Source organism: Oncorhynchus clarkii, chromosome 26 (assembly GCF_045791955.1).
Source record: "Oncorhynchus clarkii lewisi isolate Uvic-CL-2024 chromosome 26, UVic_Ocla_1.0, whole genome shotgun sequence".
Lineage (NCBI taxonomy): Eukaryota > Metazoa > Chordata > Actinopteri > Salmoniformes > Salmonidae > Oncorhynchus > Oncorhynchus clarkii.
The window spans coordinates 14,389,080-14,461,168 of NC_092172.1; the positions used below are offsets into that span (position 1 = coordinate 14,389,080).

Here is a 72,089-nt window from a genome sequence, read left to right on the forward strand (position 1 = left end):
TTGTAAGTGTTGTATAATTGAACAGTTCAATTGAACAGTTCAAACCCCTGATATTAGTGTGCATCCCTTTTGTTGTTGTAAGTGCCCTTTCTAACGTCGCACACTTCCTTCTCCTTCTACATTCTCCCTCATAAACATCCCCTGCCCCCCTTACCTCATCCCTTTCTACTGTATCCACGTGGAAGAGGTAGGTTGATGAAACAGTGTCCCATGAATAATGTTAAAACACTTAGAATGAGTTTATATGGTCGCTGGCAGTGTTTTATAATGGTCTCCCACCATTATATTGTATTTCAGTCATTTATGGACTTTTATCTGTTGATTTGTGAATTGCTGTACATGCTATCTATCTGCTGTACTTGCTGATGTAGGCTACATGTTGTCAGTGGGCTAGCATGGCTATTCACGTCGCCTTTCTTTGTTCATTTGTACTTTACAGAGGAGTTTGGCATGTTAGGGAAGCACAGTATTTGTTCATTTGTACTTTACAGATGAGTTTGGCATGTTAGGGCAGCACAGTATTTGTTCATTTGTACTTTGCAGAGGAGTTTGGCATGTTAGGGAAGCACAGTATTTGTTCATGGAGGTGTTTCCTGTAGCCTACTGCACAATGCCAACAATACGATGCCACACAACATGTATATCTGGTGGTGTTATTCAAAGAATAGCTATTTTAATGGACTGACAGCCTCAGATGAATTTCATTTACCTCAGCGTCACGAGGGACATTTACATTAGAGCAGTACTTTCAATTATTTCTATTAGAGGACTTGATCTGGAAAGCCATCAAGTGAACGGGTGGGAAACATGCCACTCATCTGTAAGTGAAGAAGACATAACGTTTTACCTTGACAGAAGACGAATTAAGTCTGCCATCAACAAATAGGCTAAAGAGTATGGGCTATGTATAAAGATGAATAGAATATGTGTCTAATGGTTTTTCATTGAAGCGCTAAGAAACATAGAGATATGTGTGGAGATAAAGTGCAGCTATGGGTGATTGAATTTACATCTTCCTATAACATTGAATCTCACCTGGCTGTCACTATTCCCTGAGCTTAACAAATTCACACAAGTAACCAACAACAGCACAACTGTAGTTTAAAGCAGGACTTTCATTCATACATTTTATTCATCAGAGACACAAGGAAAGCAGAGTATAACAGCCAAGGGTATAATGCCAGCTAGGAGAAGGGAATAGGTGTGTCTGCGAGAGAGAGAGAGGAGCGCGATATAACGGCAGGGCAGATGAACCACATTGGCACGCCTCCCTCTCTATGAATGCACAATGAGGCCGTTGGGCTTGTTAGCACTCGTCTGGGAAGCCAGGAGTAGGGGTGAGGGGCTATCTTGGCTAACCCCTCTGCAATTCTATTACACTAGTTTATAGCTCTTGGCAAACGCACGGTGCACCAAAGATACTGAGAGAAGGGTGAGGTTAAAGGGGGACTGCTACTTAGCATCTCACAAGGAGACAGAGAGGGCACACAGGGAAACGAGTAGAAAAGGAAAAACAGGGAGAGAAAGAAAACATGACCATTATATTGAGTGACCAAGAAGCTTGACACGGCACGACACCGATGTAATAAGCATAAGAGGGGAACGGCCAGCGATCGAAAAGAGTTTCTTAGAACCTGTTAAACTCATATACAAATCACACACAAGTACAACAGGTGGAGAGGACAACCCTTATATTCGGCCTTCTTACTACAGTGATCTCGGGAGAGAGAGATGTGCAAAACCCATGGTTGTGTTTTGCATTTGTACCTGGCCTTAAAATAAACAAGGCTAGTCGGCCAGGAATGTAACCCATGGTGCAGTGATCCATCACACTGTGTCCTGTGTGTATGACCTGCCCTGCTCGCTGCTTTCCCACACGCACACACACACACACACACACACACACACACACACACACACACACACACACACACACACACACACACACACACACACACACACACACACACACACACACACACACACACACACACACAGCATCAACCAAAAGCTAATTGAGGAACAGAATAGGCTGATTGCAGGGAAGGCGTTTGGGTTTGTGTCTCTCTGTGGGTGTGTGGTGTGAGAGGTCTGGTGTAAAGAACAGGGCAGGCAGAGCACAGTAAACAGGTCATGACTGAGTGTGGCCAAGCGTAGTGCAGCAGCCAGATGCGCCATCCCATCCTATCCCCCGGCAGGCGCCTGACAGAGAGCTGTCCCTGAGGTACCGGAACAAACAGACCAAACTTGGCCGCGAATCAAACCTCAGAATAATTTAAACTCCCATACATAAAAACAAACAGACCCAACATGACAGAGACTCAACACAACACATTAATACCTGGGCCTGGGAAAAGGCCGTAGACACTGTGCAGCACCGCGTCTTCACAAACTGGTATGATGTTACAGGAAATGATTGGTGCCTCCACAATAGAGTATAGACCCTTTACTCATATGCCTCTAATGTAGACATAACCCACTGCTTGTCCAAAATAACACATTATTTTATCAATGTCTTCCAAGAGATATGTGAATTAATGTAACCTGTTATACTAAATTATGAATCCTTGTACAAGCGTATCATAAGCCTATTATTGTTGCCTATGATTATATCCGCTGTTTTGTATTGCTATTTTAACAACATTCTCAAATGTCCTTTTTTTGTGAACTTCTGACGCTTCTCTCAAGCCACCATTTTGCTAAAGACTGACAGAGAACAAAAAGCTACCCCCGTCACAACTACACCACAGTGCCACACAGTGGAGAAGATCGGAACAATAAATCCCTCTGTAAATAAAATCAATTAATGACTGTTAGATTATGCCACAGAGGGATTTTTATGGGCATGTCCTTTTCCTGTTAAAGTTTGATCACTCTCCAAAGGGAATCATGATTAGTTCAATCTAAGTGGTGCTTTATACTTTAGAACACTCACAAATCATTCTGCTCAGCCGTCCAAGTAACTGTCCAGTGTTTCCAGATTTATATGAAATATGGCCTATAATTAATTTCCAATATGAATGAAATTGTTTTCCATTCAAAAAAAGCTTTTTTTGCCCCCATTTTAAAAAGCAACTTTTCTGTGTTGGAATGGTGTGGGCGTATCCCAACAACAGTTGGTATACACCGGTCATGCGAGTAGACCGCTGATTGGCCAGCTCATCCTCCTCTCTGAGGAAGTAGCAAGCATTCTCCAAACACTCTGTTTGAGGAGATACACATTTGATGAGGGGTTTTTGATGTGTTTTTACTCCAATTTATGCTTTTGCCACAAATACGAGTGCAGGATGAGTCAACAACATTATTTGGGTATGAGTTAACAGAATATGAACTTTTAAAAGTGAGATATTTACTGGACATATACTTTAACATGGCAGAGGGAGGCTAGACTACCATTATTGATCCTCTGTGTTCATCTCTCTCAGGTTTATTAGGAGAAATACATCCTACTGCACACATCCTGAGCAGAGCCAGCCCTGGGCTGTGGTGTAGACAGCATCCAAGGAAGACAAAAAAAGGAACTGTAATAAAAAGATCCTTGGTCCTTGAAATATCATATTAGTAGACTATGAGTGAGGTAAACAGAGGCAGTCAAGACACCCCACCCAGACCCAGATCCGTTATAGGTCTACAGTACATTACCAGGCTGATTTCCCCTGGACCAACGGCCGCTCAGCACGTCTTTGTGTGTGCCCCTCAAGAAAAATATTGTGTTCTATAAAACTTCTCCATAAACGGCCAGGCACAATAAATCCAGGGTAGAAATATTAAGTGGAAGCAATATTTCTCTGGACTCGCTCCAGATTCATAGTAAAACTCAATAGTCGGGATGACCTTAACGTTAAAATATATATTATAGCAGGAAATAATGGCATTTCTTTCCAATGAAGGCATCCCTGAGAGGGAACTATTTTCAACCCACTTGAATTCCACTGGTGACACATCCATTAAAATAGACTATGAATACACTTGCAATAGATATGGTCACTGTTCATAACAAATGCAATTATGTAAAAAAATTATTGAAAACAGTTATTGCATTTAAGAGTAAACCCAAGTCAAATACTGTACATGATCAAGGACAGCTGTTTGTGAAAATCCTGGCTCTGCGTAATGCTCTGCCACGTGTGAATGGACGGATTCGCCTGTCACACACACACACACACACACACACACACACACACACACACACACACACACACACACACACACACACACATCACACACACACACACACACACACACACACACACACATCACACACACACACACACACAAACACACACACACACACACACACACACACACACACACACACACACACACACACACACACACACAAACACACACACACACACACACACACACACACACAAAACTTTTGGAGCTCGCTGTTGCTCGGAATTTGATGTCAATTAAATGTCTATTCCACTTTGGCTTAACGTAATTTAGTTGAAATGACGTGGAAACAACGTTGATTCAAGCAGTGTGTGCCGAGTGGGGAGCTTGAAACTTGGCAGCAAGTGAATCTTCCAGTAAGATAATAACCACAAGCACACATCAAAATGGTTAATAGGCCAAAAAACTCAACATGTTGCAATGTTCATCTCAGTCTCCCGACTTGAAACGCATTGAAAACCTGTGGTTTGAGTTTAAGAGGGCAGTCCATAAGCGCAGACAAAGTATATCAAAGATCTGGAAGGATTCTGTATGGAGGAATGGTCTAAGATCCCTTCCAATGTGTTCTCCAATCTCATAAAACATTTTAGAAAAAGGCTCAGTGCCGTTATCCTCGCAAGGTGAGGCATTCAAAACAATTTTGACCCCTATCTGTTTAAGAAAATAAAAAAATTGCTTTCCCTTTATCAAGGATGTCAATCATTTAAATGTTTACATTTGAGTCATTTAGCAGACGCTCTTATGCAGGGCGATTTACAGTTAGTGCACTCATCTACAGATAGCTAGGTGGGACAATCACATATCACAGGGATAGAAAGTACACTTTTCCTCGAACAAGGTAACAATCAGTGGAGAGCTAGAGGAGGGAGGGGGGGGGAGTCAAGTGCAAGTGCTGGTTAGATTTTTTTGTGGGGGGGGGGGGGGGGGGTGTTGAGGTGAGGAGGATAATTATTTAAGATACTGTTTGAAAAGGTAGGGTTTCAGATGTTTTCGGAAGATGTCCTAGCTTCAGGGGGAAGCTGGTTCCACCACAGGACAGAGAAGAGCTTGGACTGGGCTGAGTGGGAGCTGCCTACTGTATGAGTAGGAGGGCCAAGACACCTGAGGAGGCAGCACAGAGTGATCAGGTTGGGGTGTAGGGTTTCAGCATATAGCCTGCAGGTACTGAGAGGCAGTTCCTTCCAGAGGTAAGCTCCATTGTCTTGTAGTGGATGCGAGCATCGACAGGAAGCCAGTGGAGTGTATGAATGAGCAGGCGGGCTGCAGGCGGGCTGCAACGTTCTGGATAAATTGGAGGTGGTTTGATGGCACAAGCGGGAAGCCCAGCCAACAGTTGCAGTAGTCCAGACGGGAGAGGACAAGTGCCTGGATTAGGACCTGCGCCGCTTCCTGTGTGAGGTGGGGTCGTACTCTACGGATGCTGTAGAGCATGTACCTGCAGGAGTGAGTCAATGCTTTGATAACCATATGTAAATGAAGTATTGATCTAAGAGATATAGAGTTATAGGTACACCGAGACGTATTTCAATATGGTATAGTATTTATCACTGATGTTTTCAAAAGGATAAAGAGAACATGCAAAGCTGATGTTTTATTAATCAAAGCAAATGTACAAAGGGAATACATGTTCTACTGTAGAATCCTACCAATTAGCCCTTCAAATAAGTGGTACACTGTCTGTGATCCTGGCAGTCCAAACCACACTGGTCCTCACTTCAGACTCATCTGGACCTCGATTTCCAGCACATCTCCCTTAACAATTATGCAAAAGAATGCCAAGGCCTCTTAGCACACTTACCCACAAAAACCCACAGGAAACCTACATTCACTACCTGCTGAAAACTGCCGCTAAAACATGCCATTGTTGCTTTGCTAAAAGACACAACGTGCTTTTGTTACAGATTTCACATTAAGATAATTGCCTCTGGAGGGGTTAGATAGATGATATGATCAAAACATCCTAATGAGGAGAGTAGGGAGAGGGAAGGTAATGCAGTCCCTCCTTGATGAGGTCATAACAACCCCAACCTGCTTTGTGTGTTAATGATGCAACAGCCAGCAATTTTTGGACACTCGTTCCCTAGTGAAGGGTCGGCTGTCTGTGAGCGGAGGAAGAGTCCATCCTGAGAAAAGAGAGTTAGAGCGATACATAGAGGGTAAAGAGAGAGGGGAGAGAGGATCCAGGCAGAGGAGACTGTAGCTACCTAGCTAGTGCTGTGCCTTTAAAACGCCAGGCCCCTCCTTCCTCCACACAGTCAGAGCGGAGAAGCAAAGCAAGTTGTGCTGGCAGGAGCCTGAGCCTCACGATAAACCCTGGCATCAGCCTGCCTTCATCCGGCAGTCAGCGAGGACACTTCAGGGCGCAGGGGCAGAGAGACGGGACGGAGAGAGAGTGAGACAGACAGAGAGAGAGAGAGAGAGACACACACCATGTGAGAGAGAGAGATAGAGAGAGAGAGAGAGAGAGAGAGAGAGAGAGAGAGAGACAGACAGATTGGCGTCAGGAGCAGCCTCCAGAGGGCTCTGACTGATACAGATCCTCTCCACAGCTCTGTACGCAGTAGCTCTTTCTGCTGTTTCCTGACGCTGGCAGGGTTGATGAGTATGGCGAGTGGCTTCTTCTTTTCCACAGCATCGTCACTAGAGCAACGGTAGCATCAGCATCTACAGCAGCAACAGCTTCAGCCTCAGCATCATCAGCAGCAGCAGCAGCCGGATCTATACTCTGCTGCTGGTCCCTATTCTTCAGCCGCCTCCTCTCTCTGGTGTCTAAGAGTGCTGCTGTCAGGGCCGTTCCGCCCACCTCCACTTCTGCCTCCTCCTGCCTCCCCCTCCATCCTGCCTCCTCCTCCATCCCGCCTCCTCCTCCACATCTCCATCCTCCACATGCTCTCGTTCATTCCTTCCATTGAGCCACGGCACTGAATGAATTCTTCGCCCTCTGACTGGAGCTGCTTTCTCTAGGAAGACAGTAAGTGATGTAGGGAGAGAGGTAGATGGAGTATAATATGTGTGTGTGCGTGCATGTGAGTGTGTGACTGGAAGAGAGGAGGGTGTCAGGGTGTGTTTTGATAGAGAGATTGAGACTGCAAGAGAACTAGCAGGATGTGTGTGGCTTGGATGATCCTCCTGTGCATTTAATCAGTCAGTATCACAGAGGAGCATAGACTGTAAGCCCTGGACACAGCTACAGCTGCTGATGTAGAGAGAAGGTAAGTGTGTGTGTGTGTCTGTGTTTTGGTGTTAATAAGAGGAAGGTGGGAGAGTCCTGCTGAGACTAGATGTGCATTTTCACAGCAGCTAAAACAATTGTCAAATTCCATCACCGCAGTTAATTACTGTCTATCCCTCTGCCTTCCTCCCTCTCTCTCCCTCTCTCCCTCCCTCTCTCTCCCTCTCTCCCTCCCTCTCTCTCCCTCTCTCCCTCCCTCTCTCTCCCTCTCTCCCTCCCTCTCTCTCCCTCTCTCCCTCTCTCCCTCCCTCTCTCTCCCTCTCTCTCCCTCTCTCTCCCTCTCTCCCTCCCTCTCTCCCTCTCTCCCTCCCTCTCTCTCCATCTCTCCCTCTCTCCCTCCCTCTCTCTCCCTCTCTTCCTCTCTCCCTCCCTCTCTCTCCCTCTCTCCCTCCCTTCCTTGCTCTATTGCTGTTGTATTCTATTTGCAGTGCTGCTGAGCCTAGAGAGGAGAAAAGAGAGAGAGGAAGAAAAAAACAACTGCTTTCCTTCTCGTCTCTCCAGGTGTCATGTGTGATTGGCCAGCTTGCCCTCTGGCAGTAGCATCAGCCTGGATTCCGTGTGTGTCTCGTCCCCCTGCCTGTGCCTGGGCTCCGGCTGTCCCTGGGGACGCGCTACTGGGATTTACCTCTTACTGCTGGATGGAGATGGGCTTTCTGCCTTTTTAAAAACTGTTCACCAAAGGAGAAATGCACAGATACAAAGAAGGAGGAAATATAATGAATCAATCAGCAGCACAACCAGGCAGACTGCTGGATTCCCTTAGCAACAACTCGGGGAGTGAAAGAGAGAAGTGAATCGTCTCTTCCTATCTTCTCTGGTGTCTGGTTTCTGGGCACACCCCTGCAGACCAGAGTGGACCAACAGTCGGATCTGAAAGGGCAGGATTTGGGACACTGCATGGGCACGAAGGACACACAAGTCACCCTAACGCCAGAGGAAGGACCCTCCTCTTCCTCCTTCTCTTTCACCTCCTCTGGTTCATCACCATGTTGGTTTGTCATTCTTCCCCTGCACGTTCTATTCATTAGTCACATTTTACTCGCTAAGATGTCCGTTTATCCTCATTCTTGCCACCTGGACTAAGCCCTGCCATTGAACAAAAGATTGGACATTCTTCACACACACACACACACACACACACACACACACACACACACACACACACACACACACACACACACACACACACACACACACACACACACACACACACACACACACACACACACACACACACACACACACACAGAGACTCTCACCCCTCCTCCTACCTTCCTTACTCCTCTCTTTGACGAGAAATGAACAACACATGTCGGGCATCATCTGAACATAAAATGGATGGGTGCAGAAGTTGCTTTTGATGTGGGCTATTTCTTTATTCCTTCAAGATTAGTTTATTCTCCCGTCACTTCTGAGAGAAAGGGAACACTGCACGGCGGAGGACACAGGAGGAACATCTCTTGTTTTCAAAAGGATTTGTTCTCCTCTCTCCCTAAAAAAGACAGATGCCAAACTGAGGGAGTATATTTAGAATCCAAAGCTTGTCCCTACTGCCTACCAATAACGTAGACCAAGATCATTAAAAAAAATGAGCAACTGCTGGGGGTTCTATTTTTCTTTGCTTGGATATTGTGATCTACAGGGGAGGCTGAACATGAACCCCTTGTTCAGCTTGACAACCTGGGATGCACTCTTTTACAGTAACCTGGCTGACACCAAGTCACTGCATCGTACCAGCTAAATAAGATTGTAAAGGAAGGTGAGTGGGAGGGGAAAATAGCAACTTCCTCTGACAGACGATCTAAATAAATATCCTCCTCAGAGACCGATGCAAACGTACACACTGACACATGAGATGAGTAGGCTCTCTAGCTCAACACTATTATATAAGGTGTTTTCACACACACCATCTTAGCTCCTGTTCTTTTCATCATCCTCCTGTTCCGTGGATCTAACTTGAGTTTTTTCATGTTTCTTTTGGCTTCATTTTTGGTACAATCCATCCTGGAGCCATGGATGGCGGAGGGTAACGCCAGGGGGTTGAGCGCTCAGGCCAGGCAAGGTCTTTTGGCTGTCCAGGGGCTTTTAAGATGTTGAGGTCTCCCTGCGTGGCCGGGGCCCCTGTTCGGATCAGTAGCACTGAGGCTCCTCGCGGCCAGAGACATGGACCCCGAATCGGCTCCCCCCCGCCCATGCCCTCAGCCCGCCGGCCCCTGGCCCCAAGTCGCCCTGTGAAGGATGTCCCTCAGCAGAGCTCCGGCCCGGGACACCTCTGAGACCCCCAGCCAGACCCCCAGAGAACGCATCCGCAGCCACATGAAGATGGTGATCAACCAGCTGGACGGCATTCTCAAAGAGCTCAAGGATGTGGCCAAGGAACTCCGGGAGGTGAGGCACTATAGCGGGCAGCATGCGCCACTGTCTCACCTTACTGGGGACGAGGTTCCGGGGGTGGTGGTGGGGGGCTGGAGGAGTAAGGTAGATGGGGGAGTTACTCCTTGAGAGGATTGCATTGAATGAAGTGTATAGAATGCATTTCACGGAATAGAGATGCTTTTAATTAGGATTTGAAGATGACATCACTTTGGCTTTGGTGCAGGTGGCAGGAGAACATCGGTTTCTGCTTCTGTAATTAGAAATACCATCTTCCTTTTGGCATTCGAGGGCTAATTCCGATATCACCGTGTACACAACGATAAGTGTCGTTCAGATGTATTCAGCGTCCTATGAAACCTTCTTTAAATAGTGGCTGTAGAAGAAGCAGGGCAGAGCCAGGAATCTGGGCTGAAACAGAAACACAGGGGAGAGAAGAGGTGTGCTTAGGTAAGACACAGGACTTGGCACTGCACTAGTTACGTAACCATTTTGATATCAGCTGGATATCTACTGTATTTTCACAACTGCCATGGTAACGCGATGAAAATATCAGAGTGTGTGTCTGCATCAAAAAGGGATGAACAAACAGGAAGAATATGTGTGTGGATCATATAGTGTGTGACAGCGTGTGGGTCTTTATGGAATGTCTACTGTACTTTTGAAAAATTCATTGATATTAGAATGCAGGATTGATGTGTGTGTATGTGTGTGTGTATTTTGTGGGTGTCCATGTGTATGTACCTGTGTGTGCAATGTGCACACACATGTGTAAATGCAAAGCTATCTTGCCCCCTTGCCCCTTGCTATCTTGCCCCTCGTCCAGAGGACGTCCTCCCCCCTCTCCCTCTCTCCCTCCTTTCACTCTCTCTCCCTCTCCATATCTCTCTCTCTCTCTCTGAGTAAATAGTGGCTCTCTGACACATCCCCACTCCAACCCCACCCTATCTGTTATTACCTGCCTCCCAACCTCCCTCTGATCAGGGGGCCAGGAGTGGGGGGCTGGGGGCTGGGGGCACGCCCAGTGCCCTGGAGACCCAGGGGAGGATAGAGTCCGACCAGACCAAGGGGAGGGTGGGAGGGCGAGGGGTCATAACTCACTCCATCACCACCACCTTCCCCTGACTCCCCCAGTCTTTTGCCCACTTCCTCCTTTATGTACTCACATGGGGAGAGGTGCAAGGGCACGGCTCACATCGCTCCACACCGCTCACTCACAGCTCACGCTTACCTCTGAGTCCAAAAAACCCCACCGGTGCTCTAGTGATTGATGATTATGGGACTCCTGCAAGTGGAATAATGCTGGCTGGAGCTATTTATAAACAAAAACACTAGCTACCTCTGCCTAGCTCTGCCAGCACCAGCACCAGCACCAGCACCAACATATACAGTATTACGTTTCTTATTTCAGAGCCCCAAAAAGGATTCAATATAGCAGCCAATGTATCATCCGTTCTGAAGGGAACACAAATAGAAATATTGAAATTGGTAGCAAGAGATTGTGTTAGCCACAACAGCAGTAGTGGCAGTAGTATCAATATTTAGTAATTTGCTAATTTATTCCATTGTGGACTGTATTAATAGCAAAACGTTAAAAAGGTGAAAAAATGCATTAGTGCTCAATGTACCGGCAGATGCATGGCTGCCTAATGTTCCGGAAAATCTCTCATTCTTGGCCACATGAAATGAATAACATAATAGATAACATCTGTCACATAAATAAATGATGAATTACTGGCTCTGTTAAGAAAAGCAAATAAATAACTCAATAACGGGAGTCAGGGTAACGTGGTGAGTGAATGTGAACTGAACTGGACTGACTGGGTGGTGGATCATCACTCCATGTTGGAGGATGGTGTTTGGAGAAGCCTGATGGCGTATGGCGATCCGGAGGCAGCAGAGATAAATATAGGATTATCTCTAGAGGTCCGTAGGGAGCTGGCCTGATTTCAGAGCTCTCAGGGTTAAAGACAAGCAGAGCTCCCGTCAGTCCACATACTGTATCAACAGCTCATAAATGACTGTCTCCACAGCCAGGCCTGAACCCTGGTCATACAGGACCAGGACAGTACATGGCCCCGGGCCCAGACCTGCATTCAGTATGTGGGTTATCTCAGACATGCTCCATGGCCACAGCAGGGGAGGCTATCGTAACGTCGCCCCATGCCTTCACAGAGTTTAGGAGAAGGGGGTTAAAGTAGAGCCACCATGGCAGAGTCAAAATAGTTTTTTTGGAAGTAGATCTAAAACTGGCAATTATAATATAGCTAGACCCACAGCCTTGCCTCATCTCATTTCAGCCATTGGTCTGTGCTGGAGGTGTGAAGACAGGAGAGGAGATGGAGGCATGATACAAACAACGTTACATACCATACATAAAACTAAACCAAGCCGTAGAGAAGATGTCATCATAACAACTGCCAGATTAGAAGGCAGCGCAATCACATAGAGAGATGCCATTGATCTTATTTACATACAGAAACGTATTACAGCAGCTATATACTCGCCACGCTTCAAGATATGATGTTTCCAGCATTACCATTCAATTGTGTCACATTTGTGAATCCCATTATGCAATTTCACAGAAAGAATAAAACAGAATCTAAATGAAGACTCCAAAATGAAATACACTGATAATATACTCTCCACACATCAACAGCAATAGCAGCTGTAGAGGAATGTTTTAATTCGGGGTATCATGTCAACATTACCCTTACAATCTCTGACAGCCAACAATGGAACCAAATGAAAATCACAGCATCCTCTGCAGCATGAAATATATTTTTTTGTTAAAACTGAATCCAAATGAATAAAAGCTATTTAAAATAGCTGAGGAATAGCAAATGTAAGAAAACATCCATATGGGGTATTAGAGAGATATAAGACTGGTAAATTGAAAGCATTAAATGAGGCGGTAAGAACAGAAAAATTGGAGAGTGGAGGGGAAGAGCAGGCACGCTGCAAAACAGAGAGAGACGAGTGGTAGGCACGTCTTTAGACGGAACCAAAAGAGAATAGGGAACTGTTATTATGTGGACCTAGTCATTATGTAGAATCATACGAAGAGCAGAGGATGGAAGATTTCCATGCTCAGTGAGAGGAAAATGCAAATAGGGCGGCCATGAAAACCAGTAGCAAGAATTAAGGTAGCTAATGAGAGGAGGGAAGAAAGAAATACCTAGAGCAATTATCACTGGCAGAGTACAATATGCACCATTTCTTAGAACTCGGAGTCTGGCTGCCCAATCACTGATCTGGCAAATCAGGCAAATCAGTTAAGAACCAATTCTTATTTACAATGACCGCCTACGTTAACCGCCTTGTTCAGGGGCAGAATGATTTTTACCTTGTCAGCTTGGGATTCAATCTAGCAACAATCAAGGGAACATTGCACAAATGAAAATGGACAAAGGAAAATGCCATGTAAATAACCTGATTAGAAAGCAGAAAGCAGCACTTTTATGTTTTGTGGCATTCTATAAACGGTGCATTGTTTGGGCCCCGTGTGATGCGGTGGGAGGAATACAAAATATAAACAGCTGGCTGAAGATCAGTCAGAGAGCCACTGGGCCTCCGTCCTGATCCAGTCTGGACTGGGCACCAGCACCACGGTGGGGGACGGCAAGGGAGTCGGCACACTCGGCTAACCGCCACAGAGCTCAGCACTGCTCAAATCTGGTCAGAACACAGAGGTAGCCACAGGAAGCCCTAAATCCAAATCAAAGGCTGCTGTTTCTGCAGTGGACGTTTATCCTCTCCTCTGTTTGCTCTCTGTTCCCCTGCCGACAGTGCCCCGTGGCAGGGACGAGGCCACCTGACAGTTGTAGTGTCAAAGGGTGGACACTAGGTGTGCAGTCACAGTGACACTCATTGCCTAGCAGCACAATTATGACAATTGCAAATTGGTGCACCAACCCAACCTCTCAGGTCTGAAAAAAACATGTTCAGTGTGAGAACAGGTGCCGTAATTGGAAGGGTCTTTGTATAATATTTTTTTTAAATCTACAGTGTATGTGTTAAAAAGATGCCCCTGTGGCCACAAACGAATCATGGGTTAGCGCTGCAGGTGGTGATGCTGGTTTCCTTTAATTTACCTGAGCCCACTTATCACAAATTACAATCAGTCTCTGTGCCCTGGTGGACCGTTTCCCAGAAAGCAACTGTTTCCATTTCCCTGCCAGTTTCCTAGGTTGACTGCCCAGTTTACCGTGGCCTCTCCAGTGAGGGTGCCCCAGCCCAGCATGCTGGTAGCGACTAGCGAGGCAATTTACTGAAGATTAAGGGCAGGATTTGGCCAAGCTGAGGGGCTGGGGAAACGCTCACCAGCTGCCCTGCAAGCACATGGAGTTCACTGGGCTATGCTGAAGGCTTACCGTCACCTCTGAGAGTTGATAGGATCACTAAACCTGCCACAACTGGGCCAAAGGGTTTCCTATAGTGTCACGTACAACCAGAGATAAAACAGAAGTGAAGCAATCCTATGTCAATTTGTTCCACCTTGTCTGACCTCCTTTGTGTGCTGAAATTAAATTCTCCAATTAAACTTGGTGATATTATGCCTCCAGCAAAGTTCCTTAAATTCTACACATGAACAACACGACAGCCCCCCCCCCCCCCCTCGGATGACCTCATTGACCAGTAGCCTGGCTAGTTCCGCCTCAGAATGTCCCATAACGCTCCTATAGTAAAACAGAGAGACACCTTAGCAGTGGGACATAAAGAGTTAAAGCTTTAGTGGCTTCTAACCTTGAGAGGGAGCTGTGGAGAGGAGAGAGAAAAGAAAACTGCACCAGGCTGGCATACCTTTCCCCTGAGCCTCTTTTACCAAGCACCGCTGTGGAGCTACAGCTACTTTAAGATGCAGGGCCAGTGTGTTGACCAGCCCAGCATGCCTGTAAAACCCAGTGGATTAGCAGGCCCTTTGAACTCTCCTTCTCTGTGCACTCAGCATAGATGATAATGAAAGTTCCTGGTTAGAGCCCAGGCGAGGTACAAAATTGGCCCTTATCAAATCAACCTGGTAAGCCACATATCTTTTCTACAACGCCAGCTATCTGTGACTAGATACCATTACATGAGGTAGAGGATTGAGGGGGCTTGCTATGCATCTTTGTACATAATGTGAAGCTGCAACCCTTCCCCTTCCTCCAGGGGAGGATACAGGAGAGAGAGGGGAGGGAGAGTGCGAGAGAGAGAGAGAGAGCGAGAGAGAGATAGATAGAGAGAGAGAGAGAGAGAGAGAGAGGGGGGAGGGAGAGAGCAAGAGAGAGAGTGAGAGAGAGAGAGAGAGAGAGAGAGAGAGAGAGAGAGAGAGATAATGGTTCCTCCTGCTGTACAGGCTGGCGACAGACCGGTTGAAACAGCTTATATCAATTTTAGCAATTGTGCTTGTGGGCGTTTTTAGGATTGTTTTTGGCCTATCTTTGAGCTGTGAATAAAACCAGTGGGCTGTAGTTAATGGTGTGAAAAAATGGCATCCATTGAAGTGCACAAGCAGGCCCCCGGAATAGAATAGCTACATTACTTGATGGTCTCTGAGCATACTGTACTCACGCTGACAAAACCATTTTCTTTGGACTTCCAGTGAAATGTCTGCAAGGTTGAATGTCACTGCACTGAAGGGGCACAAATACCAAAGAAGAAATTGGAGACATGTAGGTTATGAATGTGTCTGAAAGTATGAATAGCAACCCAAATTAATACAGTAGGTGACCTACTTGTCAAGAGACCAATTTTTTCTCTCCATCGGCTGTACCAGGGAAACGCTCAGGGCAGCTAGATCCCTATTACATTATGGTTCGTTGTGACAGACTGAGGAACCTACAAAACCTCACGTGGTTTTGGGCAAAATATTAATAACTGCTTTGCTATGATTGGGTAACATGAATCGACCCAGTTTAGAATGAGCCCATAATGTGATTGTTCTGAGAAGCCCAACGTCCTATCAAAAGCTTTAACAGCAGGCAACCAAGCATCTGCGACCTCAAACCTTGAAAAACCTTTCAATCAGGCATTTGATTAATTTGATCATTTCTGGCTGTTGGCCTATCTGACCGGGCGTTGTCTGGTTATTTTCCGGTTTTATGAATGTTTTTGATGATTCACACCGGAGTGCTCTTTAAGTGAGACATTCCACTCCATTCATATCCTCTGATTTGGCGCTAAACTCAGATTGCAAAATGTGCACGTGTTTCCAAGCATAGTCCTTTTACTAAAACCTTTGTAGACTAATATGCATCGCCGTTGTTATACAGAATATCACACAGGAGGTTGTCAAATATATTTTAGAAGTTAACTTACATTGTGTCGCCAACCTGTTGCCCTAATCCTAACCTTAATCCTAACCCTAAACTAAACTAAACTAACCTAACCTAACCTAAACTAACCTTAACCCTTACCTTAACCATTTTAAATTCCAACTTCAATAGAGTGACGTCAGAGTTTGACGTTCCAAGTACTCTGGATAGAACTAATACCAGAAGGTATTATCCAGCAGCAATTATCCTGCAGGTGCCCACAGTCACAATCACATCCACATACTGTATACAGCAGGTTTTCCTAACATCTATAGGCTATTCGTTAATGATTATGTGATATGTCCTGATATGTTGTAATGTATTATGTATTGGTCATTAATATGACAACTATTGAGAAGTATTCATTGTTAAGGGAATTGCTAATTGATTAAATACCTGTTTAGAGCTTTTAACATGTTCAGGTGCTCATTTTCAACCCCCTAGAGTTGATGTCCGCGTGGAAATCGATATTCCCATCAAAATCCATCGGTTTAAGATAGAGATATCTTTTTTTGCATGGGCTGCTTCTGAATCCACCATATCCGCCGATGTCGGCCTTCTGCTTCTGTGGTGGAAGATGGCAGAGCTACAGCGGTGTTTGTCAGACCAGGAGACATCAAGAAAATTGGTCTTCTCATAAAATCGTTTGCAGAGTCCGAAGTTTGGGCTTGAAAGTTAAGACTCTCACAAACGTGATGGTTTTCAATACTCTAGCAGCCTCCCCCTTGCGAGGACAAGGACACTGAGCCTTTTTGTAAAATGTTTTATGAGATTGGATAATACATTGGGAGGGACCTGAGACCATTACTCCATACAGAATCTTTCCAGATATTTGATATCCTTCATCTGTTCTTATGGGCTGATCTCTTCAATTCAAACCACTGATTTTCAATGGGTTTCAAGTAGACTTGAACCCTGTTGATAATCAGTGGTTTGAATGGAAGAGAACAAAATGTTGATTTTGTGGTCAAAATGTTGATTTTGTGGTCAAAATGTTGATTTTGTGGTCAATTAACCATTTCTTTGTAATTTTGATTAATGCTTGGGGTTATTGTCTTGCTGGAAGATCCACTTGTGGCCAAGTGTCAGCCTCCTGGCAGAGGCAACCAGGTTTTTGGCTAAAATGTCCTGGTACTTGGTAGAGTTCATGATGCCGTCGACCTTAACTCCATTGGTCCCTTTTTGAATACATTTTTTTTTTTTTTAGCATGTACATGTATTTTTTTGCTCATCTTTACCAACGGGTGCCAATAATTATAGACCTGACTGTATACCACCATTTTGCACCTGAATCTTAATACTTCACACCCTCCTGACAACACCATATGGTCCACTATTCTACAATATTTCAGTAACATTTTAGTAGGCCAACCTTCCTATAATGTCTATGAACAAGATAACGCAGCGTTCACAACATCTCGGAAATTTGTAAATACCAGCATACGGATTGGGAAAAATCCACTTGAACACCCCTCCAACTGGTGATGATTAGTAACCTCCGACGTCATCTGTCAGTAAGACAACAAGCATGGCAGCATCTTCAGCAGTTTTTGTTGATAGTAAGAACAAAATACAAATTGTTCATGCAAAATTGATTCCGTTCATCTTCCTATTGATTTAGAAAGTGAAAGCAGCTTTTTATGGGCAAAAAATATCAAACAATCACAAGCCTTTCAATGACCTCCGTGTTTGATAGCATTTCCCAGTTCAAGCATGTGAATACACCCAACTTGTAATTACGACTTCACAACTGTTATTTATCACAGTTGGTTATGAAGGCAGTATTATTCCCAGAATCCCCAGACTAAAATGTCATTCATTACCTCATTTCTGTTCCTGGGTAGCCTGTGTACATATGTCATCTAAATAGGGTCTTAGAAGGCAGGGGTGAGTTTCCCAAAACCTCTGAGGCACTACAATCATCTGAAGTCCATTGTAGGCAATGGATGAACAATGATCTTAGTGCACACAGGTTTTGAGAAACCCACCTCAGATCAGTTGATAGAGATAGGTGTACAATTGGTGACTGATTGCAGGAGCATGGGCCTGGAACTTCAGCCAGACATTTCCTTCCACCCAGAGAGAGGGATCCAAGCCCCGTCTCTCTCAGACTATTTATGTGCTGCTGTAACCTTGTGGTAGCAGTCACACTCCGCCTGCCACCTGGCTCCGCATGGATGACTGCCACCACTGTCATTGTCAATAGTGTTCAGATGCAGGCGTCAGCTGCGGGCGGGCAGGCAGGCGACCAGGCGGGCGGTGGGGACGGAGATGAAAGATGCACAGACAGACGAGGGGACAGATTAATTATTCAGGGACACAGGTAAGAGCAGACAGTGGGGAAAGGATCTGTCAACAGACTGTTTTGATGATTCATATTTTTGTCATTTGACAGTGGTGGTGAGGGTATGAAAGGGCATTCGGGTTGCGTGTGTACTCAGTCACCCTCTAACAGTCACCTGCTAACCTCCACCTTCATTGAACCTAGACTCACCCCAACCCACAACAGGGCCACGAGCACAGCTTTCATACCAAGTCCCTCTCTGCCTACACTCTTACACCTGCAGGCTGGAAGTGAATATTTAGTTATATTGTCTCTGTGTTGTTAATAGTCCAGGGTGAGTTGAGCTTACTTCCAGGTGGCATGGCAGAGTTTATGCAGGATCTCTAGGGGGTGCACACACACCCCCTTCTGAAGTGACATCCCTTTTTATATGTCAAGTTACAGAGGCTGACAAGATAAGCAGCTCCACTGTCCTCATTTCAACTATGACTCACGTCTCCCTTGCCTTGCTCTTGGTTCTGGTGCAGACATTATTCAGTGGAAATGATATAGATAGCTGATGGAGACATTGCAAGAACGACTTCATTTGTTCTGATTTTGGGAACAAATAATAAGTAGCTCACTTTGCAGCCGTGTCAACAAGTAAAGCGGAGGTACAGTAATTTTTTTAGCGCGCCAACTGTTTCCCATTCTTCCTGTACTATCACTGATCATGTTCTTACATTTCAAATATCCATCCGTGGCATTAGATTGCCTGAGTGTTTAATCAATACAGTGGAAGTAGAGAGGGATATGGATGGATGTAGAAGCACACTGTGGCGAGGGTGAGGGATGGATGGAGTATAGGGGTATCATGACTACAATGACCCTTCACAGAGCTAAAGCTTCTCCCCCGTCACATAAATCTAAGCCCCTGACCCAGAGCGTTCACTTGATTATTCATTCTGTGTGCTCTTGCCACTTGCCAAAAGGCAAACTACATGACTCATTGGCAGAGCATTTAAAGTCTAGCTGTCCTTGTTTGGCTGAGAGCTGCTGCAGTTGACGTGGGATGAAATAAAGGAACGAGGGATGGGGGTTGGGGCGGGCCACAGTGGTGCCATGGAGATCTCCACTGTGCTAATTAAAGTCATGGGTTGAATACATATAACCCCCAGAATCAGCTGTTACTGTTGGCAGAGCAGAAAGTCCAGGGTGATGAAGTGCTTTGCCCAACGTCAAGATTTTTTGTGTTGACCTGTTGTTGTTCGGGGTTCGGTTTGTATCGGCACAAAAAACAAAGAGCAGGCTACAGGGGGACAATGGCACAGCATCAGATCTCCTGCAACCTACAGTAGCTACTGAATGAGTCTGCAAGTGTGCAGACAGTATACATGTTGCAGAAAACTGTGAAATACAGAGAAAGGACAAGAGGATGTGTGTGTGTGTGTGTGTGTGTGTGTGTGTGTGTGTGTGTGTGTGTGTGTGTGAGAGAGAGAGAGAGAGAGGGGAGCTTATCTCTAGCTACAGGCAGCAGTTACTCCCAGAACCATGCCTGGGACCAGGACGGAGGGTCAGCATGTTTCAGTCTACAGTTCTATGGATGTGAGTCAGTGGCAGATGCATGACAATAAAAACTGGGCCTGACTATTAAGCACCAGTCATTCCTGCATCCACACTGGGTATTCACAGCAGTCGCTGCCCTCCTGATACAGGATTTAGTAGACAAAAATAATCTCACTGTTGATGTGGACATAACTGAGGTCTTTATGAATGTATGAATGTACTCACATATTTGAAACTGCAAAAGCATGATTGTTTTTCATGTTAAGTAGAGCTATTCAAGTATTGAGACCAGATATACTTTTTTATGCCTTTACATGCATACTTTACATTCAATTTTACAGCGCACCAAATCCATATCCACCCATCCATTTAGTCTCAACCTCACTTGTGTGTGCCATGGTTGACTATGCACAAATAGCATAACTCTGTCTTTTCCCATCTGCTATGGACCATAGGGAAAGCAGGTTCATTTGTGTATGAGGGGACAATGCATTGGTGACATAAATGTGAGTTACCCGATCAACAATCAAAAACTATCTCCATCTGCATCCGTAGCTGTGCTAATCAGGTAAATCCGGACGTGGTCATGAACTGCAGGTTAGTTTGGGTTGTTGACTTGTCCTGCATGCTCAACTCAAGGAGCATTATGCATTCAGTGAAGTGCCCACATCCCCCAATTAATTAAAGCGTTCCTTAACAAGCCTTGATGTAAGCAGCAATGCTATCTCTTTTCTCAATTGCGATGTAAATTACAGCCTCATCTTTCTACTTATCATACCATGTTGGTAAGATCAATGAGAGATTTCTTGGGAGCTCAGTCCCACAGAGTGATGAACGAACAGCAAAGCTGCCATTTTGGTCTTTCATTCATCCAAAAAGGCAAAAGGATGCCATCTGTAAAGTGCATCAACTATTTTCAATGTTCTTTCTTTAAAATGACATATAGTTAAAATGACATATAGCCTTTTTAAGAATTGTGGTGCAGTGCAGAGCAGTATTTGGGGTATTTTGATAAAGGCGTTGGTCTTTGGTTAGGAAAATGGTGTGTGAAGAACAAACGACAGTGGTGCTGATGTAGGGATGATGTAAATCTGCACAATGGAAAAAACACAACGTGAGAGACAGTCAGGGGTGTTGTCTGTTTTAAAAGCTTGTTTGAAAGTGCTTTACCTTGACACCAACAGGAGACACTGTGCCCTTTGCACATACGCTCACTGTAAATGTCTCTGTAAATGTCTCACACACTCCTTTACAGCAACACTAATTGATGCCTGTGGCCAAAGGAATCTGCAGCGTTGTAGGCTATGACACCTTTGCAGATAGTTTTCACTGCCACGCAAAGACGCATGTACCTGTGGGAAATTCACACACAAAACTTACCCCCACTGCCTGGACCAGGGGCAGACAACTGGACCAAGGTGACACCATTACTTACTCTGACTGTTAATTGCTGGAACAGAACTTTGCCTCCTTTCAAACGTGTCCTGAGCAAAAAAGATGGCAGAGAGACTGGCAGGAAGTGTCTTAAGACTCTCTGAAGCTCAGTCAACGCAAACTGTTCTGACCCCAAATTCTGCAGAACAAATGGCAGAGAGACTATGTCAGACATGCTCTCAGACTTGTTAAAGTGAAGGGCATATCTCTGGATGATTGACTAGATGATATACGGTCTCACTCTGGCCTCTCCTAGCTGCAGGAGGGAGGGATGAAGGGGACGTGTGGGGCCTTCCCTCCCCAGGGCTCCCGAGGTTAAGAGCTCTGGGTTCTGGTTTGAAGAGTGGAGCAGAGCTCTGGAGACATGGTGTCTAGTTAGAACAAGGCCTAGTGTGGAGAGTGTCTAGGTAGAACGAAGCCTCGTGTGGCGACACGGAGTATCTAGTTACCCAGCTAGCACATTTGGTTTCTTGGAAGTTGTGGGAATGTAAGTTTTTGGTTTCCTATTGGTTCTGGTAACAAAGCCATAAGTTACCTGATGGTTAAAACAGAATGTTTTTGAAACATTCTGAGAACGGAAGTGAAAATTTGGTCTGTTCTGGGAATGTACTTTTTTAGGTTGCAGGGAGGGTCTGAGAACATTCTTCTGTGGTTCCCTGAAAGATTTCCTGCAAGGATTTATTAACTTTATGAGAACAGAAATTATAGGTTATTTTACGGTGATTACATAACGTTCTGAACATGTTCCAATAAGAATTTACAAAACTGTTCATTTTAGACTATTCAAACAGACTCTATTTCAAAGGAAATGGGCACTCATTGAGATCAGGTGTGGCCAGTTAGTTGACGCGGCCAACACACCTGAACAAACTTAACATGATAGAGGATAGAGAGAGTTTTGTTGATGCTGAGAATGGAATGTAGATGTTTTTAAATACCATTCTTACACAGTTATTTAGGCGCGTTAACACTGCACATTAGCACAGGGCTAAGAGCCTCCTTAGCCCAGAGCTAAGCACGTATTCGCATTTACACATTCTAAAGTGGGATAGCACCAACCTTAGCTCAGAGCTAGTGGGCCCTGCTCCGGAGGAGGGTTAGCACCGACTTTTCGGGGTTAGCCCCAGAAACACAGTGCCAAAATAGCCTGTGTGAAACGAGGTCAAGAACAATACCTAGATAGCTCACTGTCCAATCACAAAATCTATACTGTCACTTAATTGACATATAGTCGTGATGCCTGTAATGAGTTTTGATAAATAAATTCATACTATTTCTTCCATCTGAGGACAAAAACTAAAACTTTCATCTGTACAAAAAGATTGGTTGCTATGCCTAACACAAATGGTTGCTATGCAGGCTGTCTAATGTCTTCTCACTTAGCCAACTAAAGCTACAAACTCTACAGCTGGAAGGGCAGCAAACCCTCATTTTTTGTCTTTTTTCATAGCTTCTATTGACATTCAATTGGATATATTCATGATAATAATATTGTTGCATGTTTTCACCTGGATCATAAATGTCTCGTTCATGCACAGCATTTTCTGTACAAGGGCGAGATTGAATTTTAAAAGTGAAGCATTGTTTCCAGAGGTTTATACAAACCATCACTGTTGGAAATAAAATGCTAGGCTAGAAGCAAGAAGAAACAATGTGCTACATTGGGTTTTCTAGGTGTGAAGGAGAGGCGGACCAAAATGCAGCGTGGTGGTTATTCATGTTCTTTAATAAAGGAACTATACATGAAATAACTAACAAAACAATAAATGTGCGAAAACCTAAACAGTCCTATCTGGTGCAAACACAGAGGCAGGAACAATCACCCACAAACACACAGTGAAACCCAGGCTACCTAAGTATGATTCTCAATCAGAGACAACTACTGACACCTGCCTCTGATTGAGAACCATACTAGGCCGAAACATAGAAATACCCAAAACCTAGAAAAACAAACATAGACTGCCCACCCAACTCACGCCCTGACCATACTAAATAAATGCAAAACAAAGGAAATAAAGGTCAGAACGTGACACATTGGTCGCGTGTCAGGGATAGAATGTTTGTCGCATGTTGTGTTTGTCCGTTTGCCCAGGGCTTTGGAATACAACGGTGAATCCTTAACCCAGGGTTAACAAATACTTGTGTGAACACAGGAAAAGCTAGTCTAGCCCAGGGCTAAGAACAATGCAGTGTTAAAATGCCCCTGTAAAAAGGCCCCTGTAGATATAAAAAAATATGTATTTACAAATGATTTGATTAAACATTGAATTTGACCTTACTGCTATTAGCCCATAGAAACACATTGAATAACATATTTATACACGGCAAAACAGATTGTCAAAATAATTATCAAAATAAAGTTTGTTTTGAAGTGTCTGTCCAATATCTGAGAGATCAGGAAATTATTTTCATTATTTTACCCATATTTAACCCCTTTTTTGGGGCCAGTTAATGGCAGAAATCTGTAGAAAATGTTCTGATGAAGTACTGAAATTCCCACAGAAGAATGTTGTTTCTTAACGTTCTCTGAAAAACTTGAGACCATTGCTTTAAATATAACCATGAGGACACCTGTAGGAAACATTATGGGAAGGTTGCATGCAAAACAACCAAAGGACAACCAAGCTCTAAGAAACATATGGTTCTCAGAATGTTATGTGCTAGCTGGGTAGAATGGGTCCTAGTGTGGAGACACAAAGTACATGGTTAGAACAATGCCTAGTCTGGAGACAGATTAGCTGGTTAGAATTAGGCCTAGTGTGTAGACAGACTATCTATCTGGTTAGAACAAGGCCTAGTGTGGAGACAGAGCATCTAGTTAGAACAAAGCCTAGTGTGGAGACAGAGTACTGTATCTGGTTAGAACGAGGCCTTACTGTAGCTACTGTTGGTCAGGCAATTAGATAGACACTGTGCAAAACATTACCTCACGCTGTTCTCAACCCATTGCTGCATGCCCGCCTTCCTCAGAACAATAAATATGTAAGACATAAAGCTGAAATGTAGTGAGGGACTAAATAAACCATCCAAATGCCAAACTATTGTCATACCCATACCTGTTGCTGCAGAGCCACTCTTTCGTGACAAATCTGGCCTAATGGCTTATAATGTACAACAGAGGATGTCTATAACTTGTCCCTGAGTCTCTATCTAAAATCCCTCTGCATACCAATCTTTCATCTTCAGCTTGACTTTTTAATGACTCAATGGCTCTCAGCAAACTTGTTTTATTCTGATGCTGTACTAGCTCTTCTGATGTCCAGGAAACGTCAAACACACACACACACACACACACACACACACACACACACACACACACACACACACACATCTGAACTAACCTTTGGAATAGTCATAGCTTTATGGGTGAGGCATTTAGAACCAATCTAAACATAGAAAAAAAGGTTAACAAGATCAATATACCCTACTTTTCTATTCACAAAGATGTTATTTTTTATCTGGGAGGCTAGCTCGGGCAGAATATACTTTATTGCTCTCTGACTCCAGTACACCACAGAGTATCCTTGAGGAATAACAAACTTAGTTGGATAGCCAAAAGTTTCAACCCTTAACTTTGCACACAGTCTAATAGTCTAACAACCGTGTTTGGAAACAGTAGTGGATCTTTGAATTGCAAATCAAGACCAAACAGCATCCACCCGCTGTGTGAAGCCGTTAAAAACAAGCAATACAACTTCACACAGACCACAGACAGTATTTAACACTACAATAAACACTGCTAGCACATTTGGTTACTTGGAAGTTGTGGGAACATACGTTTTGGGTTTCCCATTGGTTCTGGGAATGAAGCTATATGTTTCTTGACCGGTAAAATTTTTTTTTTTTTTTTTTACTTTCTGAGAATGAAAGTGAAAATGTAGCCTGTTCTGGAAAGGTTTATTTTTAGGTTGCACGGAGGTCTTACTCTGGGAGGTTTTATTTCTCTGAGTGTGGAAATTATAGGTTGAGTTTTTTTAATAACTTCCTTAAAACATCCACTGAATGTTTCAATAAGACTTTTAATAAAACATTGTTGAACTCCAAACTCCAAAAACACAGAGAGGACATGGCATCAGTGAGATTCAAAACTATAGTCTTCTATTTTCTATCCATGGAATTAGTCCACTGTGCCACCAGGATGGAGTTAACATGCCATGTTTTTTATGCAGACAAAGCTGTTAAATTTTGTCTATTTAAACAGACTCCATTTCAATGGAAACAAGCACTCCTTAACATCAGGTGTGGTCAATTAGATAGAACACACTTTACAAAATAGAGGATAGAGAGAGTTATTAAATGTGCTGCAAATGTTCCAAAGCCAAGCAACTATACTGCACCATTCCAAGAAAGTTGTTGTTATTCTCATGATCAGTAAACATCAATTGATCATGCATTTTCAGATAAGTGACGAAATCATTTTTATAAAAAAAAATAAAAAACTGAAATATCACATTTACATAAATATTCAGACCCTTTGCTATGAGACTCAAAATTGAGTTCAGGTGCATCTTGTTTACATTGATCATCCTTGAGATGTTTCTACAACTAGATTGGAGTCCACCTGTGGGACATTCAAATGATTGGACATGGACATGGACATGTCTATATAAGGTCCCACAGTTGACACTGCGTGTCATAGAAAAAACCAAGCCATTAGGTCAAAGGAATTGTCCGTAGAGCTCCGAGACAGAATTGTGTCGAGGAAAGTCGAGGAAGGTCTAGGGAAGGTCACCACAACATTTCTGCAGCATTGAAGGTCCATAAGAAGACAGTGGCCTCCATCATTCTTAAATGGAAGAAGTTTGGAACCACCAATACTCTTCCTAGAACTGGCCGCCCGGCCAAACTGAGCAATCGGGGAGAAGGGCCTTGGTCAGGGAGGTGACCAAGAACCCGATGGTCACTCTGACAATGCTCTAGAGTTCCTCTGTGGAGATGGGAGAACCTTCCAGAAGGGCAACACTCCCTGCAGCACTCCACCAATCAGGCCTTTATGGCAGTGTGGCCAGATTAAAGACACTCCTCAGTAAATGGCACATGACAGCCTGCTTGGAGTTTGCCAAAAAGGCATCTAAAGACTCTCAGACCATAAGAAACAAGATACTCTGGTCTGATGAAACCAAGATTCAACTCGTTGGCTTGAATGCCAAGCGTCATCTTCTGGAGAAAACCTGGCACCATCCCTACGGTGAAGCATGGTGGTAGCAGGATCATGCTGTGGGGGTGTTTTTCAGCAGCAGGGACTGTGAGACTAGTCAGGATTGAGGCATAGATGAATGGAGAAAAGTACAGAGAGATCCTTGATGAAAAAATGATTGAAGCATTTTTAGAATAAGGCTGTAACCTAACAAAATGTGGAAAAGTCAAGGGGTCTTAATCCTTTTCGATGTGCACTGTATATCTCAATATTGGCCACCATTAATTGGATATTTGATTGATATATGAACTGTACCTGACAAGTATGAGTGGTTTAGGTTAATTTCCCATCCTTTTTGGGCTCTGCCTGTCAAGCAGTTGTTAGCTGATAATGTTTACTTTGCAAACTACCTGTAGAAACTTTGTACAGTTGGCTAAACATAGTGGTAAGTAGACCTAATGTACTTTTTCTCCAGCCAATGTAGGCCTACCTAGCGAAGTTAGCGAACATGATCACCTTTCCCAAAAAAATGTAAGAGTCTTTAGTCACTGTTGCTGCTGACAGACATGGGCTATATTGATTGATGGACCATGTCAAATTGGCTAGCTAGCTAATAGCAGATCACGTCAATATCGATAGTTAGCAAGCTAACTTTCAAGGGATAAACTAGAAAGCTATATCCAAATATGGTTTGATTTTCTTACCAATGGTGATGACAGTAGTACGACTGACAACTTTACCAGGATGAGGACTTGCCGATGTCAAGCTCTTTCTAAAAGTCTCATCTCTGATGAAGCAGTCTAAATGACACGTTGTTTTCTTAGCTAGCTACTAGCCACAGAACATGCCAAATGGATAGCCTACGCTCACATATCTGAAAATACATGATCAATTGATATTTACTAAATGGGAAAAGAATGCAATTACTTCCTGTATAATTGGAATTGTGTAGTTCTGAGTATGTTCTTCAAGATGTGATGATATTAAAAACAAATAGTTTTAACATTTATATAACAATCCCTTGAAAATGGCACGTTTTTATCCGAGCTTTTCTTGCCCCCCAGCAGCCAAATCGAACGCTCTGCACTGTATTGTGAGGTGTTATTGATAAAGACCTGTCCAAACAGCCTCAAAATTGGGATTTTGTTCTGTTTATGTCACAATGCAAATATTTCTCTTTCCTTCTTTGACTTGATTTGAATTAACAAACAAACCAACAGCCAACAGATGTCCGAGCAATCATCAGCCAGAGGACAGAGTGGGGAAACTGCCCCAGGCAACGTCTCTGGAAGGGGCATTGAGCCATTAAGCCAGCTTTAAAAGGGCAATCTGCAATTGCTATCTATTTTTGGACTTATAAATTAATTATATTTACCCATTGATTTTTGAATAATATTACTTATACAGTAAATGACACAAGCTTAGTTCAACTGTTGTACCCCATCAGAACCCAAAATATAATCATGCTTTACTGAGGACAGAGCGATGATGGACATCTTCTGCTTCCTGGTCATATATTACAAATCCCAGATAGACAGGCTGCCTGCTTGCTATCCTCTCCTTGCTCTCTACAGCCCTGGGACTGCTAGCAGCAAAGTTTGTTCTCCTTTTTGTTTTTTTGTTTACTCTCTCGGAACCATTACCAAGTCGCCTCTAAGTGTATGATTAACCAAGTGTTTGTTCTCGACTGAAGGGCACGATTTGATGCACATCCCAGTAGTTTATAAGGACCATGTTGAATCAATCAAGAGGCTTCTGCACCCGATGTGAGAGTCCTTTACGTAATCTCATTGTTCCCTGGGTGTGGAGTCCATTTTACCTTACTGATTAAAGTGCTACTTATTGTCATAGTGAACTAGAGGGAGAAGTGTCCTTCACAAGGAGGATGGCCTGAGATGAGCCTGTGTCCCCACCCCAGCAGCCTAGCAGTAGGGAGGCTGTTCTAGTGTTCTAGTGTCTGTGTGTGAGTGTGGGCTTCCAGCCCCCTGCCGGCAGCACTGAGGCACGTCATTAGGAGGGTCTAATCAAGGCCAGACACAGCAGCACAGAACAGTCACGGTCCTCTCTGTCTAAGTGCCAAGCTAGCTAGCTGCCCGCCAGAGGCATGAAACAAAAACATGATCCCCCAGCAGGTAGGCCCACTTTAGGGTCCAGTCTGCATGGCCTCCCCCTTCTCCATCAGGGCCAGGCTGGATGGTGAGGCTGGTTCTCTGTTTTTATTGGCTATATTTAGACTAGTCTGCTTCTCTGCAGATATAGTGCTAATCAGGCCACTGCAACACCAGAGAGAGAGAGGAGAGAGGAGAGAGAGAGAGAGAGAAGAGAGGGAGAGAAGAGAGAGGAGAGAGAGAGAGAGAGAGAGAGAGAGAGGGGAGAGTTCCTGGCCATCTCTCTCTGATACGTTATTCTGCCGTTTCTCACACGTGTTTTTGAGATATATTTGATATCTAATGCAGTACTGCTCTTCATATATAATGCTATGAAGGAAGACAATATGGATGCAGTGATACCACAGACAAGGAGCATAAAGTATAGAGCATGAAACAATTATTCAATATGCATACCAATGATATCACTTAAAACGATGGCCTCAGAACAGGATGGATCTATAACATTATCTATAATGAATATTATGAGCCTCCTCTGCAAGCATGGCTTATTATTTATTATCCCACTGTCATCATTACTCTCCATTATGTATTAGAGTGAGTAAATACTTTAATAATGCGTCAAATGGATAATTCATGGTATCTTGAGCAGCTTGCACGGGGAATGTGAACTCAAACGGCAGGCAGGGTGAAATGGGTTGCATCTTCAGCGCCTGGCTCTCCTGCCTTCTGACCGCCGTTGAACAGGGATAACACAGCTTCTCTCTCAGCTTACAGTGCTGGCCAACTCTCTCTCTTCTACATTCCCCCCCCCCTCTCTATCTCTATCCCTCTCTTCTTTAATCTATAACCCTCTCTCCCTCTCCCTCTCTCTCAAAATGAGTCCAGATGCCAAATGAAAGCACTAGGCAGAGCAGTGCTGAATTAAGAACGAGGCTGCATCAGGGATATTCTGAGTGAATTTTTAGGGCAATTTACACATTTTATCATGTCATTCCAGGTCATAGTTTATTATTACAGAGGATAATGTCTCCTGGTTCCAGTGAAGAAGGTGGCTTGGTGCTGGAGTGAGAGGTGCAGTGTAGTAGTGACAGGATGTGTTGTTGGCGATTGTGTATCTTCCTCTGCCTGCCTGCCAGGGGGGATTCAGACATATGGTAGGCAGGTAGAAGGAGTTATCGTAAGAGAGCACAGTCCCAGCCTCTTCCACTGTCTCACAGTCCTTGAATTCCCCTGACTCCATTTAATAAACAGGCACTCTCCTCCGGAGACAGCCGAGATGCTCCCTCCCTACATTTCAACACTACCATTACACTGGCCATGGGGAGAGGAGGGTTAGAGAAAGGATGAGAGAGGAAGCTAAAGATGGAGAGGGACAGAGGGAGAGAGAGAGCAAGGGGAGTGTCAGGGTGCTTCATCATCCCCAGTGACAAGCGTAGCACACAGAGAGGAAAGCGGAGCACATGTCCACGTGCAATCTGCACCCTCATACAGCAAGCAGCAGGCTGCCAGGCTGCCAGCGGTCACCTCGCTCCACTCAGAAGTCTGGCCAAGACCATCTATCCTGTCCTCTATCCCACCAACAGCAACAGCTGCTGGCCCACATCCAGGGGAGGCTACGGCGCTTTTAATTGTGTTTGTGTTCTGGAGGGGCTGCTTCGATTCCATTTACATTTTGATCATGAGTGAATAGCCTCATCTCCAGAGAGAGGGGAAGCTCCAGAGTTATTGTTGATAGATAACAACCACTGCAACCTTGGTGGTGAAAAGCCCACCATTGTTAAATGATCATAATTCTAAGTGAAAGCAACAATGCAAAACATAAATGGATTTCCTTTTTGGAGGAATCGTCAAAAACCAAGTAATATATATTATGTCATCCACTTTCTAATTGAGTATCTTATCCCCCCACACTCCCTCCTCTCGCTCCCTGCTCCTCGCAGGATCTTGGCGATGGTGCAAAATGTACCAACCTCTGCATAATACAACAAAAATAATTTCCTTGTCGCCTGCTGTTCCAGAGAGGACGAAAATGCTCATTGCTCTCCTCCTGAACACAGAATAATCATCTAGGATTTATGCCCCCAGCTTGTATCAAACTAATTGTGCGTAGAAGAGGGGAGGGTCAAGCCAATATCTCATAGAAATGGATTTCACCTTGTCATCGTAAAATCGCATTAAAATAAAAATCGTCTCACTGTGTTTTTTTCTCTCACTTCCTCTCAGCAGATAGTCCACAGTGAAATAAAATGTGAAAGAAATGCAGAAATATAGTTTGGGTTAACATTACATTGACTCATCAACCTGAGTTCCACAGCATAACTGTACATGGGAAATGATCACATTTCATTGATGTGGACAGTGTTCAGAACACAGTGCAGTAGATGGGTAATTGTGCAATTGTGTAAGTCGGCCATATTGTTTTTTCGGGAATTGATGTGCACCTGCAGCATTGACCTGATGTTTTCTGCAGGGTTCAATAATAACAACTGAAATCCTCTACAGAATAATGCTTTGCATTGCCTACATGTAGGTGTAATGATCTACCATATACAGAGCTATCATGTTTCCCCATGTTTTCCCTGACAAAAGATTCAGCAAGTAATGTAGAAGCAATGTCAATCAAGTCAACCTGTCTATGAATGCGTTGCCTTTACCCTATTTTACAAAGGGAAAACCGTGTTGCTTTTCTTTAAAGAACTTTCTCAGTTGTCAAATATCTTTTTTACTATTCCCTTTGTGGAATTGTAGGTACCTCAGTTGAAACGCACAACCTTCCCTGAGTGTCATATAAAAAAAAGCTTGGCAATTACCTTTGTGTTTTCCCAAAATATGACTTTTGTGCGATGTTCCTGCATTGTTGATCTGCTTGGGTTCTGTTGGTTTTTAAGTGCAAATGAATACACCACTAACTGAAATTCCATGAGTGTCCCTGCTGCCTTTTTGCAGATTTTTTCAGCTGAACTCCCCAGACAGGCAGTGTGTGTGTACAGTATGTGAGTGAGAGTTTCTTTGTGTGTGTGTGTGTGTGTGTGTGTGTGTGTCTATGACTTGGGAGTCACCTCCGTGGGGATGGGGGATGGCATGTCACATAGACTACTGTACCGTTAGTGTGAGGGTTGTATTGACGGTTACTGTACAGCTGTCCTTGTGCTACAGAACAACAAAAACACACAGACATATCTGCACAATTGAACTGTAGAGAGAACCACATGCGCCAGACTTGATTTCAGGTTGATACATCTTTTCAATAGCCTACAGTCATTTCTTCATACGAGGCCTTGCATCTCCAGGTGGGGGCATAATTTAAACATGTTGGAGAATATACGGTAGAATGCCAATACATTCCCTTAGTTCTATCGCGGAACAGAAATATGCCACACTCTACTGTTCTGCAGTTTTACTCTAGTGAGCAGAGACATTTATTTCTAAATCAATAACTTGTTGGTTTGACATTACACAAATTAAGTCTAAACTAAGTGAGCTCTCCAGCAGGTGAATATGAGTCACTGGGTGTTAAAGGAGAGCCAGCTTACACAGTTGGTAGGGCTTTGAGGAGTCAGTACAGTTGAGTGGTGGATCACAGTTAGTCTCTGGAGAAGCTGCCCGAGCCTGTCTGAAGCAGCTCTGGAGAACTCAGTTCAGCTCAGAGGAAGATCAGACAGTATGTTCAAGCTGTTCAATTCTGCTTTCTGTCTCTTAACACAGTGCAGCATGACCATCCAACACACACCAGCAGTATAGTGCCATGCAGTTGCTGCACGCACACGCGCACATGCACACACACACACACACACACTTTAGACAGAGACACAGCCACCATGGTAGAGCCCCATAATGATAATAATGACAATGTCACCATGAGGAGGAAGTGGCGTGGAAATAAAGAGAGGAAATAGAGGAGGCACGCTAGATTCATAGAGCTACGCAACGGGAAGAAGGGTTGACAGTAAAACCCTGTAAATCCTATGGGTTTTCCCGACATGGAGGGAGAATGGAACTGACAACGGCTTCAGGGGCCAGAGCTCCATGGAGTGAATACCAGAGCGGAGGAGAGAGAAAAAATAAATAAAGAATGTGTCACCTAGTGGGAGGAGGCACGGAGCGGAGGCAGAAGCTGTCAGAACTCTGTTGCTGTCTGCAGATTAGATCTGGGGCTATTTAAAGAGGGAGAGCACACCAAGCCCCCCTGTATGCCATACACCGAAGACCACTGTCCACACACACACACACACACACCACAACCCCTCCTACATCATGACATCATCAGCGGCCATCAGCTTTTGACTGAAAAACACAAGGCATAAATGACTGGAAGGGAAGTGAGGGGGAATAATTCCACCACGGGTATGAGTAACCTGATCACATTGCATGGCATGATGCATCAATGTCTGCTGTGTACAGTCAGTGGATAAAAGCCAAGGTCAAACATGTGGGTTTGGCTGGTGACTAAGATGAACCAGAGCAGAGCAGAGCAGAACTGCACATGTGCATTTTCAATAGGCAGGACAAAGGGGTTTTGTTGACTTATTAATAAAACCATAGGCCTTTTATGTTAAAGATGGAATATACTGACACTAGAATCATCTCTAGCTACCTCACACCAGGATTAGACCAGGGGTAGCCAAGCAGCCAGGCAGGGAGGCAGTGAGGGAGGCAGGCAGGTGGGCAGACAGGGAGGGAGGCAGATAAACAGGCATACAAGCAGGCAGGCAGCGAGACAGGCAGTGTCTGGCCCATACTGTCTATAAAAGGTATCCATGTTGTGTGTGTTCATGACAGTGCACGTGTGTGTTTATATGTGCATGAAAAAGGGAGCAAGTTGATTGATGATTGTGATGTGTGCCTGCCAGAGTGAGAGAGTGCCTGGGTGTATGATGTGGTTACATGCGTACGTGTGTGTATGTGTGCACCCTCTCCTTCCTCGTCCCACAGTAGATTGATTAGATAGAATGCTGTCAGCGAGGTCCCGCTGAGCGGTTGGCCACATCACTCTGAGTAGTGACTGGCTTTCTCTGCTTGGGCAAAGCTGCCCATCCACACTCAACCCCTCTCCTAGACGAAGCTAGGCTGGTGTAGCGTATTGAACATCCCATGGTGCCATTACAAACTGCAGGGCTTCAATTACCCTGTGATTCCCTCTCGCTTCCCTCTCCTCCCGTCCCACTGGCTGGGACTCACTTTCTGGATACAGACCAACTGTCTCATGCCCATCCAATCAGTAATCTCTCCATCCAGCCCCAGATTGCCCTCTCCAATAGCTGTCTTCAATCAGAGTCAAGGCTACCAGGTTACAAGAGCTCCACACACTAAGAGGAGTCAAAACAACTGGCCGACTGCAGAACCATGCAGAATTGGGGAGGTGTGGTTACTCTCCTTTCTACATAAAGCATGGACATTCCATTGGTTATCCATGCAGCCTTTTCAAATATTTCTAGAAACATTCTGCAGAAAAAGTGTATGATAAGTGAGTGAGGAGGTTGCATCGGTGTTTCCTTAGAGAAAGGTCGGCGTTGCTTCACCTGGACTGGTAGTGGAGCAGCACGGGTTTGGAGAGAGGCGTTTTCATTGACAGGCTGAGGACAGGCCAAGGTCAGGGAGAAAGGAGAGATGATAAGGAGAGAACTTCATCAGAAAGAATGTGAGGAAGGCTCATCCCTAGAGTGCCTCACACATACGTCCAACACACAGATGACATGGTGAAGCCTCGTAGCTAGCTAGCTTCTACCTGCTAATTAGCTGCAGGCTCGGCTTCACACTTGTCCCCGTGCCAACGTTGACTTTTTGGAAAAGCTGAATACGCTTTTACATGCAACAATACATCTCCATTCTTCATTCCTTCCAATATGGGTCAAAAGCACAGCAACAACAGCCTCACTGTTCATGGACTGTACTGCCAATTTAAAGAGAAAGAAAGAGAAAAGACAGAGTGAGAGAGAAGAGAGAAAATGTCTCCCCCTACAGTACTGTATGTGGCTTATCTCTCTCTGTTAATTGCCCACTTTAAATACATTCCTACAGAATACACATACGGGCTAAGGGCGGAGGACTTCATGAGAAACATACAATGTAGCAGGCTCAAGACAGAGAATCTGATACATGCACACAAGGTTGCCCCATTATCAGATGATGTGTTTATGTGTTTTAGCCTTCTAGCTAGACTACTTTACTCACCATAGAGCCAGGGTTGCTTGGTCCACTCTGTCATATCAGACAAGAGTTATTAATGGGCATTGGAAGAAGTCAATGTGCTGGTGTCCTTCCCACACACTCTGGCAAGCAAAGATCACAACCACTTCCCCCTCCCCCTTCACCCCCTCTATTCTATTATAACTCCATGCCAACCGTTGCAACCTGTAATTACCAAGGGACACAAACACATGCATGCGCACGCACACACACGCACGCACGCACACACACACACACAAACAAACATACACACTAAACAAAACAAATCAGGAGGATTGTTGGGAGAAAAATGCCAAAAGGGAGCTATGTAATTAAGATGTTTTCTCTGTGAATGAGCATGTATATATCCTCAAAAGATTTTAAGTCTGCAAGCGATTAATATGTATCAGGTCAGAGCATCCGCATATTTCAACACGTAATTAAAGGAGTATGACTGGATCCAAACACATTGACTAATGACTCCCACCAGGAGAGGTCTCCAATAAAATACATACAGAGCAGGGGAGAAATAAACTTCCCACAGTGGAGCCCTGTGCCAGCACACCTGGGCATCACTAACGACTCATTCTCACATTGGAAGGATAACGTTTTACATGCTGTAACGTTTCTCTTGTTGTGAAGTAGAGGCGGACCAAAACGCAGCGTGGTGGTTATTCATTGTATTTTAATGAAGACACTATACATGAATAAACTAACGAAAACAAGAAACGTGCGAACTCAAAACAGCCCTATCTGGTGCAAACGCAAAGACAGGAACAATCACCCACAAACACACAGTGAAACCCAGGCTACCTAAGTATGATTCTCAATCAGAGACAACTAATGACACCTGCCTCTGATTGAGAACCATACTAGGCCGAAACATAGAAATACCCAAATCATAGAAAAACAAACATAGACTGCCCACCCAACTCACGCCCTGACCATACTAAATAAATACAAAACAAAGGAAATAGAGGTCAGAACGTGACACATGCAGCAAATATTTGTTCAAATAAGTGTTTTTTTCTTGTTCCAAGTGTAAAACCTTGGCTACAGAGAGAGACACAAAAAGAATGGGGAAAACATTTCAATTTTGCTATAACACAAACTGAAACAGACATCTGGTTCTGACTGGCTGTGATGATATCAGCTACTGTAGTGGTGGTACTCAAATTCACATCTGATTTTTCATCTCCTTCAATGCAGTTCATGGGTGATGTTTTGACACCGCAACTAAAGTAATGCTGTTGTCAAGCAAGAATGCAACTCTTTGAATTCTCAGCATAGCTCGTATTTCAAAGCATACTTGAAATGTCACCGACAACATAAATGGCTACATTGAGTGCATCACGCATCATGAATCTCCACGTTTAATTTTAAACCCATACACAGTAAATTCACCCTCTGTAGGTTGGCATACAATTAAATAAATGTCGCTAGAATTATTTGGAGGAATACAGCCTATTTTGACCAATTTTTTGTATTGCCAAAATGAGGCTCTTGTGTTATTTAGTTGATGGCAAAGGTTATCTAGTTCTGAAACATAATCCCTAACAACCTAGGTAAACCCCCTGGAGATGATACATTGAGTGCATATTGATATTTTTTGGACGTCCCACTGATGGCTTACACAACTGCTTTCACTGTGACACCACACCTGCAGCGCCAACCTTTTGATTATGCACAAAGCAAGAGCACCCTTGTTGTTCTGATGCTGAGAGTCATCAATCTATCTCAATGTTCCTTTGTATGCAACACCTCCTTTGGGAGAGGTTCCTGAGAACACATGAGAACATTCAGAAAGGACCAGGTAGGTTGTAGATTGGCTGACAGGTCCTCTACCTCCCCAAGGGGTTGATTTGAGGAAGAGTTGTCTATAGCTGGTAATGGCATACAGTGAGGCATTGGAAATCGGCTGTTTGCGTGCTTCTCCTGACATGTTCAAATTGGTCGTCATGAAGTTTCAGTGTTCAAATGAGATCCTACCTACGTACAGTATGTGGCTATAGGATTGAATTTACTCCAGGCGCAGTGTGTGGTGTGAGTGGGGAGTGACAGGCTCTCTATATAGTAGAAATCAATGATTGTGTGGAGGTGAGACAGGTATGTGGTGGCCAGATGGTGCCTCGCAGGGGACGGCAGGATGTCTCCTACTGATTTTGTTTGCAAATAGTCCTCTGTTAAATGTCCCGCTTCTCCCCTACAGTTTAACCCTGTATTATAGGGAGGGAGAGTTTAAGGAACTGCCATGTCTGATAAAGGTGTTGCAGCTTCAAAGACATCCTACTGCTTGTAGGAGAGAGAGGGTGAAGGAGACACGTTGTGACAGGTTTTGTCACTAGTTGAGAAGAACGCCCTACAGATTGCCAGATATAGAAATGGAGGAAAGCTGGAAGCAAAGACAAATTGTTTAGTCATTCCAATATATCCATTTTCTACTTCACTATGGAGGAGTGCAGCAGGTAGCCAGCCGGTGGTTAGAGCGTTGGGCCAGTAACCGAAAGGTTGCTGGATCGAATCCACGTGCTGACAAGGTAACAATCTGTAATTCTGCCCCTGAGCCAGGCAGTTAACCCACTGTTTCCTGGGTGCCGTGGATGTTGATGAAGGCAGCCCCAACTCCTCTCTTATTCAAAGGGGTTGGGTTAAATGTGGAAGACACATTTCAGTTGAAGGCATTCAGTAGTACAACTGACTAGGTATCCCCTTTTCCATCCAGCAAAGCTCTGAATTCCCTATGCAGAGTACCCATCATGCCTAATTTTCTGGTTTCATGACCTCTTGGACATCCTGTTGTCTACACTTTGTTGAATGTTCAAATCTACCTGTAACTCTATCCACCAATAAGTACATTGCTGTCCATGCAGAGAGACTCATGTTCATAGGCTGGTAAAGAACTCTCTGAAATGAGGGGAAAAGGCACAGAGACATTGTAAACATAAGCGGATTTGCCTAGATGGAAACTCATATCTGATTAGTATGGGAACCACGCCATGCTAGTCTGACTGGTGAAATATCATTGATTGTAGGATGTTCTTGTAAGTGTTGCCGTGGAAATGACTACAGAGACCTTTACTTGACTGAACACAACAAAGACAAACAAGATGGAATAGAAATGGATTCGCCACAGACATGTAGTAGTGCACAGTGAAACAAAAAATAAATTGCATAAATAGTATTTCTCTGGGCTTCAATATTTCTACTTCGGTATGGTCGAGCAGGCTACATTTGTTGGGTAATGATATATGGGGTTCACAAAATAAAATAAAATAGGGCCGCACTCCCATTAAGATAAGTGTAGCGGGCCAAGGAAACCTGGAAATGCCAGTAGCATATTGATCGTGTGCCCTGTATTTAGAGGAAAGTGCATACTGCTTTTCTTTCTCCTGGGCATGGCTCCTAGAGCCCCCTGTGCCCCCAGAACAATGAGAACACACACAGACCAGGGTCTCGTTGAGGAATAGGGTTAGGTCAGCTCAATTTATGGATCAGATGTTTTCTTATGTTGACACTGTTGTACTGTAAACAGAAACGATCATGTAAAAATATTGCCCAATACCCACCACCACAGACACTCAAACACCCATTTGTGGACACACACACAAACACACAGGCACTTTCTCTCATCTAAATACTTCATTAAACTGAGCTGGTTTTGAGATAGGCTTGATTGGGGGAATTCTCTGCTCACTGGGTTGTTGCTTTCAGTGAGACTTCCGCTCGCTCTGTCAGCGAGGTTGGAAGATTTACATTTGGATCGGGCTGAGCTTCTTCCTGTGGCGCGACGTCCTCTAGTCCAACACACCCCAACTATCCCTGTCAGCCAGGCCTTTACTGTCCCTCCTACAGAAAGACAGTGTCTATGATGTGTCTGCCTGGTACAGTAGAAACTGCTCGGCAACCAAGTCATTAAAAGGGTCAGCTTGGCCTGGCTGCTTCTCACAGCACATTCATTTCCTATGCTGCTCCCAGCGTGACCTGATGCCACACGGGCTGCCTGGTGCTTAATCCAAGCGCTATCTCTGGGAAGCAGACAGAGTGAGAAGCCCCGTAGCGTGGCGCTTCCATCTATTTCAGGTCATTACAAGCGCTGGGGCTCCTCAAAGATAGAACCAATGAAGGAGAACCTCCATAAATGTCCAGCATGCATTGCTACACAGCCGTGCCTTGGTTGGTGGAACACACCCCTACTCTGTGGTACTATTAAAAGTGTTTCACTGCTTACGCCTTACATCTCTGGCTCCTACAATATCCCACTATGTTTATACAGAAACATTCCAATTAGTTACAGTATATACCAAACAGCAGGTGGAGGGAGTCAGTCTGCCAAAATAATGACCGGTATTGAGCTATGGAGAGCAGTGGAGTAAAAACAGTGGTTGATGTGATATATCAGCCCTTCAGGACTGCACTCTGGCTGCAGTCGGAATCCTAAACCTGGTTCTGTCCTGTCTTGATTGATGTCCTTTATGCAGTGAGATTGTGATGCTGCTTTTGATTAGCGAGTTGTCAGGGAGTGTCGCCGGCTCTGCTCTCATCCTCATCACGGCGACCGTGTTGTTTGTGAATATGAACAGCCTCTTTAAGGCTTCCATAAAGATGAGTGTTTTGGAGGGAAAGATTAAAAAGTGTAATGAGGGAGGGAGGGAGGGATGCACGTGAACTACCAGGCTTATAGTCCTCTCTCATGACAGGATAATTACAGCTTGCAGGGAGCATTTCAAAGACATCGTTTATCCCGCCGGTGCCGACACCAAGTGACATCACTGTCTCACCAATCAGGTTGACCTAAATCAGACAGGACCTTCTAAACATGGCTGTTGTGACTTCTTCCTCCCTTAACAAACCTCACACTTTGCAGGGTCAATTATGGCATTTTGCTGACAGAAAACCTTACCAGAGAAAAGTGAATATTTAGATTGAATAGATTGTGAGTAAGGTGCCCTTTAGGAGTTTTTTAATGAAATACAGAACTATTTATGTTTCAGAAGCATGGCAATGGCAGCGACCTGCAATTTTCATTGGACAATAAAAAGCCTTTTTTTCAAGGGAATTCAGTAAACATGTCCTTACAGAGTGGAGCTAGGATGATGAATTAGTTTCAGTGGGATGTGATAAACAGTATCTCAGAGATACTCCAACAACAGGACGCTCTGCTATCCTTGTCTTGAGGAGAGCTAAATTAAGTGGAAACAGGCATGAGGCACTGGGTGAGGAGGAGCTGGGAAGCAGCGGGAGATAAATACATTAAAACTATATTTGCAAACGTTTCACTTCAGAGCCAGCATGCTAGGCCATTTTGGTAATTGCTGAGGCTTTCTAATTGGCATGAACTGCTTCCTAACACTAGAAGTGCTGCACAAGGACAGGCTGGGAATCCATTGTGACATGTTGAGAATAAAATGACATTGAGATGCTTTAATTACGCTATTGAACACATTTCACATTTTCGCTCTGGAAAATAAAATCGATGCCAGACGCTTGATGTAGCATAATTAATGAGTTAGCGCCGCAAACTTTTCGAAGTAAACTTGAAAAATGACAGGGGGAAATACAGAGAGAGAGACCCAGGAACAGATGGAGGGTCACATAAAGTTTGTGTAATGGTTTCAAATCAGTCTGCATCACAGAGGAAGGATTCACTGATACAGTATGTGTGTCTGTCTCATGAAAACTCAGAGATGGTTATTACATTTAACGTGTTTTGTATGCTGCATTGATTGAATAGCAGCAATTGCAATAAAGTAGTTGCAATAAAACTGGAACTAGAAATAGTTGTAATAGTAGTAGTAATAGTAGTAGTTGTAGTAGTAGTAGTAGAAGTAATAGTAATATAAGTAGTAGTAGTAGTAGTAGTAGTAAAATTAGTATACATAGTAGTTGTAGTAGTAGTAGTAGAAGTAGCACTAGTAGTATAAGTAGTAGTAGTAGTAGTAGTAGTAATATAAGTAGTAGTAGTAGTAGTAATAAAATTAGTATACATAGTAGTTGTAGTAGTAGTAGTAGTAGAAGTAGTATTAGTAGTATGAGTAGTAGTAGTAGTAGTAGTGGTAGTAATATTAGTATAAGTAGTGGTAGTAGGAGTAGTTGTAGTAGTAGAAGTAATAGTACTACTCGTAGTAGTAGTAGTAGTAGTAATGGTAGTAGTAATAGAAGTATAATACGTAGTAGTAGTAATAGCAATAGTAGTATAAGTAGTAGTAGAGTAGTGGTAGTGGTAGTGTAGTAGTAGTAGTAGTAGTAGTAATAGTAGTAGTAGTAATAGAAGTAGAAGTAGACGTAGTAGTAATAGTAGTAGTCGTAATAGAAGTAGAAGTAGTAGTAGTAGTATACGTAGCAGTAGTTGTAATAGTAGTATATGTAGTAGTAATAGTAGTAGTAGTAATAGTAGTAGTAGTAATAGTAGTAGTAGTAGTAGTAATAGTAGCAGTAGTAGTAGTGGTAATAGTAGTAGTAGTAATAGTAGTAGTAGTAGAAGTAGTAGTAGTAGAAGTAGTAGTAGACGTAGTAGTAGTAGTAATAGTAGTAGTAGAAGTAGTAATAGTAGTAATAGTAGTAATAGTAGTAGTAGAGGTAGTAATAGTAGTAATAGTAGTAGTAGAAGTAGTAATAGTAGGAATAGTAGTAGTAGTAGGAGTAATAGTAGTAGGAGTAGTAGTAATAGTAGTAAAAGTAGTAGTAATTGTAGTGGTACTAGTAGTAATAGTAGCAGTAGCAGTAGTAGTAGTAGTAGTAGTGGTAGTAATAGTAGTATGAGTAGTAGTAATAGTAGTAATAGAAGTATTAGTAGAAGTAGTAGTAGTAGTTGTAACGGTTTTCTTCTGGGGAAAGAGAGGCGGACCAAAATGCAACGTGGTTAGTTTTGTCCATCTTTAATAAAGATAAAAATCTACAAAACAATAAATGTGAAAAAAACGAAACAGTCCTATCTGGTGCCACAAACACAAAGACAGGAACAATCACCCACAAAACACACAGTGAAACCCAGGCTACCTAAGTATGATTCTCAATCAGAGACAACTAATGACACCTGCCTCTGATTGAGAACCATACTAGGCCGAAACATAGAAATACCCAAATCATAGAAAAACAAACATAGACTGCCAACTCAAGCCCTGACCATACTAAATAATGACAAAACAAAGGAAATAAAGGTCAGAACGTGACAGTACCCCCCCCCCCCAAAAGGTGCGGACTCTGGCCGCAAAGCCTTAACCGATAGGGGAGGGTCTGGGTGGGCGTCTGGCGCGGGACGCGGACCCCACTTCACCATCGTCTTAGTCCGCCTTATTGTCCGCCTCCGTGGCCTCCTACCCACAGCAACCCTAATAAATGACCCCACTAGACAGAGGGGCAGCTCGGGACAGAGGGGCAGCTCGGGACAGAGGGGCGACAGATCGGGACCGAGGGGCAGCTCGGGACAGAGGGGCAGCTCGGGACCTGGGCTGAGGGGCTCTGGCGCCTCTGGGCTGAGGGGCTCTGGTGCCTCTGGGCTGAGGGGCTCTGGCGCCTCTGGGCTGACTGGCGGCACTGGCGGCCCCTGGCTGACTGGCGGCACTGGCGGCCCCTGGCTGACTGGCGGCACTGGCGGCCCCTGGCTTACTGGCGGCACTGGCGGCTCCTTGCAGACTGGCGGCACTGGCGGCTCCTTGCAGACTGGCGGCACTGGCGGCGCTGGGCAGACTGGCGGCACTGGCGGCGCTGGGCAGACTGGCGGCGCTGGGCAGACGGGTGGCTCAGGCGGCGCTGGGCAGACGGGAAGCTCCGGCAACGCTGGAGAGGAGGAAGGCTCTAGCAGCGCTGGACCGGCGGGACGCACTATAGGCCTGATGCGTGGTGCCGGCACTGGTGGTACTGGGCCGAGGACACGCACCTCAGGGCGAGTGCGGGGAGCTGCCACCGGAGGGCTGATGCGTGGAGGTGGCACCGGATAGACCGGACCGTGCAGGCGCACTGGAGCTCTTGAGCACCGAGCCTGCCCAACCTTACCTGGTTGAATGCTCCCGGTCGCCCTGCCAGTGCGGCGAGGTGGAATAGCCCGCACTGGGCTATGCAGGCGAACCGGGGACACCGTGCGCAAGGCTGGTGCCATGTAAGCCGGCCCAAGGAGACGCACTGGAGACCAGATGCGTAGAGCCGGCTTCATGGAACTTGGCTCGATGCTCACTCTAGCCCGGCCGATACGCGGAGCTGGTATGTACCACACCGGGCTATGCACCCGCACTGGGGACACCGTGCGCTCCACCGCATAACACGGTGCCTGCCCGGTCTCTCTCGCCCTCCGGTAAACACAGGAAGTTGGCTCAGGTCTCCTACCTGGCTTCGCCATACTTCCTGTGTGCCTCCCCCCAAGACATTTTTGGGTCTGCCTCTCGGGCTTCCTTGCCAGCCGTGTTCGCTTCGCCAACCTCATTCTCCTGTAACCTTCCGCGCACTGCTCCATCAAATCCCAGGCGGGCTCCGGCACTCTCCCTGGGTCGACCGCCCACCTGTCTATCTCCTCCCAAGTTGTGTAGTCCAGATTCTGCTCCCATGTCCCGAAATCCTGACCTCGCTGTTGCTGTTCCTGCTGCTGCTTTTGCTGCAGCTACTGTTTACCACGCCGCTTGGTCCTGTTGTGGTGGGTGATTCTGTAACGGTTTTCTTCTGGGAAAGAGAGGCGGACCAAAATGCAGCGTGGTTAGCTTTGTCCATCTTTAATAAAGATGAAAATACAACAATCTACAAAACAAGAAATGTGAAAAAACACGAAACAGTCCTATCTGGTGCCACAAACACGAAGACAGGAACAATCACCCACAAAACACACAGTGAAACCCAGGCTACCTAAGTAGGATTCTCAATCAGAGACAACTAATGACACCTGCCTCTGATTGAGAACCAAACATAGAAATACCCAAATCATAGAAAGACAAACATAGACTGCCCACCCCAACTCACGCCCTGACCATACTAAATAATGACAAAACAAAGGAAATAAAGGTCAGAACGTGACAGTAGTAATAGTAGTAGTAAGTAATAGTCATATACGTAGTAGTATAGTAGTAGTTGTAGTAGTAGTAGTAATAGTAGCAGTAGTAGTAATTGTAGTAATAGTAGTATTAGTAGTAGTAGTAGTAGTAGTAGAAGTAGTAGTAGAAGTAGTAGTAGTAGAAGTAGTATAAGTAGTAGTAGTAGTAGTAGTAATTGTAGTAATAGTAGTATTAGTAGTAGTAGTAGTAGTAGTAGAAGTAGTAGTAGAAGTAGTAGTAGTAGTAGTAGTAGTTGTAATAATAGTAGAAGTAGTAGTAGTATTAGTAGTAGTTGTAATTGTTGTTGTAGTAGTAGTAGATTATAAAAGGGATAGTATAGTGGTAAATGAATAGAGGAATGATACCAGTGGTTGAAAACAATGGGAGTACTGTAGCTGGCAGCCACTATTCTACACTGCTACTACCAACAATCATACAAAATGCTCTGTAGACATTACGTTGGAATTATTCATATTGATTTATGAAGTGAATTACAAAACGTACATGTATTCACAGTACTTGCAAGAGATGAGGGATTTCCTCCGTTTAGTAGACAGACAGCTAGCTGGAATGTTTTCCTACATTAAAACCACCAATGCATACCGAAGCAAACGTACCTCAATAAACATCTGTTTAAACATCAATGGAGTGATAAGAGCATGCGGTAAATATCAGCCTCCTTGTCAACAGGCAATTCAAACACTCATTATCACATTTGCTGGTTTTGACCTCAACAGCTTGGTCATGTTGCTGCTTCAAATACAATGACCAAAACAACAAGACAAACTGCATAAAAGGAGCACAACTACGAGACAGGACATTACACACAGACAGGTAGTAGTAAAAAAGCTTCGACACCCCTCATATGTAATTGGTCTACATGATCATGTAGCGTGGAGAGTTTGGAAAGCATACAGGGTTTAAATGAGCAATCTGCAGTAGCCACATCCATGTTTTGTCTTAGAAATCAATGATGTAGACATTGACTCTTGAAGAATATAACTTATAAATGCCTAAATGTAAACAAACACTGCATAGATTCAAAACATGGCTAAAACTTTCATTTTGATATCATGGCTGGTTGGTCCTTGCTTCCATAGTTCTGTCTATAAATCCCTCCGCTTTTTACCAAAACAGAAGCGAGTTGTCCGCTTTGTTCATTGTTTCAACTGAAGATTGGCCCTTTATTAGAGGACACTACTGAATCTAATTCAGAGATCACCTCTGCACTGTCTCAGACAGCTCTCTGCAGAACAGAGCAGAGCTAAGGCTTTAACAGAGGATTACAGCATCAACCATCACTCCATGTTCCAATACTTTCCTCCTGGTTCCCCCTCCTCACTGTAAGGCTCTGTCACAGGCTGTGCTCCAAGCGCCCTTCTTCAGCCTGACCATCAATTACCCAGCAGGCCAATCATGGCAGATGGAGTGTTGGGGTGGTAAACCTCAGCTGACATCCACACAGCCTCTCTCACAAAGCCACCTTTGAGCACTCTAAAATGACGAGGCTCAGTTTGGAGTACTTGGCCCAATTATGATCATGTGCTTCGAGCCGAACTGGGATTGTTTTGAGTCAGTCACAGCCACAGTCCGCGACAATCATGCCTGCACAGACAATGGATAAATTGAGAGTGTGGATGTATCTCCCAAAATAAGAACGAAAACAACTCTATCTTCTCTGTAGTCATTATGTTGTTACTGAAACAGTAATAAGTGGACTGGATAGGTCACTGTAGCTACAATTGCAGTTGAGCTACAAAGGACCAAATAACAATTTCAAAGAAAAGGACGAGGGGTGGGTGGAAACCAGTGGCCTTTCACCCTGAGGTCCAACAATTGTGCCACAAGGTTGCCTGTTATATTCTACTTGTCAGCATTTGTAAATATGAAAAGTGTTGAGCTCTATTCAAAAGGAAAAGTGTTCTTTTACAAGTGCATTTACTCCTAAATCACGTCAGGTGTTAAGGCAAACAATGTTTCAAAGCCGATTCTGTGCCGTGGTCCAGCTGCAATCTGCTGTGACATCATGAGCTATGGAACCCAACAAAAGGATGTGATTTTACTCTAAAGCTTGTAATTACTGTTGCTGGTCCTCATTGTGCTCTCTCCATTTCAAACACAGTGTGTCCCTCGCTAATGACTTGTTCCTGATGTGTTCATTCATCCTTTACGCTTAGGCAATCTGTTTACCCAATAATTCACTCGATAGCTCACTCATCCCACATTTTTTCGTTCTTCCTGGAAGAAAAGACTGAGATTACTGATCATTGTTGCTGTATTGAGCCCATCTGTGACCTAGAAATGTTTAGCAGACCTTTCAAGCTCAGACTGTTATCAAGCTAAATTAGTCTACATGCTGGAGGCTGATGACGGTGTGACAGTGCCTGGGAGAGAGGGCTCACGGTGGGTTAATCCTAGGCAGAACGTCTCATGATAGGATGTGAGCTGGGTCACCATGGAGATGAAAACATAATTCGTAACATTTTCAAGTATCTTATCTTAGTGGATGTGTCAGTCAAAAAGGCTTTGGTTGGTAGTCAGTGTTTGCCATTCTTTTGTACTCAAATCCATTTTATTTTTTACAAAAGGGATTTATTTAACATATGACTGGAAATTATATGCCTCTGTTATTGGGTGCTTTATTAATTGATATCCAATTAAGGCAGTTAAATTAGGTCAGTGTCAGGCGTTCAGGCGGACTGGTGTAATGATTCTGACAGACCATACTTTTCTAAACACATTGATTCAATTAAATCCCTTTTTTTTTCAGGATGAGTAATCAACTAAACAAAGCCATTCCATTCCCTCTGGGTGTGAGAATCATCCGGCATTAGTTTAAAGTCTGCAAATCATTCAACAGACAGGTTGGTTTACCCATTCAGCTCGCTGCTTAGTGCCCCCACAGAGGATCTGCTCCCACAGGGCTGACTGTCAATAGAGGAAAACATAGCCCTGGTACTGAAGCTCCTGTGGCATACAAAGCTGCCCAGCCAGGCCTGGCACACCCACACAGAAACCTATGCACGCCATACACAAAACTTGCAATCTGTTTACCCAAAGCCCTATTTATTTTATTTATTTATTTCACCTTCATTTAACCAGGTATGCAAGTTGAGAACAAGTTCTCATTTACAATTGCGACCTGGCCAAGATAAAGCAAAGCAGTTTGACACATACAACAACACAGAGTTACACATGGAGTAAAACAAACATACAGTCAATAATACAGTAGAAACAAGTCTATATACGATGTGATCAAATGAGGTGAGGTAACAGAGGTAAAGGCAAAAAAAAGGCCATGGTGGCAAAGTAAATACAATATAGCAAGTAAAACACTGGAATGGTAGATTTGCAGAGGAAGAATGTGCAAAGTAGAAATAAAAATAATGGGGTGCAAAGAAGCAAAATAAATAAATAAATAAAATTAAATAAATACTGTAGGGAAAGAGGTAGTTGTTTGGGCTAAATTATAGATGGGCTATGTACAGGTGCAGTAATCTGTGAGCTGCTCTGACAGCTGGTGCTTAAAGCTAGTGAGGGAGATAAGTGTTTCCAGTATACAGATACACAAGTCACATGTGTGCATTAGATATACTAGAAAGAAACAGAATGATTGAAATCAGGAAAATGAGGATGGGCTGTTCCAAAACTGGTTCAAATGCAGATGGTTGAATTCACTACCACGGTATGGCCTATGATAAGAACAGAACGCTTTGGGTTTGTAAATAATACAAATCGGTACATTTTGCAAAAATATTGCATGATAACACCTTCCATCGCTCCTCTGTTGTATGATGTACTGTAGCCTCCCTATAGTCCCTGTGAGACCTGATAAAATTGTTTCCTCCATCTGTGAACAGTTGTTGGTGGGCACTGCAAGGCTTTGTTATTTTTCTATTTTCTAAATAGACACTCTACATATTTATGTAAGATTTTGTCCTGTCGCGATCTGTCAGAGATTATGAAGCTCTTTGATGCCAAATGGCTGTGTTTGCACTAGAAATCACCTGAGCAATCAGTTAGCACATCAGCTGAATGATACTGGGTTTTTAATCAGGGTATTTGTGTAGTCAGGTCTTTGGGACTGTTAATTGCTCCTTTAAAGTCATTGCGCTGAAAGAATTAATTAGGGTTTTAATCCCTCATGCAGACAGGGGATTGCTTTTCTGATACTGCTCATTTGATGTCACAATGAGCAGTTGAAAGAACAGAGGAAAATAGCAAATAGCAGAATTAGGTGGGAAAAAAAGGATCATTTACAGCATATCTCAAGGTACAGCTAACACTTTTTCAGCTCTTCAACAACAATGTTGTTCCAATTCCATATGCACATGTTCTGAGAAACACTAGTCTTAATTGTGGAATGTTTTGGGGAAATGTATCACTTACAAACTACATGAATGCTGAGCATTTTTCCATTTTACAATAGATTGCTTATGAGAGCATGATGTGTTGATTAAGGTGCTCAAATGTCAAGTGTTTGAGGCTCGAATTTTATGTGCCATCAGCAAATCAACAAAATCAATGGTGTTGTGGGCTCAAGGGCTTTCTATTCATGAGACCATAAACACTCATACAGCGTGGGTGGGTGCTGATGAGGAGTATTGAGGTTGATTTTGCCAAGCCAGGTTGATAAACTACCCTGCTAGTTTGACTCCCTGTACAGAGGGTGAAAGTCAAGCTTCATTACGGTGGATTTAATGTGAAGTAGATTTTCTTCATACTAGTAGAATGTAGAGGTCTCATAAATCGAATCATCATAGTGTGGCATGCACAGTGGGGTTTGACATTTTTGACACGCTTAATAAAGAGCAAAAATGACTGTATAAAATAAACAATACAAATACTGAACTACATTGTAGGCATACGCTTAAAAAAACAAGGGATAATTTTCTTTCTCAAAAAAGGTAGGGGTCAAAATAATTGACACCCTTTTTTTTGATACCTTTTAATACCACACCTTGCAAGGTTAACGGCATGGAGCCTTTAAAAAAAATGTTTAAGAACACATTGGAAGGGATCTTAGACCATTCCTCCATACAGAATCTTTCCAGATCTTTGATATACTTCGTCTGCGCTTATGGACTGCCCTCTTAAACTCAAACCACAGGTTTTCAATGGGTTTCAAGTCGGGAGACTGAGATGAACATTGCAAAATGCTGATTTTGTTGCCAATTAACTTTTTTTTTGTGGATTTTGATGTGTGTTTGAGGTTATTGTCTTAATGAAAGATCTACTTGTGGCCAAGTTTCAACCTCCTGGTAGCCTCCTGGTTGAATAAAGTTAATGATGCTGTTGACCTTAACACTGGCCCTAGGACCAGTGGAAGCAAATTGCCCCATAACATCAAAGATCCACCACCATATTTTATAGTAGGTATGGGGTTCTTTTCTGCTTATACATGATCATTTTGACACCAAACCCACCACTGGTGTGAGATGCCAAAGAGCTCTAGTTTCATGTCATCTGACCAAAGTTCCAATCCAGGTGCCAATGCCATTTAGCAAACTCCAGGCGTTAACATTTGTTGGATGTAACAATGAGCTCTTTGGCCACGCACATCAGTGGTGGGTTTGGTGTCAAAACAAGAATATATGAGCAGAAAAGAACCCCATACCTGCTGTAAAATATGGTGTTAGATCAAATCAAAATCAAATCAAAGTTTATTGGTTGAGGCCGCAGTTTTATAGTTGTTATCGCAGATGCAGCGCAAGGATTACTGTATGTTTCTAGATCCAACAATGCATCAATATCTAGCAATACAATAACAATACACACCTAATCCCAATTTATATATTTTTTTAAAGAACAATAAATTAAGACATCAGAATGAGCAATAGCAAAACGAGCAATGTCAGAGTCCGGAATATATAAAAACATGTACAGTGGGGCAGAAAAGTATTAAGTCAGCCACCAATTGTGCAAGTTCTCCCACTTAAAAAGATGAGAGAGGCCTGTAATTTTCATCATAGGTACACTTCAACTATGACAGACAAAATGAGAAAAAAAATCCAGAAAATCACATTGTAGGATTTTTAATGAATTTATTTGCAAATTATGGTGGAAAATAAGTATTTGGTCACCTACAAACAAGCCAGATTTCTGGCTCTCACAGGCCTGTAACTTCTTCTTTAAGAGGCTCCTCTGTCCTCCACTCGTTGCCTGTATTAATGGCCCCTGTTTGAATTTGTTATCGGTATAAAATACACCTGTCCACAACCTCAAACAGTCACACTCCAAACTCCACTATGGCCAAGACCAAAGAGCTGTCAAAGGACACCAGAAACAAAATTGTAGACCTGCACCAGGCTGGGAAGACTGAATCTGCAATAGGTAAGGAGCTTGGTTTGAAGAAATCAACTGTGGGAGCAATTATTAGGAAATGGAAGACATACAAGACCACTGATAATCTCCCTCGATCTGGGGCTCCACGCAAGATCTCACCCCGTGGGGTCAAAATGATCACAAGAACGGTAAACAAAAATCCCAGAACCACACGGGGGGACCTAGTGAATCACCTGCAGAGAGCTGGGACCAAAGTAACAAAGCCTACCATCAGTAACACACTACGCCGCCAGGGACTCAAATCCTGCAGTGCCAGACGTGTCCCCCTGCTTAAGCCAGTACATGTCCAGGCCCGTCTGAAGTTTGCTAGAGAGCATTTGGATGATCCAGAAGAAGATTGGGAGAATGTCATATGGTCAGATGAAACCAAAATATAACTTTTTGGAAAAAACTCAACTCGTCGTGTTTGGAGGACAAAGAATGCTGAGTTGCATCCAAAGAACACCATACCTACTGTGAAGCAAGGGGGTGGAAACATCATGCTTTGGGGCTGTTTTTCTGCAAAGAGACCAGGACGACTGATCCGTGTAAAGGAAAGAATGAATGGGGCCATGAAACCTGAGATTTTGAGTGAAAACCTGCTTCCATCAGCAAGGGCATTGAAGATGAAACGTGGCTGGGTCTTTCAGCATGACAATGATCCCAAACACACCACCCGGGAAACGAAGGAGTGGCTTTGTAAGAAGCATTTCAAGGTCCTGGAGTGGCCTAGCCAGTCTCCAGATCTCAACCCCATAGAAAATCTTTGGAGGGAGTTGAAAGTCCGTGTTGCCCAGCAACAGCCCCAAAACATCACTGCTCTAGAGCAGATCTGCATGGAAGAATGGGCCAAAATACCAGCAACAGTGTGTGAAAACCTTGTGAAGACTTACAGAAAACGTTTGACCTCTGTCATTGCCAACAAAGGGTATATAACAAAGTATTGAGATAAACTTTTGTTATTGACCAAACACTTATTTTCCACCATAATTTGCAAATTCATTAAAAATCCTACAATGTGATTTTCTCTGGATTTTTTTTTTTTTACATTTTACAGTGGGGCAAAAAAGTATTTAGTCAGCCACCAATTGTGCAAGTTCTCCCACTTAAAAAGATGAGAGAGGCCTGTAACTACTGCTGTACACTCATTTTCAAATCACACACGGTCTATACTCTCTATACACCCCATTCACATACATACAGTGGGGCAAAAAAAGTATTTAGTCAGCCACCAATTGTGCAAGTTCTCCCACTTAAAAAGATGAGAGAGGCCTGTAATTTTCATCATAGGTACACTTCAACAATGCCAGACAAAATGAGAAAAAAAATCCAGAAAATCAAAATTTTGGAGAAAGGTGTATGTAAACATCCGACTTCAACTGTATATAGTATGAGCCATGACTAGAATGCAGTACAACGTGGGTAAAACAGTATGTAAGCATTATTAGAGTGACCATTGTTCAATGATTTTATGTACTGTACATAGGGCAGCAGTCTCTAATGTACAGGGTATAGTACCAGGTGGTTCATGGCAGATATTTGATGTTATGCTTCCACTGTTCCTAGGGCCATTGTTAAGGTCAACGGCATCATGAACTTTACCCAGTACAGGACATTTTATAAAAATACCTGGTTGCCTGTGCCAGGTATCTTGGCCACAAGTAGATCTTCCAGCAAGACAATAACCCTAAGCACACAACAAAATCAATAAATAATTGGTGAATTGGCCACAAAATCAACATTTTGCTATGGCCATCTCAGTCTCCGGACATGAAACCCATTTAAAATCTGTGGTTTGAATTGAAGAGGGCAGAGTCCATAGGTGCAGACGAAATATATCAATAATCTGGAAGGATTCCTTATGGTGGAATGGTGTAGGATCCCTCCCACTGCGCTCACAAACTCATAAAACATTTTAGAAAAAGGCTCAATGCCGTTATCCTCGGAAGGTGAGGTATCGAAGGTATTGAAAACAGGGTTGTCAATCATTTTATCCATACCTTTTTGAGATTTATTTTATTACTTGCTAAAAATCTCTTTCTCTGAGCATTTCTAGTAAAGTACTAGAAATTACAATAAGTATTGTTTTTAAACATGTAATTTCTGCTCATCTTAACTTTTCTAGGGCAGGCGTTCCGCTAGCGGAAAGGCTGAATTTAAGTTTCACACATTAACAAGTTCAATACAGCAAATGAAAGATAAACTTCTAGTTAATCTACCCATCATGTCCGATTTCAAAAAGGCTTTACAGCGAAAGCACAACATATGATTATGTTAGGTCAGAGCCAAGTAAAAAAAACACAGCCATTTTCCAGCCAAAGATAGGAGTCACAAAAAGCAGAAATATAGATAAAATTAATCACTAACCTTTGATGATTTTCATCAGATAACACTCATAGGATATCATGTTACACAATACATTTTGTTCGATAATGTGCATATTTACATCCAAAAATCTCAGTTTACATTGGCGTGTTACGTGCAGTAATGTTTTGATTCCAAAACATCCGGTGATTTTGCAGATAGCCACATCAAATCCCAGAAATACTCATAATAAACATTGATAAAAGATACAACTGTTATTCACAGAATTAAAGATAAACTTCTCCTTAATGCAACCGCTGTGTCAGATTTCAAAACGACTTTACGGAAAAAGCATAATCTGAGTACGGCGCTCAGAACCCAATCCAGCCAAAGAAATATCCGCCATGTTGGAGTCAACAGAAGTTAGAAAAAACATAATAAATATTCACTTACCTTTGATGATCTTCATCAGAATGCACACCCAGAAATCCCAGTTCGACAATAAATTACTGATTTGTTCCATAAAGTTCCATAAAGTCCATCATTTCTGTCCAAATAGCCACTTGTTGTTAGCGTGTTCAGCCCAGTAATCCATCTTCATGAGGCGCGAGCACTACGTCCAGACAAAAACTCGAACATTTCCATTACAGGTCATAGAAACATGTCAAACGATGTATGGAATCAATCTTTAGGATGTTTTTAACATAAATCATCAATAAGGTTCCAACCGGAGAATTCCAATGTCTGTAGAAAAGCACTGGAACGAGAGCTAACTCTGTCAGGACCGTGCGTCACGAGCCTGAAACACACTGCCAGACCACTGACTAATTCAGCTCCCATTCCCCCCTCCTTTATAGCAGAAGCCTGAAACAAGTTTCTAAAGATGGTTGACATCTAGTGGAAGCCGTAGGGAGTGCAACTTGACCCCATAGATACTGTGTATTCGGTAGGCTAAACTTGAACTGAAATACTACAAACTTCACATTTCCCACTTCCTGGTTGGATTTGTCTCAGGTTTTCGCCTGCCATATGAGTTCTGTTACACTCACAGACATCACTCAAACAGTTTTAAAAACTTCAGAGTGTTTTCTATCCAATAGTAATAATAATATGCATATATTAGCATCTGTGACCGAGTAGGAGGCAGTTCACTCTGGGCACGCTATTCATCCAAAAGTGAAAATGTGCTGCCCCCTATCCCAAACAGGTTCAAGGGTTTCAATAATTTCAGACCCCACTGTATGTCTTCATAGTCGACTTTAAAACATCCTATTATTGTAAAGTAGTGTTTAAAAACATGTCTATAACTTCAAATTATCTGTTCCCTCCCCCCTCTCGCCTCCCTCCTTGCTATCTCAGGTGGTGTGTGAAGTATTTATCTTCATAGTGGAAAGCATATTCATGTATAGTTAATAGCATATTAAGTCAAGAACATAATGTATTATGATGTAAACCATATCTTCTAAATGTCTGTTCTACCCGCTCTCTACTCTTCTAGGTGGTGGGTCAGATCGACAAGCTGACGTCAGACTTTGACTTTGACCTGGAGCCAGATGACTGGACAGTGGCCACAGCGAGCAGCACGTCCAGCAGCGAGAGAGGCCTAGGAGAGGCCTTCAGGCTGGACTTCCTCAACCCTGACGTGCTCTCAGACAGCTGGGAGTTCTGCAGCTATCTAGAGGCCTCCGTCGCTGCTGCAAACACCGCCCACAAATCAGGGCCAACGGTGCAGCCCAAAGATGCAGGGCTGGAGCCGGGTGCGGGGCGTGGGTGCATCCCCACCCAGACCCAGACCCCGCCACCCAGAACCGCCTCAGCCTACTCCCAAATGAATGGGGGGCTGCCCATCCCTAACGGACCTCTCATAGTCACCCCAGACTCGTCCAGCGCCAGCGAAGAGGCTTCCAGCTCCACACACAGCCACAAGACCTCCCGCACGTCCGGCACCAGAGAGAGAGTCCGCTTCAGTGACAAGATCCTATACCATGCCCTGTGCTGTGATGATGACGAGGAGGATGAAGAGGAGGGAGATGAGGAGAAGGGCGGCTGTGCGACCCCAGACACTGACGACAGTGAGCCCAGTCCTAGTCAAGCCGGCTCGCCCACACCACCGCTCTCCTCCTCAGAGCACTCCATCCTCCATAACTGTCTGGACCCTTCTTATGTCTCGTTTCCAGTGAACGTGGCAGTGGGGACTCATACGCTGCCCAGAAAGGGTCTTCTCAATCCCGCGAGCTGCCGGAAAAAACTGCTACGGAACAGCAGCACACAGACTGTTTCAGATAAAAGCACCCAAACTGTACTGCCCTATATTCCAGCCAAACAGAAAACAAAGGACCACTGAGAAACATTAACTTTACAACGACAGAACTAATGAAAAAGGACTGTGTACTATTTAATATTAAATGCATAGATCATAGATTAATACACAACTAAATAAATACATATTAATTACTAAATAAATACATCATATGGGAAATGACTCACCTACCTAAAGTCATTCTGAGGCTCAGGGAAACAAAGGATAAAGGCAGTTCCTTAAGGCAGTAACAGAGAGAAAAGTGTTATTGACGGACCAAAAGGCTAGTGCCTGCTAATGTTAAGAAATGGACCGGATGGATTCCTTATTTATAATCATTTGCAACACTTATTGAGATGACTCAAGCATTCACTTTTCTAGGAAGTTGAAATTGTTCTGAAATCGGAAAGTAAGTGTGAAGAGGTCATTTCCCTCCTCGTACACCAGTATAAATCACAAGAAAATATATTGCTTGTTCTTTAAGATGTGGTTAAAAAACACTGCACATTCTGTACACTGAGAATCTGTATAAACATTGTCTTTTTCATCTTCCAATTATTTCAAATGTCAAGGGGGTTCCTGGTGTAACAACAGGGAGTGTATCTAGATGCACAAGTCAAGCCTCCTTCTCTCTTTGATGTCATCATAAATGAGTCAAGGCCCAGAAAAACATGGTTTGACCTACCCTCGATTTTATTAATCATTTCAATAATTTATCTCTTGGTCTGCTGCTGAAACTGTAGTTGTGGAAAGCTCCAACTCCACATTGTGACATTTTCCACTTGATCTATCCGTTCCTCTCTGCAAGGAAGCAAGGCTGCTAGGGGTGAGGACTTGAATAGAAGTGCACAAAGCCAAGATGCAAAAGGTTATGTCTCTCCATTCTGAATCCCAGTAGGGATTTGGACTCAATAGAGCAGCATTTTATTCACAGGGACTATGCCAAAAGCAGTGTTGATCAATAAGGCTGATTGAGAGAGTGCTGTGAGAGGTCTCTCTGCTGAACAGGCAGACCCTGCTCCTGGGGGCCCACAACAAAAACTCACAGTTAGACCTCCATCTATTTCCTCTGCTATTAGTGGCAGACATGGACAGACGCAGCCTTCAAGAAAGAGGTTGGCATTTAAGAAATGTGTGCCAGGATGTGAAAGAGTGGGTGGCAGACAGAGAGAAAGAGAGCGATGGAGAGAGAGAGGGGGGGGGGGGGTTGAGTGAATGCAGGGTAAAGGGCTGACCTCACAAAGAAAATGTGCTGCTAGATTGTTGTTAATCAACCCTTGGAACACAATAATTTCCCCTCTAATCACCAGGTGCTGACTCATGTCTCTGAGGATGGCCAGAGAGAACTCTCTTCTCAGAGATAGATCTATTACTGTACATAGGCCCCCAACTGCCCTGGGCCCCAGGTTATAGTACAGAAGAGATCAGGGTTGGACTCTTTACACATATTTTACATCTCAATATATTTTTGTTAAAATGCACATAATGAACACATCTATGTTTTCCTACTAAAGAAAGGCAGATTATTGATCTGCAGGCTGGAGTAAAGGAAGCATAGCCTGTGTCAAAACCAAATACTTTGCTCGGTATCTAGACTGGTCCCCTGCTAGGTGAAACATGGTCATGCCTCTAGTCTCAGTGCTGTGCTGGTGAACAAGTGAAAGTTGAACTTCAATTTGCAACACCTAACAGACTGTGAGTAATGCAGCGTAATAATACAAGATAAGGGAAACAATGTCATGCTATTTTAAAATGCTTACCCATTATAATACACTGACAAAAAGTCAATTAAAAGAAGTATGCATTAATTCAGTATTTGGCATACAAGTGCCCTCCCTGTATTTGGTGAATCAGCTGAGAATACTTTGAGTGACTGCAAGTTAAGGTCAAAAATTATAATTTGCATAATGCAATGCAAAAATATTTATCAGTTAGTCTGAGTCCAGCAAGAATGCATAGGTATTTTGTCCAGGCTCACACACGTACAGAGATTGTGGTTGTGGGTTTTGACTGAGAAAATTAGAGGTGCATACAGTAGTAGGCCTATGTCTTTACTCTAAACCCAATATCAGCTGACACGCACTGCACTAAAGGAAGGTGATAACCACAGCATACAGTATAAACACAGCAGTTTCTCTCAATGGGAAACCTCCACTTTAGGTCGGGATACATTTCAAACCCACTTGGCAACAGGCATAGACATCTTGGTGATGAGTGAGAAACGAAATTAGCCTCTTTAATCGGTGAAACGATCATTTCAAATGTGATGCTGAGACAAAACGGATTGGATGGAATCATGTATCAATTATTTAAGCAGCAGGGATGTACTTGTCTTGTGGCACGCTTTCACATTCTCATTCAGTCTTGCTCTGTTAATCCAGGAAACAGTCTGTGTCTGTCTATGAGAAAGATGCATTGAACAGAGATCAATGGATGACTCCCGCAGCATCGGCTGCCATTTCCCTGCTAGACGGAACACCAACAGGTCATCACACTCATTAGCATAAACAAACAAAGCTGGAGCGGTGCACAGAAAAAGCATCAATCAGACCAAAACAAACTAAGCCCTTATTGTGCCTATACTGCTCCGGGACATTTCATTTATAGGGAGGGAATTTGACCTTTTTTAAAAAAAAAATCATATCCATGATGAAATCACCCCTGGCTGTAAGTATATAGTCGTTTGGCACTGGAGCGGAATACATTATCATTGACGATGAATGCTAGTTATTTGGACAAAACATTAGGAATGTTTCTCTTGCCAGTAGGCTCATTATTTATTTGTAATAAGGCATTTCATCGTTCCTGGTCCGCTGTTGGACAAACTGGGGAGGCATCCAAAGGTTATAGAATGTAAGCACACTGATGCCAATGCTGACTGGACAAGCAGGTGAGGTTGTTTTGTCGTGAGGCTTAATGAATGTGAGGAATTATGGCAATACTGTGTGTGTGTGTGTGTGTGTGTGTGTGTGTGTGTGTGTGTGTGTGTGTGTGTGTGTGTGTGTGTGTGTGTGTGTGTGTGTGTGTGTGTGTGTGTGTGTGTGTGTGTGTGTGTGTGTGTGTGTGTGTGAATTCATAGGACTTGAATTGACATGACCAACAGATCAATCTTAGAGCTGGGCAGCACCCTGATCAATGCTCTAATCATTGCCCAGAGGGCACTGTTTGTGTTTCAATGATCACCACAAGCTCACAAATTAGCACTGTTACACTGATGTAAGACAAATCTCCTCCATGTATCACAATGCAAATAGGTGACGTGACCATTTTAAGACAATCTGAATTGGATGTGATACTGTAGATCTTAATATTACAATGTACCGTGTGTATTGTACACGTGTCAATTGGAAAGGTGTTTTTTTCATATTCCAACTCGCCCTGAAACACCCTCAAAACGTGGGGTCACAGCCAGCCATTACCAACAATAACCCTGGAGCAATTAGGGTTAAGCACCATGCTCATGGCAAATCGACAGATTTTTCACCTTGTCAGCTTGGAGATTCAAACTAGCAACCTTTTGGTTACTGGCCCAATGCGCTAACCGCTTGGCTAACTTGCCACCCTAGTGAAATTACACACACACAGATATCTCTCTCTCTCACACACACACACACACACACACACACACACACACACACACACACACACACACACACACACACACACACACACACACACACACACACACACACACACACACACACACTCTTTAAAGGTCCCTTGAAGAAAATGGACGACAGATCTATGTTTTCTTTGCTGATTGGTGAGGGTCCATGAAGTGAAGAGCTCAGTCACACTGATTACTATAGATTGGCTAACGGCTGGGGATACTGAGGGTCGATTTGTTTAATCTCTGTGTCATAACTTTCCTGCTGCTCCCAGAACAAACTATTTCTGTTCCCTCCATCCTCCATCTTCCTCTGCCGCCCACCCATTGCAATTTGTGACATCTTTGAATTTGGCACTCAGTCACCGCACGACTCACGTCTACCCTCCTCACCGAGAGAAGACAATAATTGAGACTGCAATGTTGGTCCAACAAGAACAAATGCATGGCAATGTGTCAGTGAGCAGCCATCAAATTCAGAGTCCCTTAACTATTCAGAGTCCCTTCATATATCATTGTATGATATTGTCTACAGTTTGGAAGAAAAGCCTTGGAAAGAGCTTGGAAAGAGGGTAAGCTTTCAACTTAAGACTCTTACTATCAGACAGCTGCCCGTGTGGCAGGTCATTTTCCAATATAAAGTGGCCTAGGTCCGTATCTTGGAAAAGACTGCATACGGATCGGATAATGACTGCAGCAGCGCATTAAATGGAACCAAGGAAGGGTCTTTGGATTGATAAACACGGGCACAGGGTTGGCATACAGAGAGTCCATATAGGGGAGCAACCAGGAGGTGGGAAGGTGGGCATGTGTCTGATAGGCACAATGGGGCACTGGATCCATACATGGAGGGCTCCCTCCAACCAGCCCAGTCAGAGCTTATATGAGGAGGGGGAGCTGGACAAGGCCACGGGCTCTCGGAGTGATTAATGAACAGCCAAGGAGCAGCCACAGATAAGATTAGACCTTCACAGGTGATGAAGGACATGGGGCAGGGCTGTGGTGATAGTGGTGGTGGCGATGGGGGAGAGATTACAATTCTACTAAATTAACACACAATAATTAAAACCCTGTCCATGAAAAAATATAAAGATTTAAATTGTGACTTGTGCAGAACAAACAACAAAATTGAAAAATAAGTGAAGAAGGCTACTAAGTGTCATTTCAGCTCAGTTGTGGAATGGCAGAAAAACAGTTGGCATTGGGGGAGTGGAGAGACCGAGCTCTAAAAAACAAGGTGCCCCAACCATGCTTCTCTCAGCCTCATCACTACAGTGTGTTGGACCCAGAACCTAAAACCCACCCATGGGTCCAACATACTGTAGTGATGAGGCTGAGAGAAGCATGGTTGGGGCACCTTGTTTTTTAGAGCTCGGTCTCTCCACTCCCCCAACAGAACTCATTCAGATGGGCTGCATCAGTAGAGCAGTAGAGCCACAAAACAAAGGACTGAACAAATACACCTCAGAAACTGAACTATGTAGGTGCCACTGTATAACCAGCCATAAAATAATGCAATATACACTATGTCACAACAGGTATACATATATGTGTCAGGACAGTGTTGTGACCATATTATGACAGGTTATGACAAGTTATGTCAGCTGCTATGACACACTATGACATGGATATGACCGTGTCATAACATGTTATGACGCTAGGTGTCAAGTAAAGTTTTACCCCCAAAATCAACTGAGTACTGTATAATACCCAATGAAATGGGCTCCATGCAATCACTATATGCAGTGAATTTCTACTAGGCACTGACTTCAGTTTCTTTCTGAATAGTTCATCTGCACGTAATCAATTGATAGTCATGAATACATTTACTGCACCGGTATAATATATTTCTTGTTTGAAAGTTACTGATACCTTCTCTGACTGACGAGTCCAAAAAAATCCCATGCAGTGCATTTACAATTCAGGATAAGCAAGTAAGAGAGAAAAGCGAGGAGTCATTTGCAGAAGAGAGAGAAGAGGGAGAAATATGATTGCAACTGATGAAACCCCAGTACCTGCTTAAATGATCCAGCCATACAGATGTATACAAGTTATATATTGCAGGAAATTGCTCAGAAATCAGGCATAACGTTTTCTTCAGCAGCTGGGCGACAGTTTCATGATGACATCGTGAAAAAACAGTACAACTGCAACAAAGAACAGACACACAGTCCCCATGGAACGTCCTTGACTTTAAATAACACGGGAGATGGATGAGAAATAGATGACACTCAAACAACTATATGGTGGTCTGGTAATGTGTTCCAGTAACTTCCCGTATTAGGCCTGAATGAGAAAGAGTGGAACCTGGATGACCTAAATACACAGTCAATTTCACTAACAGAAAACCACTACTGAATTAATTTTCAATAGGCCCATGGGCATAGATGACTCCAGAATATAAATGCCCAGACCAGCTAAGTGCAGCAGCAGCTACAGTAAGTGCAGGTAGGCAACTCTAATTCTGACAAAGCACTGTAGAATTCTAAGAAGACGCAGGCAGCAGTTCTTTCCTGGGAGCTCTGCTTTGGCAGACTGTCAGCATTTTCATGGCATTTACAGGTAAAGGCCAGGAGGGCAGAGCGTTTCTGACAGTTTAGTAAAACCAGCAAACAAGAGTTAAATGATGATGAAGACAGATGCTATGTACAAAGCACTCCCCAAGTGGCCCTTATGTTCACCTTCAAGGAGACGGCTTTCCCCATCTCTTACTTAAATGTTTTCCTGTACACCCCTCTCTATAGCACATAATTTATTTTACTGCCTCCTCTAACTTTAATGTGTCCTCCATTCTAGTTCTGGAGGCCATCATTGAGGTCTTCATCAAACATAAAGTGATCGACAGGGGGCCAAGGACAGGTAAGAGTCACTCAAACAGGGCTAGGACAGAGGAGGAGAGAAGGAGAGATAAAGAAGGGTGATGTATAGCTGAGTATTCTGCAATAACAGATGTTGCAGTGAGATGAATGATTCTTGTATGGATTAGCCTCGCCCTTCATTGATACACACAGAGACAAGTCTGGGCTCCAATGAGAATCTCCCTGAAATCTTTATTTTATTTATTTTATTTCACCTTTATTTAACCAGGTAGGCAAGTTGAGAACAAGTTCTCATTTACAATTGCGACCTGGCCAAGATAAAGCAAAGCAGTTCGACACATACAACAACACAGAGTTACACATGGAGTAAAACAAACATACAGTCAATAATACAGTAGAAAAACAAGTCTATATACAATGTGAGCATGTGAGGTGAGATAACCGAGGTAAAGGCAAAAAAAAGGCCATGGTGGCAAAGTAAATACAATATAGCAAGTAAAACACTGGAATGGTAGATTTGCAGTGGAAGAATGTGCAAAGTAGAAATATAAATAATGGGGTGCAAAGGAGCAAAATAAATAAATAAATACAGTAGGGGAAGAGGTAGTTGTTTGGGCTAAATTATAGATGGGCTATGTACATGTGCAGTAATCTGTGAGCTGCTCTGACAGCTGGTGCTTAAAGCTAGTGAGGGAGATAAGTGTTTCCAGTTTCAGAGATTTTTGTAGTTCGTTCCAGTCATTGGCAGCAGGGAACTGGAAGGAGAGGCGGCCAAAGGGGGAATTGGTTTTGGGGGTGACCAGAGAGATATACCTGCTGGAGTGCGTGCTACAGGTGGGTGCTGCCATGGTGACCAGCGAGCTGAGATAAGGGGGGACTTTACCTAGCAGGGTCTTGTAGATGACCTGGAGCCAGTGGGTTTGGCGACGAGTATGAAGCGAGGGCCAGCCAACGAGAGCGTATAGGTCGCGGTGGTGGGTAGTATATGGGGCTTTGGTAAATAACCAATGATTGCAATAATTACTGCCAACCTGGGGGGCCACCAGTAGGGCCCCCTTCCATTCTATTCACCTCTTCTGCTCTTTTCCCATCTAATTAATGCAGTTCTTTATTGGTGTAATTTGGTGGTTTTAGCCATTCCTAATGGATTCAAGGAGTGAAGCAGGTCACCAGCCTGACAGGGGTTCCTGTGTGTTGTGTTGTCGCTGCTGTGCATCGCCAATACATCAGAGCAGTGATCATTCTCAAATGAGAGCAATTAGTCAAATGTCAGGTTCCGGCTTGCACTCTCTGGGTGGCTTGCTGACAAAGTCGCTCAGAGGTACCCTGTATGTCTAAAGATGAATAGCTGTGGGATTTCATTAAGTCATCTTGCTTCAATAGAGCGGGACGAAAAAACAAATAAATAATGTATACTACGTTTCTTTCATAATTAGCCACTGAGCACCAGTGACATTTGAAGACTCAGAGGCATCGACCTATCCTGAGTCAGCAGCCAGACAATACTGATACCGCCATATACCCGTCTAGTTCAGAGTAGTAGTGACATGCTAATCGTATCATAAAATACACTGTAAAATGCCCCTGATTTTAATACGATCAACATGGTCTCCACTCCCAGCACTGTACTATAGTGCTTTAGCCTGAATGTCACCTTAGGGAAAGGCATTCAGAGAGCAGCTGTAAGTTAGGGCTTATTGGCACCTTTTCAAAAGTGTGTTCTAGTGAATTGGTCAATCAATGCTCTCTTTTGCTTGTGTCCTCGCTCAGTGCGGTGCCCCAGCATCAGTCTCAGCCTGAGCCTGATGCACCTATAAAACCTATCAAACACAGCAGTTAAATTGCTCTGTGGGTCTGGGTAGGCTTGGTGTTTGGCATCAAGCCCTCTGCCACCCTCAGTGTTAGGCCAGGGGGTTTAAGAGCATGTCAGGTGTAAATCTCCAGGCTGACTGATCTCCCATGTCTCCAGCTAGGATTTACCAGCTGCACAGAGAGAGGCAGTGAGAGGCCAACCTCACTAGATGCCAAGCAACACGGAGCAATTAGATCAATTATTGTTTTACGTGCAATAGACACTTAACAATCAAGCATTCAAACAAGACTTAGAATCCTTCAAATTCTTCATAAGTCCGTCTATAGTGGTTTTAAAACAGAGGCAAAGTGTTTTTGACACAGTGGAACATTCACTTTGGGTAATGGTTTACTGTGCCATTTAAAGCTTTATTCCTCTGTGAATGTGTCACAAAACTGTCACTGACAGTTTGTGGGAAGAAAAGGGAATATTTAAGGCAGAGTCTACAACATATACAAATAAAGTATGAAAAAAGACCAAAGGCGAGCTGTCAGAGTGTGAGGCTGAAGAAACTGCAAGGTCAACAACAACACCACAAGAGCAAAAACAGAGCTTGCACTAAAATTCTCCTAAAGTGCTTCACTGTAAGGATAAAGACTATAGACTAACATCAAATCACAAAACGAATGAAAGACTGGCAGCACTTTTAGGCAGAGTAAAATTTTATTAGCCTTTTGGCAAGAAGTTCTGAGTTTGAGCGATGACAAATACCCAATTTAAATCAACTGGCACAAGTGCTGTCCAGACCTTGTCCTTTTTTTGTGTCTCCCCAGCTAGCACGTTTGGCTCCTTGGAGGTTGAGGGAATGTACGTTTTCTGTTTCCCACTGGTTCTGGGAACGAGGCCATATGCTTCCTGACCGGTACAACTTCAAGTTTTTTAAACATTCTGAGAACGGGAGTGAAAATTTCACCTTTTCTGGGAATGTAGAGTTTTTGGTTGCAGGGAGGTTGTCACGTTCTGACCTCTATTTCCGTTGTTTTGTATTTATTTAGTATGGTCAGGGCGTGAGTTGGGTGGGCAGTCTATGTTTGTTTTTCTATGATTTGGGTATTTCTATGTTTCGGCCTAGTATGGTTCTCAATCAGAGGCAGGTGTCATTAGTTGTCTCTGATTGAGAATCATACTTAGGTAGCCTGGGTGTCACTGTGTGTTTGTGGGTGATTGTTCCTGTCTCTGTGTTTGCACCAGATAGGACTGTTTTGCGTTTTCACATTTCTTGTTTTTGTTAGTTTGTTCATGTGAAGTGATTTATTAAAACATGAATAACCACCACGCTGCGCTTTGGTCCGCCTCTCGTTCAGATGAAGAAAACCATTACAGAGATTTTGAGAAAAATGTACTATGGTTCCCTGAAAGTTAACAACATTCTGAGAATGGAAATTCTATATTTGAAGGTAATTAAATAACATTCTGAGAACATGTTTCAATAAGACTGCTAGCTTAGGTTAGCTGTTTTGCAATCCAAGCACAGATAGGACACATGGAAATGAGTTTGAATAGGCATTAATCATGCAAGCAGATTTATTTTTATCCTCTCTGGGATAAGATTTGTTTTTAAAGCATCAGTGAGATTTGAACCTATGATTTTCTAGTCCCTAATCATGTAATTAGTCCACTGTGCCACAAGGAATGTGCCAGCATTGCAGATTTTTTTTAAACTCATACAAAGCTGTTAATTTTTGTCCATTCAAACAGACCCGATTTCAATGAAGACAAGTACTCATTAAGATCACACTTAACAAGAGAGGATAGAGAGAGTTTTGTTGTTGCTAAGAATGTAATCTATAGTTACATTTTTTAAATAGCATTCTTTGAACTATCTTTGAATGTTACTTTTTCTTGTGGTTTTTATGTAAAGTTTTCTTAATGTTTTGAGAATATAACTTTAAATAGATCAGATGCCCACTCCTTCATGAAACCTGAAAACATTATGCTGAAGTACTAAAATTCCCACAGAAGAACATTGTTTCTTAACGTTCTCTGAACGTTCTGAGAACATGACTTTAACCCTCCTGTTGTGTTCGTTTCATGTTAATTAATATTGTGTTCCCGGTCCAAAATGACCACCCCATTATAGATGATTATAAATCCATAATAATACATATATTATCACCTAATTTTGTGTTAGATATTTTTATCAACTTACGTTCTTGTGAACATTACAAGTTTTGAACTTCTATTCGCTATTTATGTCTTGTAGGCCTCATTGACCTGAGCTCATACAACTTGTTTTTGTCACGTTCGTCATAACGAGGAGACCAAGGCGCAGCGTGATACGAATACATTATTATTTTATTACACGAAGAACACTAAACAAACTAAAAACAAAACGACCATGACGCTATACAACACGAGTGCTGACAGGCAACTACACATAGACAATAACCCACAAAACCAAAATGGCAACCTAAATAGGATCCCCAATCAGAGACAACAATAAACAGCTTCCTCTGATTGGGAAACAATTCAGGCCACCATAGACCTACAGTTACTTAGACATACCAAAACCCCATAGATGTACAAATAACCCTAGACAAGCCAAAACACACATACCAACCTCGTCACACCCTGACCTAACCAAAATAATAAAGAAAACAAAGATAACTAAGGTCAGGGCGTGACAGTTTTTGAGTAAAAAAGCAGAATGTATGGATTATTTTGACTATAACAAATACTCAGATTACACATATTGTGCTATTTATCACATACTACTTGTGTCAAAGTTTAACAAGGACATTTGTTTTGAAACCATTTCAAAAAAAAATGTTAAGTGGCACAAAATAACATCTGTTGTGTTCCCGGTCAAAACTGACTGGTATGATTTTATTAGTAAAGAAAGGTCATGCCCAAAACAACAAATGAAAACTTTACCATATTATACAATTAATGGCTGAACACATTAAATAACAACAGTAACAATAACAGTATTACCAATAATAACAAAAACATGAAAATGTTCACAATTTGTCAATCAATGGTGGTTACATTTTTGTCTCTTCTGTCTCTGGCGGCCGTAAATCTTGCTTCTGGCCCTTGTATATCTCTAACCAATCCAGCAGAGGATGGTGTTGGAGGAAGGTGTTTGTGCCTTTGAATGAGGGGTGCCACCATGGCTTTCCCCAACTCTTCTAGGAATAGTCTCCTCTTGAAGAATTTCCCCTGCTTCCAGCCTGAAATCACCTCCATCCACACCACAAACGCATTGTAGGCCGACACATCTAGGATATTGAAGAACACCATGTGCAAGCCAACGTGTCGTCATCCTCTTACAAGAGTATGTGCCAGTAACCTGCAAAAGTGCAACAATGAGTAAATAAATTAATGAGTGCATACAAGTGATACTTCATGGCTTGCATAGTAACGTGAAAAATTGCATCAAAGCGTTGTTTTAATTTATCACATCTGAAACATATTTACATATTCAAATGAATAGAATTGCCTCCATATTGTTCACAAATTCAATAAGCATTTCACCAAACAACAACAGGTCTTATTTTTATGATGCAGATAAAACAATCTGGTAATAGAAGAAAAAATACACATACCTCATCAAGGTTGTCAATTCCCTCTTTGTTCCTGTTGTAATCCAGAACAGCGTTGGGCTTCCTGTCCTCCCTGATACTCACAGAGGCATCACTGTGCAGAGTTGTCATTAGGAGCACATTCCTCTTTTTCTTCGGGCAGTAGGACACACGAATCTGTGTATCGGTGGAGGCAGATTTAGAGGAAAAACGATCCCTGTCCTTGGTAGTGAGTAAAGCAGTGGGCAACTCAGGCTTGTACCTTCTGACAGTCCCCACCATGGTCATTTTTTTTGGAGCAGCTCCTGACCAAGAGCAGAAATTGCAGAAATTGTCACATGTTATGTTGTGCCCCTGGAGACCTGCAGTCATTTCCAGGACCACCCGCTCTCCCTGGTTCCTTTCGGGAACACCGTCAGCAGGTTCCAGGCATAACTTGTCCTGGCATCACATGCAGCCCATATCTTCATTCCATATGTAGACAGTTTGCTTGGCATGTACTGTTTGAATGGGCAGTGTCCCCTAAAAGCGATCAGACGCTCATCCACTGCGATATCTGGACTTGGGTTGTAGATGACTGGCAGGCGCTCCACCCACTTGTGCGAAACCTCTCTGATCGCTGCCAGCTTGTCTTGTTGACACAGGCCTGGTCTTGTATCACGGTTGTTGAAGCGAATCATTCGTGACAACACATGAAATGTCTGGAGTGACATAGTGGCACGAAAAATTGCCCTACCAGACTCTGCATCCCATAAACTGGTGGTTGATTAGTTTCTGGATCTGTACACACCAGACAAAATCAAGAGACCCACGCATGCTTGGACGTCTGTCCGGTCTACCTCCTTCCAGTTGTCTTTGTAATCGCGTCTCCCCTCCAAGTTCGTCATGTTTATCACTATAGTTTCGATTGACTCTGTCAGGAACAGTTTGAAGCAGGATTTCATGTCATCGCCCCCGGATATGGCGTATCTCGTTGGCCCTGGGGTCATCCTGATAACATTTTCAGCCGACAGCCGACCTCTCCTCTTAGGTGGGGATGAAGACCAGGAGATATTCCCATTCTTTGGCCGGAATGTAACAACAACCTCAGCAGGGCCCTCCTCCTCATCACTGGATTGTTCCACATCGGTTGTCTCTTGGTCTGGATCATATTCTGTGTTGTCTTCAACTTCTGACACTTCCTCCTCTAATGCATCTTCACTGTCAGTTTCCTGGCCTCTCACCTCCTCACCAGTGTCATGATCAAAGATAGGATCAAGATCCTCACATACAGTACATTGTTTGGTCATTGTGCTGCCACAGAATGAATTGTGAGCAAGGCCTCAAAAAAGCTTTCTATACCAGAGCTGCGAGAAAAGTTCTATATATTATTGAAACGGTGTTGCGATTGTTAGTGAGAATGCCAACAGGTGTGGTTCCCGTGTGGGAAACATTCTATTGGGGAAAGGTTCCCGTGGGGGTTGCCATGGAAGCCAAGAAGGGGAGTAAGGTGTGTGTGTGTGTGTGTGTGTGTGTGTGTGTGTGTGTGTACACCACAGGTGTACCTAAGTTAAATAAAACACCCAAATGTTATGAAAATCATTCAAATGTATTTTGTGTGTTCAAAGTCATGGAACCTTATGACAATCATATTAAATTAACTACATATTTCAAAGAGAGAACTTGTAAATCGGTCCATTTCGACCGGAACACAACAGGATAAAACCATGAGGAAACCTGTAGAAAACGTTATGCTGAAGTACTGAAATACCCACCAAGAAAAATATGGTTCTTAGAATGTTATGCGCTAGCTGGGTCTAATTCATAAGGTTCTCACCATGATGTTCTGACCTGGGTTTAATGCCAAATAAAATACTCATATACTCTACAATATATCTTAGCCTAGCTGTCAAGTGTTCATTTTTACATGCTGTAAAATGCTCTTCTAAGTAGTCACTGTTCATTTCAGGCCTGTCTCTTTGAAGCAGTTCTGTGCATCATGTTCTCTTTTCTCTCCTATCAAAATGTATGGATTATGATTATAGGGAACAGGAACAGGAACTGGATAGTAATATATCCTACATCCTTCACTTCCACTTTCATTTTCTGCTTCCTCTCCCGTTTTAGTGTCAGAGGCTCATGTACTTATTGCCCTCATTCATCCCCTCACCCTGACTGGACTGGTGAATTGAGAGTGGAGATCCATTCTCAGACCATTACCAGCTATTTCCCCAAGGTCCGGTCTGAGGAGCCCCATCACACAGTGTTTTTAGAGAGTGTAGAGAAAGGTACTTGGCAGGCTAGAAGAATACATTTCTGCTTAATTAATCCCATTCCTTACTTTAGGTATTAAAAGCCAATGGTCTGTTTAACAACTTTCTTCGACACTAAACGGGCAATTAGTCACAGCCTAATAATTTTTCATACATTTTATGGACATGTCCAGGGCGGGGGGTGCTCCCTGGAGGGGCGTCTCACTACTGACCATCTGACTTTAGTCCCCCCACACCGCAAGATTAAGTCATTTCCTCTATGCTTCTTGGCCCCACTCCTCAGCAACTTTATCATTAATTGTGTCATGCTCCATGATCAGATACCCACTCCATGATAGCCCTCTCCTCTCAGCCTCCCAGCCTGGGCTAGCTGCCTGAATTTGATAGCATGGTGGGGAGACAAATGTGCTGCCTATTTCAGAGATGGGGACGTGGCGGGAACCATCCGCCTATCCTCCTTACCAACGCTTTTGAAAAAGGCAAGAGGAGATCGACGGAGGCCCGGGCGTAATCAGCTGTGGCACATTGATAAGCACTCTGTGCCAGCTGTTCCAGCTAGGCAGACATTCCATTCATGGAGAGTAGTGTTATGCAGCGAGCTTTTCTGACATTCATTCAAATGGCAGGGAAATTAAGACCACTTAAATGGAGAGGGCCGCCCACTGCCCAGGTGTAAATATGATTTTGATAACGCTCTCTGTTCTCTGAACAAGCACAGCTGTTCATCTACACCGCCAGCATTGTGACTCCACACAGGGTCAGATTGTTCCTCAGAGAACAACGGTCACAACATTAATAAAATAATGAGCCTTATCTCTCTCTCTCTCTTATAATATGTTTTAACACCCACAGAACCACACATACATGAAATCAACTAAACACAATTGCATGTCTTTGTAGCCCGGTTCCAAAATCCATCTGAAAATGTAAATCTGCTAAGCATTATATATTCGAAGCCTCCATGCAAAAAATCATTAATGCCCTTTTATCATAAAGTGTTTTTTTCTCCTCTTTCTCTCCTTTTTTTTATCTGATACTCCCAACGTTTGCCAAATGGAGTTTCAGATAAGACATCTTTTTCGTCCTTCTCAAAGCCATTATCAGTTTGGAAGGGTTTGTGTGACTCACATCCATTTCCAACCTCCAGCCAATCTGGAGTGGTGTCATCAGTGGACGGTGATGTAATAGCTTGGGCGGACGCCCCATTTCATCTGTAACCAGGCACTTCGTTTCCAAGGGTCAGCAAACACAGGTCTCCATGTCAAATTTTCATGAGCTATTCACTGTCAATTAACAAACGGCCCACAATCATCTAAATCAGCCCATGTCATTATGCTAACTATTGCAAAATCAACATATCAATCAGCTTTGAACAAGCAGGAAAGCACCAGGCTCTGGACCCTCAAATGCTGAGGTCACCTCTGAGTGGAATGTTCAGCTAAGGTATCATATGTCAGCCCCAGCGGTCCCCAAAGCGCCTGTCACTGTGGGGAACTTCATTTAGCCATGACATCATAAGTGAGAGAGGCAGCCGCAGTGGAAGAGAATTTCTTACAGTGGGTCGTCTATTGCACAATTCATCTCTGGTAACGTCAGTTAGCGAGCATTTCAGTCTGTTTTTCTCCCTCCGTGTAGTACATGTACGGTATGTTAGTAGAGTATGGACAGTCATGTCAGGTGATACAAAGCTACATAAAGGGAGCGAGAAGGCAATATACTGTGATGGCTGACACCAACGTATGACACACGTACAGTGCCTCCAGAAAGTATTCAAACCCCTTGACTTATCCAGCAATTTGTTGGAATTCAAAATGAATGAAATAGATGTTTTTCTCACTGTTGTGGAAATCTTAGCGAAAGAGTAGGCAAAGACAATGAGTATAATACTAAACCTTTAATCAAGTAATTGCTAGGGAGGTCTGTCTCTGGGAGTAGCCAGGGAAGAACTCAGAATACAGATAGTGGTTCCACAACCGTTTTTTTTAAGCAAGCAACAGTTACAGAAAACAATGGCCTTGTGCTTAGGGTGCAGACATATATCAGACATAGGAGTCTATGAATTGCAGTTCATGCAAGGACAGAATACAACATTCAAGAGTTCCAATTTAGCTTACCCCCCAAATTCTGCCACCACAATTCTCCCTTTGATACTATGGAAACCAATCACCATACATGATATATCTGAGCTGTTGAAAATTGACATTTTTACACAAAAAGTAATTGAAATGGAACTCCTGAAAGATAACTTAATAATAATAATAATCTGGGAAAGAAGGAGGGGCGTAGGGATGGGGCACTATCGTCACCCATAGGGCAATCTGCATCCCCAATGAAGGGGGAGGCAGTGGTGAGATCAGTCAGGTTATTTAAGTTCACCACTGTCATGACCGTCTGGTGGGAAGGAGATATCGCTGTTTGACACAATCTCCTCACCAAGGCCGCCAGGCATGAGAACAGACAGAAGGACAGCAAAAGGAATCCAACCAGCACCAGGAGACACTGCAACGCGAGAGTTCCAAAGATCCCCAAGCTAGTTTTTATCCATGCAAAAAGGTCCCAGCCTCATTCTTGATCTCTCTTTGCAACAGCAACTTCCTTTCTGATAGTAGCAACTGCCTCAGTCACCGTAGTGGAGGGGTCACGGATGTAAGTACAGCATTCTTGACCTACCATCGCACAAGTCCCTGCTTTAGATGCTAAGAGAATATCTAGAGCCATTCTGTTTTGTAATGCATAGCTACTAATACAGCAGTCAGCTCCTCTATATCTTTAGCAGTAGCATTACCCATCCTTTCTACTTCTCTAGCCAGTTCTTGAATGGAGTCAAGCTCAGTTGCCATGCCATAATCGGGAATTAATGCAGAGAAGAAAAAAAAAAAAGTTTTACAGGGCCAGCTACAATGGTCCTCCTGTACAAGTGGGAGAAAGGATGATTTGGGTGTTCTGTGGTAGCACGTACAGCAGGAACAACATAGGCAGCATAGCATGATCCTGACCAGGTTGTAGGCAAATAATAATAAGCTTTCCCCTCACACACATAGTTTCATTTACAGAAGAAGTAGGTTTAGCATTGTTATTCTTGAGCTTATAATGTTTTCCCAATGACATGATCGGGTGGAATGTTACATGTTTCAACAGCAGGGGTATAGGGCAAGATTAATGTAGACGGAAAGATTATACTTATGAATCGGTTCCATTTGCTATATAACACAAATAACCTGGGGGTGAATAGGCCATGAAGATGGATTGTTTAGGCAGGGAGGTGTGATTAGTCCAATCAAATCTTGTCATATAAAACACCTCATCTTTTACCCAACCAAGCTCTCGGTCTGTAAATT

At 43.4% G+C, this 72,089-nt stretch overlaps 1 protein-coding gene across 1 annotated transcript; it reads left to right on the plus strand.

Annotated features, from left to right (window-relative positions):
- Positions 1 to 6,690: 6,690 nt before the first annotated feature.
- Positions 6,691 to 55,255, plus strand: LOC139384778 (inhibitory synaptic factor 1-like). The gene is made up of 4 exons (XM_071129656.1): positions 6,691 to 7,150; positions 7,840 to 9,170; positions 9,422 to 9,799; positions 53,897 to 55,255. The coding sequence occupies exons 3-4, from the start codon at positions 9,650 to 9,652 to the stop codon at positions 54,740 to 54,742; spliced, it is 996 nt and encodes a 331-aa protein (XP_070985757.1). The 5' UTR covers positions 6,691 to 7,150; positions 7,840 to 9,170; positions 9,422 to 9,649; the 3' UTR covers positions 54,743 to 55,255.
- Positions 55,256 to 72,089: the final 16,834 nt, after the last annotated feature.

Bases quoted from the DNA above. Each gene is read 5' to 3' on its own strand.
- LOC139384778 (XM_071129656.1), top strand. From the start codon at position 9,650: ATGTCCCTCAGCAGAGCTCCGGCCCGGGACACCTCTGAGACCCCCAGC. The intron at 9,800-53,896 runs GTGAGGCACTAT...CTACTCTTCTAG, and splicing joins TGGCCAAGGAACTCCGGGAG to GTGGTGGGTCAGATCGACAA.